Here is a 71,590-nt window from a genome sequence, read left to right on the forward strand (position 1 = left end):
GAAAAATTATAAACTTTTTGTTAATGCCATTAGTTTTCAAATTTGAAAACACTTTTTTTGTTTTTTTGTTTTCTTTGTTGCTTTATTAATTTTATTTCGTTTCTACTTACAACAAAATACTTATTGTTGCTATTTTTTCCAGTTTTTTTGTTTTGTTTTCTGCATTATTTATTTTCTTTTGTTTTTTGCTTTATTTTTTTATTCTTTTTTCTTTTAGTTTTAGAAAAATTATAAACTTTCTGTTAGTGCCATTAGTTTTCAAATTTGAAAACACTTTTTTAGTTTTTTAGTTTTCTTTGTTGCTTTATTTATTTTATTTTGTTTCTATTTACAAAAAAATACTTATTGTTGCTATTTTTTTTGTTTTCCAGATTTTTTGTTTTGTTTTCTACATTATTTATTTTCTTTTGTTTTTTGCTTTATTTTTTATCTCTTTTTGCTTTTAGGTCAGCAAAATTATAAACTTTCTGTTAGTGCCATTAGTTTTAGAAAAATTATAAACTTTTTGTTAGTGCCATTAGTTTTCAAATTTGAATAGTTAAAATTTGAATTCTTCGAAATTTGTGTGAATCACAGGTAGAGAAAATTCGACCTAAATTCATAGTTTTCAAATGAACTCTGGAAAAGTTGGCATAGCATACTCGTGTGTTACAAAGTTGGCATGGTATTATCATAATAGCTGCGGGAGAAAGTCTTCACTTTTTCTTCGCTTGTGTCATTTGCTTATTGCGCCGTAACCATGGATAATCTTCATCGTTTATCAGGATGCTTGGGTCAGCCTTGACATTGAAGGGAGGAATTTCATGAAACTTTTCATACTCTTCAGACATGTCTGTCTTGCCGTCCACTCTCAGGATGTCCCTTTTTCCTGAAAGAACTATGTGGCGCTTTGGCTCATCGTATGATGTATTCTCTTCCTTATCTTTTCTTTTTCTCGGTTTGGTAGACATGTCCTTCACATAGATAACCTGTGCCACATCATTGGCTAGGACGAACGGCTCGTCAGTGTACCCAAGATTTTTCAAATCCACTGTTGTCATTCCGTACTGTGGGTCTACCTATACCCCGCCGCCTGACAGATTGACCCATTTGCACTTAAACAAAAGGACCTTAAAATCAGGTCCGTAGTCAAGTTCCCATATGTCCACTATGTAACCATAATATGTGTCCTTTCCGCTCTCGGTTGCTGCATCAAAGCGGACACCGCTATTTTGGTTGGTGCTCTTTTGATCTTGGGCGATCGTGTAAAATGTATTCCCATTTATCTCGTATCCTTTGTAAGTCAATACAGTCAAAGATGGTCCCCTGGACAACAAGTAAAACTCATCACAAACAGTGTTGTCACCTCTGAGACGTGTTTCCAACCAACTGCTGAAAGTCCTGATGTGTTCACATGTAATCCAGTCGTCGCACTGCTCCGGGTGTTTGGAGCGCAGACTGTTCTTGTGTTCATCGACATACGGGGTCACCAAGGTAGAGTTCTGTAGAACTATGTAGTGTGCTTGAGACCAAGAATATCCATCCCTGCATATTATTGAGTCACTTCCAAGAGTGCCTTTTCCAGTCAGTGTCTCCTCATACCGCGATTTAGGGAGACCTATCTTCTTAAGGCCATGAATGAAGTCAACACAAAACCCGATAACATCCTCTGTTTGATGGCCCATGGAGATGCTTCCTTCTGGCCTAGCACGGTTACGGACATATTTCTTTAGGACTCCCATGAACCTCTTAAAGGGGAACATATTGTGTAGAAATACGGGCCCCAGGATGACAATCTCGTCGACTAGATGAACTAGGATGTGCGTCATGATATTGAAGAAGGATGGTGGAAACACCAGCTCGAAACTGACAACACATTGCGCCACATCACTCCTTAGCCTTGGTATGATTTCTGGATCGATCACCTTTTGAGAGATTGCATTGAGGAATGCACATAGCTTCACAATGGCTAATCGGACGTTTTCCGGTAGAAGCCCCAATGCAAACGGAAGCAGTTGCGTCATGATCACGTGGCAGTCATGAGACTTTAGGTTCTGAAACTTTTTCTCTGGCATATTTATTATTCCCTTTATATTCGACGAGAAGCCAGTCATGACCTTCATACTGAGCAGGCATTCAAAGAAGATTTCTTTGTCTTCTTTCGTAAGAGCGTAGCTGGCAGGACCTTTATACTGCTTTGGAGGCATGTCGTCTTTTTCGTGCAAACGTTGCAGGTCCTCCCGTGCCTCAGGTGTATCTTTTGTCTTTGCATACACGCCCAAGAAGCCTAGCAGGTTCATGCAAAGGTTCTTCGTCACGTGCATCACGTCGATTGAAGAGCGGACCTCTAGGTCTTTCCAGTAGGGTAGGTCCCAAAATATAGATTTCTTCTTCCACATGGGTGCGTGTCCCTCAGCGTCATTCGGAACAGCTAGTCCGCCGGGACCCTTTCTAAAGATTACGTGTAAATCATTAACCATAGCAAGTACGTGATCACCGGTACGTATGGCGGGCTTCTTCCGGTGATCTGCATCGCCTTTGAAATGCTTGCCTTTCTTTCGACATTGATGGTTGGTCGGAAGAAATCGACGATGGCCCAGGTACACATTCTTCCTGCATTTGTCCAGGTATATACTTTCAGGGTCATCTAAACAGTGTGTGCATGCGTGGTGTCCTTTGTTTGTCTGTCCTGAAAGGTTACTGAGAGCGGGCCAATCGTTGATGGTCACGAACAGCAACGCCTTTAGGTTAAATTCCTCCTGTCTGTGCTCATCCCACGTACGTACACCGTTTCCATTCCATAGCTGTAAAAGTTCTTCAACTAATGGCCTTACGTACACATCAATGTCGTTGCTGGGTTTCTTAGGGCCTTGGATAAGAACTGGAATCATAATGAACTTCCGCTTCATGCACATCCAAGGAGGAAGGTTATACATACATAGAGTCACGGGCCAGGTGCTGTGATTGCTACTCTGCTCCCCGAAAGGATTAATGCCATCCGCGCTTAAAGCAAACCATACATTCCTTGGGTCCTTTGCAAACTCATCCCAGTACTTTCTCTCGATTTTCTCCACTGCGACCCGTCAGCGGGTGCTCTCAACTTCCCATCTTTCTTTCGGTTCTCACTATGCCATCGCATCAACTTGGCATGCTCTTCGTTTCTGAACAGACGTTTCAACCGTGGTATTATAGGAGCATACCACATCACCTTCGCAGGAACCCTCTTCCTAGGGGGCTCGCCGTCAACATCACCAGGGTCATCTCGTTTGATCTTATACCGCAATGCACCGCATACCGGGCATGCGTTCAGATCCTTGTATGCACCGCGGTAGAGGATGCAGTCATTAGGGCATGCATGTATCTTCTCCATCTCCAATCCTAGAGGGCATATGACCTTCTTTGCTGCGTATGTACTGTTGGGCAATTCGTTATCCTTTGGAAGCTTCTTCTTCAATATTTTTAGTAGCTTCTCAAATCCTTTGTTAGCCACAGCATTCTCTGCCTTCCACTGCAGCAATTCTAGTACGGTACCGAGCTTTGTGTTGCCATCTTCGCAATTGGGGTACAACCCTTTTTTGTGATCCTCTAACATGCGATCGAACTTCAGCTTCTCCTTTTGACTTTCGCATTGCATCCTTGCATTGACAATGACCCTGCGGAGATCATCATCATCGGGCACATCGTCTGGTTCCTCTTGATCTTCAGCAGCTTCACCCGTTGCAGCATCATTGGGCACATCGTCTGGTTCCTCTTGATCTTCACCAGCTCCCCCCGTTGCAGCGTCACCGTATTCAGGGGGCACATAGTTGTCATCATACTCTTCTTCTTCGCCGTCTTCCATCATAAGCCCTATTTCTCCGTGCCTCGTCCAAACATTATAGTGTGGCATGAAACCCTTGTAAAGCAGGTGGGAGTGAAAGATTTTCCGATTAGAGTAAGACCTCGTATTCCCACATTCAGTGCATGGACAACACATAAAACCATTCTGCTTGTTTGCCTCAGCCGCATCGAGAGACTCATGCACGCCCTTAATGTACTCGCAGGTGTGTCTGTCACCGTACATCCATTGCCGGTTCATCTGCGTGCATTATATATAATTAAGTGTCCAAATTAATAGATTTCATCATCACATTAAAACCAAAGTGCATACATAGTTCTCATCTAACAACATATAGCTCTCCAGAGCATCTAATTAATTAAACATACATTGAAACTATGTAAAACATTTCAATGCGAAAACAAATGCGATCATAATCTCAACCAAGGTAACAATTGATCCAACGGCATAATGATATCAAGCCTCGGTATGAATGGCATATTTTCTAATCTTTCTAATCTTCAAGCGCATTGCATCCATCTTGATCTTGTGATCATCGACGACATCCGCAACATGCAACTCCAATATCATCTTCTCCTCCTCAATTTTTTTTATTTTTTTCCTTCAACAATTTGTTTTCTTCTTCAACTAAATTTAACCTCTTGACAATAGGGTCGGTTGGCATTTCCGATTCACATACATCCTACATAAATAAAATCTATGTCATGTTGGTCGGCATAATTTTCATAAACAATAAATGAACCAATAGTTATAAAGATAATATATATACCACATCCGAATCATAGACAGGACGAGGGCCGACGGGGGCAGATACCAAAACCATCGCACTATATAAGATGCAATAATAAAAGTAAGAAAATAATACAAGTATCTACGTAAACATACAAGTAAGAATATTTTTCCTTTCAGAAAGAAGATAAGAACAAGAGGCTCACCACGGTGGTGCCGGCGATGAGCTCGACGCGGGTGATCGATGGCGGTGAAGACGGGGTCGGGGCGTGACGGACCGCTAAACCTAGACAAATATTGTGGAAAATGGAGCTTGGAGGTCGAGCTTGGAGAGGAGAAAGCTTAAGTAGTGTGGCTCGGGCATTCCATCGAACACCTTGTGTGCATAGGAGGTGAGCTAGAGTACCACCAAGCCCTCTCCCCCTCGGCCACTAAAAAACAGAGCAGTGTGCTCTGCTCTTACGCGAGGGGGTATATATAGGCACCTCATTCGTCCCGGTTGGTGGCATGAACCGGGACTAAAGGGGAGCCTTTGGTCCCGGTTCAAGCCACCAACCGGGGCCAATGGTGGTGGGCCAGGAGCGAGGCCCATTGGTCCCGGTTCGTCCCACCAACCGGGACCAAAAGGTCCAGATGAACCGGGACCAATGGCCCACGTGGCCCGACCGGCCCCCTGGGCTCACGAACCGGGTCCAGTGCCCCCATTGGTCTAGGTTCTGGACTGAACCGGGACTAATGGGCTGACCCGGCCTGGACCAAAGCCCTGTTTTATATGCTTCTGTTTTTGTTGTGCATGTATCAGCTGTCCGCCTTCTTCTTTTCTTAAATAGGGAGTTGTATTAATTAAAAAATAAAAAAATGCTCTTACAATCTTGCAAGGCCACGTTCAGCACGCAGGCATTGTCCTTACATAACACCACCACGCAAGTCTCTACGCCCAAGCACTACTAGGGAAAACCCTAGTAGTTGCGCGGGTTTTGAGGCTATCAGCAGCGTGGGAAAACCCTAGTAGTTGCGCGTGGTCTATACACGTGCTACTACTATTGATTATAACAACAGCGCTTTTCTAGAACGTGCTACTATTAGTTAGCTGTAGCGCTTTCCTAGCCCCGTGCTACTGCTATATCTTTCATCACCCCCCCACGCTTCCTACCCCGTTTTAGTTTTAATAAACTATAATTTCCAAATACTAGGTACTACTAGATATCAATTTCATAAAGCATTATAGGTATTGGGTAGTACTCCCTCCGTTCCAAATTACTAGCCATGGTTTTAGTTCAAATTTGAACTAAAACCACGACTAGTAATTTGGAACGGAGGGAGTACTAGATAATAATTTCATATATAGTCAACATGCATCCTCAAGTAGTACTAGGTGATATCGACGACGATCATCATATGTAGTTCTAGATGATATCAATGACGATCATCATATGTAGTTCTAGATGATATCAACGATGATCATCATATGTAGTTCTAGATGATATAGCCACACACACATATGTAGTTCTAGATGCTATCGACGACGATCATCATCCGCAAGCCTGGGCGGTGGGTGTTCCTGATAGTAATTAGGATGGCCTGTCCAACACGAAGATACTGTTGGAAATATGCCCTAGAGGCAATAATAAAGTGGTTATTATTATATTTCCTTGTTCACGATAATTGTCTATTGTTCATGCTATAATTGTGTTATCCGGAAGTCATAATACATGTGTGAATACATAGACCTCAACATGTCCCTAGTGAGCCTCTAGTTGACTAGCTCATTGATCAATGGATGGTTACGGTTTCCTGACCATGGACATTGGATGTCATTGATAACGTGATCACATCATTAGGAGAATGATGTGATGGACAAGACCCAATCTTTAGCATAACACAAGATCGTGTAGTTCGTTTGCTAAAGCTTTTCTAATGTCAAGTATCATTTCCTTAGACCATGAGATTGTGCAACTCCCGGATACCATAGGAATGCTTTGGGTGTACCAAACGTCACAACGTAACTGGGTGGCTATAAAGGTGCACTACAGGTATCTCTGAAAGTGTCTGTTGGGTTGGTACGAATCGAGACTGGGATTTGTCACTCCGTGTGACGGAGAGGTATCTCTGGGCCCACTCGGTAATGCATCATCATAATGAGCTCAATGTGACTAAGGAGTTAGCCACGGGATCATGCATTACGGAACGAGTAAAGAGACTTGCCGGTAACGAGATTGAACGAGGTATGGGAAATACCGACGATCGAATCTCGGGCAAGTAACATAGCGATGGACAAAGGGAATAGTATACGGGATTGATTGAATCCTCGACATCGTGGTTCATCTGATGAGTGTTGGGGAACATAGTAATTTCAAAAAAATTCCTACGCACACGCAAGATCATGATGATGCATATCAACGAGAGGGGAGAGTGTGATCTACGTACCCTTGTAGACCGACGGCGGAAGCGTTAGCACAACGCGGTTGATGTAGTCGTACGTCTTCACGGCCCGACCGATCAAGCACCGAAACTACGACACCTCTGAGTTTTAGCACACGTTCAGCTCGATGACGATCCCCGGACTCCGATCCAGCAAAGTGTCGGGGAAGAGTTCCGTCAGCACGACGGTGTGGTGACGATCTTGATGTTCTACCGTCGCAGGGCTTCGCCTAAGCACCGCTACAATATTATCGAGGATTATGGTGGAAGGGGGCACCGCACACGGCTAAGAATATGATCACGTGGATCAACTTGTGTCTATGGGGTGCCCCCTGCCTCCGTATATAAAGGATAAAGGGGGGTGGTGCGGCCGGCCAGGAGGAGGGCGCGCCAGGAGGAGTCCTACTCCCGCTGGGAGTAGGATTCCCCCCTTTCCTAGTTGGAATAGGATTCGGGAAGGGGGAAAGAGGAGAGAGAGAAGGAACGGGGGGCGCCGCCCCCCTCTCCTTGTCCTATTCGAACTAGGGGGGGAGGGGTGCGCGGCCCAGCCCTGGCCACCTCTCCTCTCTTCCACTAAAGCCCACTAAAGCCCATATACCTCCCGGGGGGTTCCGGTAACCTCCCGGTACTCCGGTAAAATCCCGATTTCACCCGGAACACTTCCGATATCCAAATATAGGCTTCCAATATATCAATCTTTATGTCTCGACCATTTCGAGACTCCTCGTCATGTCCGTGATCACATCCGGGACTCCGAACAAACTTCGGTACATCAAAATGCATAAACTCATAATATAACTGTCATCAAAACCTTAAGCGTGCGGACCCTACGGGTTCGAGAACAATGTAGACATGACCGAGACACGTCTCCGGTCAATAACCAATAGCGGAACCTGGATGCTCATATTGGCTCCCACATATTCTACGAAGATCTTTATCGGTCAGACCGCATAACAACATACGTTGTTCCCTTTGTCATCGGTATGTTACTTTCCTGAGATTCGATCGTCGGTATCTCAATACCTAGTTCAATCTCGTTACCGGCAAGTCTCTTTACTCGTTCGTAATACATCATCTAGCAACTAACTCATTAGTTGTAATGCTTGCAAGGCTTATGTGATGTGCATTACCGAGAGGGCCCAGAGATACCTCTCCGATATTCGGAGTGACAAATCCTAATCTCGAAATACGCCAACCCAACATGTACCTTTGGAGACACCTGTAGAGCACCTTTATAATCACCCAATTACTTTGTGACGTTCGGTAGCACACAAAGTGTTCCTCCGGAAAATGGGAGTTGCATAATCTCATAGTCATAGGAACATGTATAAGTCATGAAGAAAGCAATAGCAACATACTAAACGATCGGGTGCTAAGCTAATGGAATGGGTCATGTCAATCAGATCATTCACCTAATGATGTGATCCCGTTAATCAAATAACAACTCTTTGTCCATGGTTAGGAAACATAACCATCTTTGATTAACGAGCTAGTCAAGTAGAGGCATACTAGTGACACTCTGTTTGTCTATGTATTCACACATGTATTATGTTTCCGGTTAATACAATTCTAGCATGAATAATAAACATTTATCATGATATAAGGAAATAAATAATAACTTTATTATTGCCTCTAGGGCATATTTCCTTCAGTCTCCCACTTGCACTAGAGTCAATAATCTAGATTACACAGTAATGATTCTAACACCCATGGAGCCTTGGTGCTGATCATGTTTTGCTCGTGGAAGAGGCTTAGTCAACGGGTCTGCTACATTCAGATCCGTATGTATCTTGCAAATCTCTATGTCTCCCACCTGGACTAGATCCCAGATGGAATTGAAGCGTCTCTTGATGTGCTTGGTTCTCTTGTGAAATCTGGATTCCTTTGCCAAGGCAATTGCACCAGTATTGTCACAAAAGATTTTCATTGGACCCGATGCACTAGGTATGACACCTAGATCGGATATGAACTCCTTCATCCAGACTCCTTCATTTGCTGCTTCCAAAGCAGCTATGTATTCCGCTTCACACGTAGATCCCGCCACGACGCTTTGTTTAGAACTGCACCAACTGACAGCTCAACCATTTAATGTAAACACGTATCCGGTTTGCGATTTAGAATCGTCCGGATCAGTGTCAAAGCTTGCATCAACGTAACCATTTACGATGAGCTCTTTATCACCTCCATAAACGAGAAACATATCCTTAGTCCTTTTCAGGTATTTCAGGATGTTCTTGACCGCTGTCTAGTGATCCACTCCTGGATCACTTTGGTACCTCCCTGCTAGACTTATAGCAAGGCACACATCAGGTCTGGTACACAGCATTGCATACATGATAGAGCCTATGGCTGAAGCATAGGGAACATCTTTCATTTCCTCTCTATCTTCTGCTGTGGTCGGGCATTGAGTCTTACTCAACTTCACACCTTGTAACACAGGCAAGAACCCTTTCTTTGCTTGATCCATTTTGAACTTCTTCAAAACTTTGTCAAGGTATGTGTTTTGTGAAAGTCCAATTAAGCGCCTTGATCTATCTCTATAGATCTTAATGCCTAATATGTAAGCAGCTTCACCGAGGTCTTTCATTGAAAAACTCTTATTCAAGTATCCCTTTATGCTATCCAGAAATTCTATATCATTTCCAATAAGTAATATGTCATCCACATATAATATCAGAAATGCTACAGAGCTCCCACTCACTTTCTTGTAAATACAGGCTTCTCCAAAAGTCTGTATAAAACCAAATGCTTTGATCACACTATCAAAGCGTTTATTCCAACTCCGAGAGGCTTGCACCAGTCCATAAATGGATCGCTGGAGCTTGCACACTTTGTTAGCTCCCTTTGGATCGATAAAACCTTCTGGTTGCATCATATACAACTCTTCTTCCAGAAATCCATTCAGGAATGCAGTTTTGACATCCATCTGCCAAATTTCATAATCATAAAATGCGGCAATTGCTAACATGACTCGGACAGACTTAAGCATCGCTACGGGTGAGAATGTCTCATCGTAGTCAATCCCTTGAACTTGTCGAAAACCTTTTGCGACAAGTCGAGCTTTGTAGACAGTAATATTACCGTCAGCGTCAGTCTTCTTCTTGAAGATCCATTTATTATCAATTGCTTGCCGATCATTGGGCAAGTCAACCAAAGTCCATACTTTGTTCTCATACATGGTTCCCATCTCAGATTTCATGGCTTCAAGCCATTTTGCGGAATCTGGGCTCACCATCGCTTCTTCATAGTTCGTAGGTTCATCATGATCTAGTATCATGACTTCCAGAACAGGATTACCGTACCACTCTGGCGCGGATCTCACTCTGGTTGATCTACGAGGTTCAGTAGTATCTTGTTCTGAAGTTTCATGATCATCATCATTAGCTTCCTCTCTAACTGGTGTAGGTGTCACAGAAACAGGTTTCTGTGATGTACTACTTTCCAATAAGGGAGTAGGTACACTTACCTCGTCAAGTTCTACTTTCCTCCCACTCACTTCTTTTGAGAGAAACTCCTTCTCCAGAAAGTTTCCGAATTTAGCAACAAAAGTCTTGCCTTCGGATCTGTGATACAAGGTGTATCCAATAGTTTCCTTTGGATATCCTATGAAGACACATTTCTCCGATTTGGGTTCGAGCTTATCAGGTTGAAGCTTTTTCACATAAGCATCGCAGCCCCAAACTTTCAGAAACGACAACTTTGGTTTCTTGCCAAACCACAGTTCATAAGGCGTCGTCTCAACGGATTTTGATGGTGCCCTATTTAACGTGAATGCGGACGTCTCTAGAGCGTATCCCCAAAACGATAGCGGTAAATCAGTAAGAGACATCATAGATCGCACCATATCTAGTAAAGTACGATTACGATGTTCGGACACACCATTACGCTGTGGTGTTTCGGGTGGCGTGAGTTGCGAAACTATTCCACAATTTTTCAAATGTACACCAAACTCGTAACTCAAATATTCTCCTCCACGATCAGATTGTAGGAATTTTATTTTCTTGTTACGATGATTTTCAACTTCACTCTGAAATTCTTTGAACTTTTCAAATGTTTCAGACTTGTGTTTCATTAAGTAGATATACCCATATCTGCTTAAGTCATCTGTGAAGGTGAGAAAATAACGATATCCGCCACGAGCCTCAACATTCATCGGACCACATACATCTGTATGTATGATTTCCAACAAATCTGTTGCTCTCTCCATAGTACCGGAGAACGGTGTTTTTGTCATCTTACCCATAAGGCACGGTTCGCAAGTACCAAGTGATTCGTAATCAAGTGGTTCCAAAAGTCCATCAGTATGGAGTTTCTTCATGCGCTTTATACCGATATGACCCAAACGGCGGTGCCACAAATAAGTTGCACTATCATTATCAACTCTGCATCTTTTGGTTTCAACACTATGAATATGTGTGTCACTACTATCGAGATTTAATAAGAATAGACCACTCTTTAAGGGTGCATGACCATAAAAGATATTACTCATGTAAATAGAACAACCATTATTCTCTGATTTAAATGAATAACCGTCTCGCATCAAACAAGATCTAGATATAATGTTCATGCTTAACGCTGGCACCAAAAAACAATTATTTAGGTCTAATATTAATCCCGAAGGTAGATGTAGAGGTAGCGTGCCGACTGCGATCACATCGACTTTGGAACCGTTTCCCACGCGCATCGTCACCTCGTCCTTAGCCAATCTTCGCTTAATCCGTAGTCCCTGTTTCGAGTTGCAAATATTAGCAACAGAACCAGTATCAAATACCCAGGTGCTACTGCGAGCATTAGTAAGGTACACATCAATAACATGTATATCACATATACCTTTGTTCAACTTGCCATCCTTCTTATCCGCCAAATACTTGGGGCAGTTCCGCTTCCAGTGACCAGTCTGCTTGCAGTAGAAGCACTCAGTTTCAGGCTTAGGTCCAGGTTTGGGTTTCTTCTCTTGAGCAGCAACTTGCTTGCTATTCTTTTTGAAGTTCCCCTTCTTCTTCACTTTGCCCTTTTTCTTGAAACTAGTGGTCTTGTTGACCATCAACACTTGATGCTCCTTCTTGATTTCTACCTCCGCAGATATCAGCATTGCGAAGAGCTCGGGAATAGTCTTATTCATCCCTTGCATATTATAGTTCATCACGAAGCTCTTGTAGCTTGGTGGCAGTGATTGGAGAATTCTGTCAATGACGCAATCATCTGGAAGATTAACTCCTAATTGAATCAAGTGATTATTATACCCAGACATTTTGAGTATATGCTCACTGACAGAACTATTCTCCATCTTGCAGCTATAGAACTTATTGGAGACTTCATATCTCTCAATCCGGGCATTTGCTTGAAATATTAACTTCAACTCCTGGAACATCTCATATGCTCCATGATGTTCAAAATGTCGTTGAAGTCCCGATTCTAAGCCGTAAAGCATAGCACACTGAACTATCGAGTAGTCATCAGCTTTGCTCTGCCAGACGTTCATAACATCTGGTGTTGCTCCAGCAGTAGGCCTGGCACCCAGCGGTGCTTCCAGGACATAATATTTCTGTGCAGCAATGAGGATAATCCTCAAGTTACGGACCCAGTCCGTGTAATTGCTACCATCATCTTTCAACTTTGCTTTCTCAAGGAACGCATTAAAATTCAACGGAACAACAGCACGGGCCATCTATCTACAATCAAGCATAAACAAGTAAGATACTATCAGGTACTAAGTTTCATGATAAATTTAGGTTCAATTAATCATATTACTTAAAGAACTCCCACTTAGATAGACATCCCTCTAATCCTCTAAGTGATTACGTGATCCAAATCAACTAAACCATGTCCGATCATCACGTGAGATGGATTAGTTTCATTGGTGAACATCACTATGTTGATCATATCTACTATATGATTCACGCTCGACCTTTCGGTCTCTGTGTTCCGAGGCCATATCTGTATATGCTTGGCTCGTCAAGTATAACCTGAGTATTCCGCGTGTGCAACTGTTTTGCACCCATTGTATTTGAACGTAGAGCCTATCACACCCGATCATCACGTGGTGTCTCAGCACGAAGAACTTTCGCAACGGTGCATACTCAGGGAGAACACTTCTTGATAATTAGTGAGAGATCATCTTATAATGCTACCATCAATCAAAGCAAGATAAGATGCATAAAAGATAAACATCATATGCAATCAATATAAGTGATATGATATGGCCATCATCATCTTGTGCTTGTGATCTCCATCTTCGAAGCACCGTCGTGATCACCATCGTCACCGGCGCGACACCTTGATCTCCATCATAGCATCATTGTCGTCTCGCCAATCTTATGCTTCCACGACTATCACTACCGCTTAGTGATAAAGTAAAGCATTACAGCGCGATTGCATTGCATACAATAAAGCGACAACCATATGGCTCCTGCCAGTTGCCGATAACTCGGTTACAAAACATGATCATCTCATACAATAAAATTTAGCATCATGTCTTGACCATATCTCATCACAACATGCCCTGCAAAAACAAGTTAGACGTCCTCTACTTTGTTTTTGCAAGTTTTACGTGGCTGCTACGGGCTTAAGCAAGAACCAATCTTACCTACGCATCAAAACCACAACGATAGTTTGTCAAGTTGGTGCTGTTTTAACCTACGCAAGGACCGGGCGTAGCCACACTCGGTTCAACTAAAGTTGGAGAAACTGTCACCCGCTAGCCACCTCTGTGCAAAGCACGTCGGGAGAACCGGTCTCGCGTAAGCGTACGCGTAATGTCGGTCTGGGCCGCTTCGTCCAACAATACCGCCGAACCAAAGTATGACATGCTGGTAAGCAGTATGACTTATATCGCCCACAACTCACTTGTGTTCTACTCGTGCATATAACATCAACATATAAAACCTAGGAATGTAGTAATTTCAAAAAATTTGCTACGCACACGCAAGATCATGATGATGCATAGCAACGAGAGGGGAGAGTGTGATCTACGTACCCTTGTACACCGACAGCGGAAGCGTTAGCACAACGCGGTTGATGTAGTCGTACGTCTTCACGGCCCGACCGATCAAGCACCGAAACTACGACACCTCTGAGTTTTAGCACACGTTCAGCTCGATGACGATCCCCGGACTCCGATCCAGCAAAGTGTGGGGGAAGAGTTCCATCAGCACGACGGCGTGGTGACGATCTTAATGTTCTACCGTCGCAGGGCTTCGCCTAAGAACCGCTACAATATTATCGAGGATTATGGTGGAAGGGGGCACCGCACACGGCTAAGAATATGATCACGTGGATCAACTTGTGTCTATGGGGTGCCCCCTGCCTCCGTATATAAAGGATCAAGGGGGGGGGGGGTGCGGCCGGCCAGGAGGAGGGCGCGCCAGGAGGAGTCCTACTCCCACCGGGAGTAGGATTCCCCCCTTTCCTACTTGGAATAGGATTCGGGAAGGGGGAAAGAGGAGAGAGAGAAGGAAGGGGGGCGCCGCCCCCCTCTCCTTGTCCTATTCGGACTAGGGGGGAGGGGCGCGCGGCCCAGCCCTGGCCACCTCTCCTCTCTTCCACTAAAGCCCACTAAGGCCCATATACCTCCCGGGGGGTTCCGGTAACCTCCCGGTACTCCGGTAAAATCCCGGTTTCACCCGGAACACTTCCGATATCCAAATATAGGCTTCCAATATCTCAAATATTTATGTCTCGACCATTTCGAGACTCCTCGTCATGTCCGTGATCACATCCGGGACTCCGAACAAACTTAGGTACATCAAAATGCATAAACTCATAATATAACTGTCATCAAAACCTTATGCGTGCGGACCCTATGGGTTCGAGAACAATGTAGACATGACCGAGACACGTCTCCGGTCAATAACCAATAGCGGAACCTGGATGCTCATATTGGCTCCCACATATTCTACGAAGATCTTTATCGGTCAGACCGCATAACAACATACGTTGTTCCCTTTGTCATCGGTATGTTACTTGCCTGAGATTCGATCGTCGGTATCTCAATACCTAGTTCAATCTCGTTACCGGCAAGTCTCTTTACTCGTTCGTAATACATCATCTAGCAACTAACTCATTAGTTGTAATGCTTGCAAGGCTTATGTGATGTGCATTACCGAGAGGGCCCAGAGATACCTCTCCGATATTCGGAGTGACAAATCCTAATCTCGAAATACGCCAACCAAACATGTACCTTTGGAGACACCTGTAGAGCACCTTTATAATCACCTAGTTACGTTGTGACGTTTGGTAGCACACAAAGTGTTCCTCCGGAAAACGGGAGTTGCATAATCTCATAGTCATAGGAACATGTATAAGTCATGAAGAAAGCAATAGCAACATACTAAACGATCGGGTGCTAAGCTAATGGAATGGGTCATGTCAATCAGATCATTCACCTAATGATGTGATCCCGTTAATCAAATAACAACTCTTTGTCCATGGTTAGGAAACATAACCATCTTTGATTAATGAGCTAGTCAACTAGAGGCATACTAGTGACACTCTGTTTGTCTATGTATTCACACATGTATTATGTTTCCGGTTAATACAATTCTAGCATGAATAATAAACATTTATCATGATATAAGGAAATAAATAATAACTTTATTATTGCCTCTAGGGCATATGTCCTTCAATGAGATCATCGTGGAACATGTGGGAGCCAACATGGGTATCCAGATCCCGCTATTGGTTATTGGCCGGAGAGATGTCTCGGTCATGTCTACATGGTTCCCGAACCCGTAGGGTCTACACACTTAAGGTTCAGTGACGCCAGAGTTGTTATGATAAATAGTATGTGGTTACCGAAGGTTGTTCGGAGTCCCAGATGAGATCTCGGACGTCACGAGGAGTTCCGGAATGGTCCGAAGGTGAAGATTTATATATGGGAAGCCCTCATACGGTCACCGGAAGTGTTCGGGGGTTTGCCGGTATTGTACCGGGACCACCGAAAGGGTTCCGGGGGTCCATCGGGAGGGTCCACCTGCCCCGGAGGGCCCTATGGGCTGTATGTGGAGGGGAACCAGCCCCTAAGTGGGCTGGGCGCCATTCCCCCCTAGGGCCCATGCGCCTAGGGTTGAGGGGAAACCCTAAAGGGGGCGCCCCCCTTGGCTTCACTACTAGGGAAAAGCCTATACACAGAATCTTACCGGCACCGCACTATAAAATCAGGCGCTGCTACTAAGTAGCAGTAGCGCGGTCTGTGGAAACTCGCTGCTGAAACAAGTTTATCAGTAGCGCGTGCACTCCAAGCGGCGCTACTGCTAAAATTCCCACGACGCCGCCGCGAGGCCAGTTATAGCAGCAGCGCATTAAAATAGACAGCGCTACTGCTACGTAACGTAGCAGCAGCGCATTCAGGCAATAATCGCTACTGCTAAATTAACTACAGATCTCACTATAGCCTCATCCACAGATCACACTAACACACACTCTCCCGTCGCCCCTCCCCCGATCTGCGCCGCTGTCGCCTCATCCTCCTCGCTGGACTCGGTACCGCCCTCCTCCTCCGTCCTCCCTCCACTCGCCGCTGGCCTCCCCCTCCTCGCTCTGCCTTCCTCCTCGATCCGTCCTCCCTCCACTCGCCGCCGGCCGGCCCCTCCTCGCTCCGCCTTCCTCCTCCGTCCTACTATCTTCTCCCTCCTCGAGTCGCCCCTCCTTGTCCCTCCTCCCTGATACATTTTGATTTAGTAGGCTTTCATATGTAACATTTTGATTTAGTTGATTTAGTATGCTAGTGGATTTAGTATGCTAGTTGATTTAGTCGATTTAGTTGATATGATTCAGTTGATCTAGTAGGTAGTTGATTTAGTTGATTTAGAACATTTTGATTTAGTTTATTTAGTAGGCTAGTTGATTTAGTTGATTTAGTAGGCTAGTTGATTTAGAACATTTTGATTTAGTTGATTTAGTAAAATGGCGCCACCACCAGCACCACTATGTCGACTGTGCAAGTCAAGGTGCGCCAGCAGCCTTGCAACAGGCAAGCTGTTCGGCATCTACTTCCATCCGAGTTTTCATCATGCGGCGGTAAGAAATTAGATGAAATGTAACAACTATTTTATTTTTAGTGTTGGCATTACTGCATTGTGTCATTTTGCTTTTCTTACACAGATCGTCCCATGCAATGTGAGGTTGAAATTCAACAAGCTGACAGGAGACACTGTGACATTTGAGGCTCCTGGAGGACCGTACACTATGGAGGTCAAGAAAGGACGCAATATGTCGCAGATTGGAGGAGATGGATGGGCCCGTTTCCTCGCTTGCATGCGTCTTACTGGTGGTGAGTTGATCAGATTCTCCTTCAGAGCAGAAAGACCCAAGCTGGTTGTCATTCGTGATTTAGAAAGACCCAAGTCGGGGTGCCATTCGTGACCCGCCTGACAAGTACCATGGTCGATCGGCATGAAATGGTATGTTATACGTATTGCATGTAGTAATTTGATGATATATATATGCTTTATTGTTATACTTACAAATGCAAATTATCCGATGATATGCTTAGTGAATCCGATGATATGCTTAGTGTAGAGTCCAATGATATGCTTTGTGGAATCTAGTCGATGATATACTTTAATGTAGAGTCTGATCACATGCTTAGGCTATTTATTAATTGATATGTTTTTCTTATTCAGAGATTGCCAAAGAACCTATCTGTGAGTTGTGGTATCGAGCCTGATGAAGAAGGCTCAGTTGGACTACGCCTTACCGCAAGGGGCTCCGTCACCACATGTACTTACCGCATGGGCACAGATGGTCGCACACACTTGAACTCGGTTGGGTGGAAGAGATTCCTCGTTGGCAAGAATCTTCGTGCTGGACAGGCCATCCTAATTACTATCAGGAACACCCACCGCCCAGGCTTGAGGATGATGATCGTCGTCGATATCATCTAGAACTACATATGTGTATGTGGCTATATCATCTAGAACTACATATGATGATCGTCGTCGATATCATGTAGAACTACATATGATGATCATCGTCGATATCATATAGAACTAAATATGATGATTGTCATCGATGTCACCTTGTACTACTTGAGGATTCATGTTGAGTATATATGAAATTGTTATCTAGTACTCCCTTGGTTCCAAATTACTCATCGTGGTTTGAGTTCAAATTTGAACTAAAACCACGACGAGTAATTTCAAACCGAGGGAGTACTACCTAGTACCTATAATGCTTTATGAAATTGATATCTAGTAGTACCTAGTATCTGGAAATTGCAGTTTATCGAAGCCGGAATGGGGAAATGGTGAAAGATATAACAGTAGCGCTGGACTGGGAAATCGCTTCAGCTAAGTAATAGCAGCGCGTTCCTGAAAAGCGCTGCTGCTATAGTCAATAGTGGTAGCGCGGGTACAGGCAGCGCTACTACTAAGAGTTAGCTGTAGCGCCTTATTGGTAGCGCGGGTACCCGCGCTGCTGATAGGCCTAAAACCCGCGCTGCTGCTAGCCTTTTCCCTAGTAGTGCTTGGGGGGGCAAGTTTCCCCTCCCTGGCCGCCGCGCCTCCCCTAGATGGGATCTGAGGGGGCCGGCCCCCTCTCCCTTGCCCCTATATATAGTGAGGGGGCGGGAGGGCAGCCACACCCTTCCCCTGGTGCAGCCCTTCCCTCTCCCCAACACCTCCTCCTCCGTAGTGCTTGGCGAAGCCCTGCCGGAGAACTGCAAGCTCCACCACCACGCCGTCGTGCTGCCGGAGCTCTCCCTCAACTTCTCCTCTCCCCTTGCTGGATCAATAAGGAGGAGACGTCCCTGGGCTGTACGTGTGTTGAACGTGGAGGTGTCGTTGTTTGGCGCTTAGATCGGAATCGACCGCGATCTGAATCGCTACGTGTACGACTCCACCAACCGCATTCTTGCAACGCTTCCGCATCGCGATCTTCAAGTGTATGAAGATGCACTCCCCTCTCTCTCGTTGCTAGTCTCTCCATAGATTGATCTTGGTGATGCGTAGAAATTTTTTAATTTCTGCAACGATCCCCAACAGATTCTTGCCAACAAGGAATCTCTTTCATCCAACCGAGTTTAAGTGTGTGCGACTGTCCGTGTTCATGCGGTAATTACAGGTGGTGACGGAGCCCCTTGCGGTAAGGCGTAGTCCAGCTGAGCATTCTTCATCAGGCTCGATACCACAACTCACAGATAGGCTCTTTGGCAATTTCTGAATAAGAAAAACATATCAATTAATAAATAGCCTCGCACATACTTTTGCAAAATATTTCTATTAAGTATAGATTTATACACTATCAAAAGACACAGTACTACACATTTGTACTAAGCATGAATTCTACTAATAAGTATATATGGATTATCTACACTATTAATAGTTCCTTGGATTCTACACTAATAAGCATGTGATCGGACTCTACACTAAAGCATATCATCGACTAGATCCACACAACATATCATTGGACTCTATACTAAGCATATCATCGGTAATTTGCATTTGTAAGTATAACATACCATATCATGCCGATCGACCATGGTACTTGTCAGGCAGGTCACGAATGGCACCCCGACAAAGTCATCACGTGGAGGAATTATGTCCCATAGGTTGCACACCTCCTCCTTGCTCAACCTCATTCTTTGAGCTACGATGGCTTCATGAGTGGGTCCTCATTATCTTCATCATCTTCATCGAGTGGGTCCTCATTATCTTCATCATCTTCGTCATCTTCATCATCTTCCACCAGGTTGATATAAATGATAGCCAGCTTGGGTCTTTTTGCTCTGAAGGAGAAGCTGATCAACTCACCACCAGTAAGACGCATGCGGGCGAGGAAACGGGCCCATCCATCTCCTCCAATCTGCGACATATTGCATCCTTTCTCGACCTCCATAGTGTACGCCCCCCCAGGTGCCTCAAATGTCACAGTGTCTCTTGTCAGCTTGTTGAATTTCAACCTGACATTGTATGGGACGATCTGTGTAAAAAAAGCAAAATGACACAATGCAGTAATGCCAACACTAAAAATAAAATAGTTGTTACATTTCATATAATTTCTTACCGCCACATGACGAAAACTCAGCTGGAAGTAGATGCCGAATAGCTTGCCAGTTGCAAGGCTACTGGCGCACCTTGACTTGCACAGTTGACATGGTGGTGGTGGTGGTGGCGCCATTTTCCTAAAGAAATATGAGCAAAGGATTAACGATCCACTTCACAGGAAACAAAAACAGTAGCATGTGATATTTTTGGTTCTTCTTCAGTTATATTTTCATAGTGGAACCCGATCCCAAAAAGTAAATAACAAGCTCTCAATTAACTTACTAACACCTTCTATAATAGAACCAACAGCTAGCAGGCAAATGCCAAATCAGCCAACAAGACTCACATCCAACAAGTTCTCAATTAGCTTACTAACACCTTCTAGAATAGAACCAACTTTTCACAAATTTCTACCAAATCAAGGTACCACCTACAAAGACACATTTCATCTAATTTGGCCCCTATTGCCTAAGATAACTGATTAAAAAAATAAGTGGCAAATTTAATTGGGATTAACTTAGCACTTGCAAACTAAATACTTGTATCAAAACCAACATCTAGCAGATCATGATACCACCTACTAAAGCATTTCAACTAAATTGGCACCTACATTTTGCAACAAATAACTTATTACAGAAAAACAAAAGCATCTAGTTATCCATATGAAATTCGCAAGCCCTCGCTGCATCTAGCTAGGGCAGCCCTCGGGGGGTGCTGACGAGGAGGGGGTGGCATGGTGACCTCGGTCGGGGGTGCTGACGAGGGGAAGGCCGGTGACTTTCGTACGAGAGGGGGGCGAGGACAGCGGCCGGCGAGGGGATCGAGGGCGGTCGGCCAAAGGCGCCCGACCAGAGCTCGCGGGCGGTGACAGAGTGGGCGGCGAGAGGGTGGAGGAGCAGCAGAGGGGCGGTGAGAGGGGGGAGGAGCATTACATGCGGCAGCGGTGGCGGTGGCGCGCAGTGGCGGAGGAGAAACCCTAACCACAGCTGCCGGCGTCGGGCGGAGGGGGACGATTGAGAGATGAGCGTGCGGGGGGCAGGGCCGCGTGTTTTTTTTTGCTGTACCAGTAGCGCGGGTACAGGGAGCGCGCTACTGCTAAGCCCAATATCAGTAGCACTTTGTCCTGAAAAAATGCTACTGCTAAGGCTAAGCATGTAAAAACATAAAAATATACATTGGTCATCATTGATCTTTTTGTGTAGAATCTAAACAGTCAATATGAATCCTCACCGTACCTGTATAGGCACAGGTGAAGATTCATATTGCAGCCACAAATCCTACACATACAGTTCAATGAAAACCAAGTGCTCGAGATAGTTTGAGAAGTAACATATTTAAGGTGGTAAACACCTTGTTCTCTTAGCAGTATGAGACTAAACTTAATTAGTTGCAAGAAGGGATGATACTTAGCAGCAGCGAGTGTTGAAGAAAAACGCTGCTACTAAGTACTTTAGCAGTAGCGCATCCAGGAAAAGGGCGCTACTACTATATCTAGCTTGGAGGCAACGTCGTGGCAATTGTAGTAGTAGCGCTCTTTCGACCTAGAGCGCTATTGCTACTGGGCTATTAGTAGCGCGGTCTTCTGAAGCTCGCTACTGCTAATTAGCAGTAGCGTCTGATTTTAAACCTCGCTGCTGCTAAAATTCTGTGTATAAGGTTTTTCTTAGTAGTGAAGCTGGGCAAGACTATGAACTAATTAAACTATTGACCTTTCTATCTACTTGACAAACTTTAACTTCTCCGTTTCCATGCTTGATGACATGAAATTCCTTCGCAATCATTCCAATTTCCGATCTATCCACACATGCGAGGTCGAGCGCCTTCGCCAACGAGTTGTTTGTCTGTCTCGACAACTAAATGGAGGTCAGTACACGACATCACTTTTCATAGTCCTTCAAGACAAGCAGCACCTTCTGTGAAATGTGCTCCTTTGCATCGCAGGATATAGTCCCAGGTAGGTAAAATAATTCTTCCATGATGATCTCGAACCACAGCTCCCCACGCAACACTGCTACTCTTCTCCAAGAAACTTCCATCAACATTGACCTTGGCCCACCCTAGACCAGGCTTTTGCCAATCCTTTTCCTTAGTATGGTCCTGTTGTTCCACTCTTGGCAGTTTAATGACAGGGCTTTTCCCTTTACCATCGTTCTCTGCATTTCCACTTTCAATCATGCGTAGGTTTACTGGGTAGTTTTGCAAAAATCTAGCAGAATGGGAATTTTTCACTTTACCTTTTGCGAAGATCGCGTCATTCCTATGGTGCCAAACATGCCATAAAAATGCATAAATTTAGAGATTTTTTACGATACATCATACTACTTAATATGATGAGTAGTATTAGGCTGATCGAATGGTTGATATAGATCAGTACAGAATTTGGCTTGAGGACAGAGTGGTAATTTTGGTCAAGGATTTGTCATTTCGTTTAATCCATAGACCATAGGCCCCTCCATCCTCCACGCCGTGTGCTGCCCCAGGTCCTTCGCCATCCCGGCGCCGCCTTCCCACCTCTGCACTAGCCGCCAGATCGCCCGTGCAAGCCCAAGGACGGCTGCACCAATGCCCCTGCTAAGTCCCACAACTAATAGCGCCCTCGTCTACACGGCTGTGTAGATCAGCAGCTCTGCAGGTTTTCCATTTTTGCCGACTGCCGGCACATTGCTGAAACCGATTGTCAAACCAGTAAGCTGTGTCTCCTAAGGCTTCATTCATATGTCTTTGACTCAAGAAGAACCTTGCCAATGATGGAGAACTCACAAGACTGTGGTTATGCTCAAGAAATAAGGATACAACATGCCATTTTGCACCTTCTAGCTTCACAGTTACATTCATTTGGCAATTCGTCCCTTCAACGATATTTCTTTTCCTCTTCCTAGTTCCAGAAAATGAATCTTCCCTTACCTACATTTGTTACACTGGAAACTGATCTTCCTATGTTTGTAATTTCTTCCTTTTATCATTGCAAAACCATTCTTCTGTGCATACATGTCGACATATCTGGTAGCATCTTCTAGTGTTTCGAACTCCATACCAATTGCAGGCACTGTATCTTTTTTCCATTTCTTCTGGACTTGGGAATACATATTCTTCATTTTCTGCCACTGCTCTTCTATCTTCCTCTGTATCTTCATTCTCATATGTTGCAATAGCTACAACCTTCAAACAACCAAACATGCGAAGAACATATGTCAAATATGAGAGAATGAATAAATAAACTTGTCTTCTTTGATTTTTTTTAGTGAACCAACCTGCTCGTAGAATTGGACCACATTCTCTCTCGACGAAATACCAGATGTATTTTCAATGAAGCCATTGTCACCAACACTATCCTGCAACATTTTTTTTTCAGAATACAAGTGTGACTTTCAGTTCAACTGTTTCCATCTAGACATGCCTATTATGTCACATGAAACAATCCAACAGTTATCAACTGTTTGTGCAATATACAGAAAGTACCTTCTCAGCTGTTTCAATGTACATATTTTTCACAGCATCATTTGTAATCTCAGCTTCACCTCTGATATCCACATTACTGGCTATGTTATCTGGAATTTCTCCAATACTTTCTTCCGCAAGTGTAGCATTTGTCCTATTTTCTTTTCCAGCACAACCGCTTGGTATGTTTTGGACAGGGGATCACTCTTGATTAACAAACAACTCCTGTGTCCAAATACTTTCTTCCGCAAGTGTAGCATTTGTCCTATTTTCTTTTCCAGCACAACCGCTTGGTATGTTTTGGACAGGGGATCGCTCTTGATTAACAAACAACTCCTGTGTCCAAATACAAAATTAATTATGCAATGCCCATGTGCACAATTGAGGTTTCATTTAAAAAGATGGACATACTACTACTTATTCTCTAACCTGTGTTTCTTTTATCATTTGTTGATGTAGTACAAACTGGTCAAATTCTTCCATGATAACATCCTGCATTTGCATGATAACAAACAAGGTGTTATCAGATTTCTTTTCATGAACAACATGCAACCGAACAACATATCAATTACTAGTTTTCACATATCCATTACCTGAACACTGCACTCATGTTGTTCCTTCGAATGGTTGTATCCTGTCTCTTCACCTCTTTTTGCATTACTAGGTTCACCCTGAAATAACATTTTCCCAAGTAATGTCTTAAATCATTTAAATAAGGCTGCAAAGGACATAAACCCAAAAAGAAATGCAGGTCCGAACCTGTTTCGTCTTCTTCCTTTTTCTTGAGTGCTTCTTCATTTCCATTCCGTCTGTTCCATTTATATACATCTGCTCCATTAATTTTTTTCAAAGACAGTCATGATCACAACAAGCACGTTTGTTAATGCAAAACCAAACGAAAACAAAATTATACAAGAACAAGCAACCAAGTGCCAGTTTCTTACATGCGCACACACAAATGCACGTACATTCTGAAAAAAATCACCAACTCTTCCTTCACTTTCCTCATTCTCATCTCGTTCTCAAACAATACACGCCGGCGGACAGGACGGCCTAATCCGTCCTAACAGTTAATTCACCTTTTGATTTTCTTTTCATGTTCATGCTTGCTCACTAGCTTTTGATCCATCACAATCGTAGAATTCTTTCTGCTCCCTCCCTACACAGATTTATCTTCTTCTACTTCTTTCTCTTCTTATTACATACAACTAGCTCTGGTGTTGGACAATTTTGTATCTACATTTAGCACTAATTACGCACAACTCATATGATGTATCTCATATACGTACAACTCATATGATGTATCGCACGAATCACTTCTTCTACAGAACTAATTTGTTGTCCAACACAAACTCAGATTCAAATAGAAAGCAGGGACAAAAGATTACCTCTAGGTCTCCTTCTTCGACGGCGGTGCGAGGAAGATTAATCCTCGCCAGCGGCTGGAGGAAAACTTAGTCTCCGCCGCCAGGTCTCCTTCGACGGCGGCCCGAGGAAGGTGCTTCCACCACCGATCTAGGGTAGGAAACTTCTACCTAATCGCAGCATGTCTCCTTGCCCCTTTTCTTTCTTTTTCTCTACCCGACAAGTGGGTCCCAATAAGTGAACCGGTATGCTTTCTCTTACATGTGGGATCCAAACAAGCATAGATACTATTTTCCCCATCCTGCATCCCAGAAATTCGACGGAGGAGAGCCGGAAGTGGGGAGCTCCTCTTTTCCCCCAAATCTCATACTGTGATTTTCTTCGCTCCATCTTGAAGAACCAACAGGTTTGAAACTAAACACATAATTTTGATCTAACCCCTCGATAGATTTGAAGATTCGGCGGCTTTTGCGTGATTCCGACGCTTTTCATTCTGTTGAGATCTTGATTTCTGAACATTTCAAATCAAAAATCAGTCTCTGTTTCCGTCAATGTTTCCGAAATATTTTGATACTGCCTGTTTTACCTCACCCTAACCATGAGACTGATAATTTCCAGCTGTTTTCTCGAATTGATATGAACCCTAACCAGTGTACTAGTCCAGATTCCCAATTCAATACTCCCTTCTCACGTCAGTATTTTCTTTTCTTTTCATTCAATCCCTAGCTGCAGCCAACCTTTTGCAACCACACATAACTAGCCAGTGTCTTCTGACATTTGTTTGATAGTATGACCAATAAAACAAATGTCCTTCAAATATAGGCTCCTACTAGAACATCTTTACCACCGTACTGGAGTGTAGTAGCACACAATTACATAACCTGTTAAAAAAAGTAAAGGGTCGGACACTATGTGTATTGTACTGATTATTCCTAATGCCTTCATTTTTCAGTCTTTGCATCAGTTCACAAAATGGAAGAAGAGGCTAGGAAGAAAAGGGGATTCAAGCAAATCATCTCCATATCAAAGAGAACCAAAGTAGTGTTCTTCATTTGTCCTCAATTCCTTTGCTAGTTTTGCAGGTAATTACGTTTTTTGGGCTAAACTAACACATGAATTTTTGTTCACTTCAATTTTGACAGTCTAATGAATGGGAGTACATGGATATGTTCCAGAAGATGGCAAAGCTTGGTTTCGAAAGTTTTCTTCATTTCTCAGGACTATGCAACATTAATGAAGTTTTCAATCAAAGAAGAGTTTGGGTGGCAAAGCTTGGTTTCGAAAGTTTTCTTCATTTCTCAGGACTATGCAACATTGATGAAGTTTTCATCTGGCTAGTGAATCATTTCAACACTTCAACAACATCAACTGAACTAGAAAATGGATTCACCTTCCCAATCACACCTTTGACTATACATACAATCTTAGGCATTCCTCTTGGTGGTTTTCCAATACAAACGGAACCTACCACAGAAACTACTGACTTCATAAGAAAAGAAATTAACATGGAAACCCCCTATGTAGAGTATCTTTTCTCACTTCTTTCTGAGAATCTAGAAGAAGACAGATTCTGTACGGTATTCATGCTTATTGTGCTGTCCGTTTTTATTGCTCCAAATTCACAAGGAGTTGCTAGCAGGAAATCCTATAGTGCATTAGTGAACATTGAAGCTGTTGCCAAACATGACTGGTGCTTGTTCACCATCAGTTATCTTGTGTACTCAATCAACAAAGCTCGAATTGGAAATACTAATGCCAAAGATATATTCCCCAAAGGATGCAAGCTAGCTTTGGTGGTGAGTCATTGTGAATGAATTTAATTTTTGTTGCATACATTCAAATTATCTGTTTTTTAAATGACTTTCTTAAACTTCATCTTGTATTTATTCAACTCCTAATGCTTCTTTTCTATCAATGGTTTTTCAGATATCTTACTTCGAGTTCCTTATAGCTCCTGGTTTTTCAATTCCAAATAGTCTCCCTAGACTACCAATTTGGGCATCTAACTTGTTGAATTCATACATGGCACTTGATGCACTACATGGGAGTAGTAATCATTTTGGAAGACTACCGGTATGTTATGTGTCTCCGCTTTTTAAAATGTAGTTCTATTTCTTAATAGGAAAAAGACATGAAGCCTACTGTGTTCAACTACAAGTTTTGAATCCTTCTTTTCTAACATGACAAAACAGCTAAAACACATTACTTGCACACCATTCAATGATGGAACAAGTGTGTACTCTTGCAAACTTCCATAAGAAGTTCAACTACATATTGAGTCATGTTTCCCAACAACAGGTCAAACTCAAGTTAGTGCACTATGATACTTTCTTTTTAAATTATTTACCTGAGCATTATCTATTCTCAGCATACAATACAAAATCTAACAATTTTTTGGTGAATTCAGGACAAGATGATAATTGAGTACAAAGCAAAAACTTTCTTCCAGAAATGTGTTCAAAACACTTTGCTACCTTTGCCACTATCTCTCTGTTGTTTGTGTATTCCTACAACCCGATCAGCTTCAAATACCTACTCTGACAGACAATTCGTGGTAAATTCGATTATTAATGTCCCTATTGTTGCATTAATTAATTATTTATAGAGATTTCTTTATCATAGCTGTTATATTCTTCCTTGCCCATAAATTAATATTTTGTTTAATGATATCAAGTATTCTTATCTGGCAGATCAGGCTGGTGATGATGGCCATCTGGATGAGCAGGGGCATGATCTTTACAACGAAGCACAAAGTTTATGAGTCATTTTTAATGAAGAGTCATATCTAACTATCTAAGGTGTGCCTGATCATACTAAATGTTGTTCCCTTGCTTCCTTGACATATAGATGGTTTTCTTTAACATCTCATCTCTTAGTCGTGTGATAGCTACCATTGATGAAGTTACATGATGTGAAAATATGCAGAATGATATTTCAGTGGCTGAAGTGCTAGAAGAACCAGGAAGTTACTAGCATCAAAAGGAAAAGAGAGCAAGGCGATCTCAAATGTGTAAAATCATATTACCAAGTTAGAGATTCCTAGGAGTTGTTTGTGCTTTTTTTTTATTACATTGTTGAGTGGTTTTTTTCTTTCTTTCTGGGAGTATGTCTCAACATGCAGCCTATTGTTGTACCAAATTTTTTTGTAATCTTTCTATTTCTGTATATTTATGAGACCATTTATTTCATTCTACAGTTATGCATGCTCCTGTCTGTGCTCCAGCAACATACTACTTTCAATAGTATTCGCGTCGGGGGGGGGGGGGGGGGGGGGGGGAATGTTAGGAGTAAGCCACAACGCTTGATGATGGCTGAGTCGTCTGCGTGGAGCTGGCAACGAGCAGCAGCTTCGGCCGATCAGTTAGGCAGCCGTGGTGTGCGGTCGTGCATGCATGCGGTAGACGGATAAGATAGCGTGTGTGCCGGTCAAGTAAGAGGCGTGCATGCGTGTGGTTAGTTAGCAAGATTACTGCGTGCGTGGAGTTAGTGGCCGGGTCTTGCGTGCGTGCGTGTGCTAGTATGTGTGTGCAGTCGGGTATAAAATGCCCCGCGATGTACTGCTCGTGTGTGGGTGTTGGTTCGAGTTCGTGCTTGAGGAGGAAGCCGTTCGTGCGGCAGGCGTATGTGCGCCGGAAAAACACCACCGTGTCCTGTGTCTCCTCTTTCTTCTACCTTCGTTCGTGCGAGAGAGAGAGAGAGAGAGAGAGAGAGAGAGAGGGAGCTGGGCACCGGCACAAAGAGCAAGGTAGGGCTCGACGCCAACAATAGTTATCCATTGACACGTGTTAACCAGATTAAAAAAGGTACTGAAAAGGTCGCCAACTTACCAGACACAGCTCAGATTCCACTCAAGAGGCGCGGTAGGGCCGCGCCCCAACCGCTAGTGAAAGTGCAAGGGTGGCATTTTTCTGAAGCCACCTATTAAAAGTGGCAAATAACCAATTTATCCACATATTAAAAGTGGCAAATAACCAATTTTCTTCGAAAATACAAGATAGTTCTAACTTTCCTTTTTGTCGGGTTGGCTGACGCCTAAACTGGGCCACAAGGCAATCAACTCTTTGCTAGTGGCTAATACCAATCCGTTCACCGAGCATTCTCGCATTCATCCACAGAGGTAAGTCAACTCCTTTATCTCCTTGCATATCGCTTAGCTGATTCAGCATTTCTTTTGCTCCGCCTAGCCTCGATTTGTTTATCATAAGTAGTGACTCACATGCTGATTATTTCTTCCTCCTGCCTCAACTTATATTAGTTTTGATTTATTAAAACATATTGTGTCAGTCAATAATGTATAGATCTGTTGACTTATGTCTTTCAATACTATTTATCTTTGGATCCTCTATGGCACCAAATTCATTGTAGCAGTGAGAAAAAAAACCCTTCAATTTGAACACTTTGTTTGAAAAGAAATAAAGATGCATGCGTCTAAGTTTACAACCTTATTAAATAAACGAGTACATGTTATGTCAACTTAATCTTGAGCGAAAAAGGATTCTCAAAGAAGTTTGTCTTTAATTTCAAGATATTTTGCAATCCGTCGAGAGCTAGGACGTGCGTCCAGCAGCAACTTAAACATTGTGTACATGGAACAAACCACCAAGAACAAGAGCATAAGAACTAGCCTCATCTCTTTACCACAACATCACATAGAAAAACCAAGCTTGACGATCAACATCTCATATCTAAAAAGGGAACAAGAGCTTTGCAATTCTGTGTCCAGTAGCCACTATATCATTATCAACTGTAGATCATTTATGCATGTACCAACTAGATATATCCTTTTTTTTGTATGAACTATTTTGCAATGAATCAAGTGTTGGGACGAGTTACCAAATATTAGAAAAAAGCAAATAGTTTATCAATCCATGTGGCGCGGCGGCGCCGCGCACTACTCGCTAGTACAAAGCTACAACTATAAAGTACAACTACAAATTATTTTAATGTGTACATTTAAAACTATACAACTAAAAACTACTACTGTCACACTAAAACTAGCTAGAAACTACAAATACCTACAAACTAAAAACCAAAAGTACAACCATGAAACCCTAACTTTATACCTGCCGGAGTGGAGGGCGACGGGGCGGTGGATCAAGGGTGACGGCGGTGGCTGATCGAAGGCGAGGGCGACGCGGTGGAGGGCGAGGAAGATGGCGAGGGCGAGGGAAGCGACGACGGTAACGGACGACGGACGAGGACGAGGACGAGGGCAGCGGACGGCGATGGCTAGGGCGAGGACGGCGACAGCGGCGACGGGGAAAGGGAGAGAGTGAGAGTGAGGGGGTAGGAGGGGGAGGGGGCACGCACGTGCAGATATTGCTCGTTACCTGCGACTGGCGCGCCACCCGACCCTCCACTGCTACTTTGGCATAGCGGGCGCCAGTACCAAAGGTTGAATTTGAACAGTCTGCCGCTAATCTACATGTGGTGGGCACAACCAGATGCACTAAAAAGAATACAAATAGCCGATTGGAGGCTTTTAGCTGTGGCGGGGACTGCCGCCACTGCTGCCTGTAACAACAGTGGCGGGTAAGCCTAGCCACTCGCCACAAAAAAACATTCATAACATAGCATAACATAACATAGCCACGCTCAGCTATGCTTGCTTGTGGCGGGTGACGTATTCTGCCCGCCACTGCAGTGCCCCCAATTCTCGCGGTCACTTTATGTTACCCGCCACTGCTGCTTCTCCTAACTAGCTCCCGCCATTCTATTGAGTTCACCTATAAGACCTTTCCCAATAGTGACAGGTCGGACCCCACCCGTTGAAATCAGGGGAGGAGATTATGTAAAGGCGAGCTGGGGCCTAGTAGTTGAATTCACGGTAGGTGGATGCACACATATGCATGCATGCATGGCCCCGCGTCCGACACACAGCCTTTTCCATGTATGGGCTTCGCGTGTAGAGATCGCGCGCTGCAATGCGCGGTCGTGAAAGAGTCGTTTCGGAATATATCATCAGCTCAGCTCGTCCTAGACCATCGCGGCGTCAAGCGTCCAAAGTCCTAAGTCCACGTGAATTTTCACATGAGCACGCGCTTTAGGTGCAATGTGCTTCCTTTACGTGTGCTTCTAGCATTTCTATGGCCGTGCAAGCCTCCCCTTATATGTTGGTCACACACTGCCACTAGGTAATAGGGGGTCGAACTGTCCATAAACCGGAAAGGAAAAACCAAAAACCAACCACTTTGGTTGGTTTGCGCGCGCGGGAGAGCTCCGCGTGCACCATTTGTCGCGCGCGGAGAGCACATGAAGCATTCACTCGTTCCTTTTCTAAGGAGCACTCCTTGACTATTGCCTCCTGGCTGCTTTCCAGTTGTACTCCAATCTGATATATTGTACTATAATCCAGACATGCATTTTGGCTGCTTTTCATGTCACCCATCGGCATTGGAGCTATAAACTTGTCAAACAAGACGACTCCTTGTCCTCGCTGAATGCCTTCTGAAGCGAGTCATGCACGTCATGGAACCTCCTCTTCTCCATGGATGCTTCTTTTCCGAGAGAAGCCAGCTTAGATTCATCATCCATGATCTTGTCGAGCACATTCGAACAACGCGGAAAGAAGCACCTAACAAGTTCAACTGGTAACAAAACATTGAGCTTGCAGTTAGTCCAGATCCATGTTATTAAATTTCAACTTCAGCTACGCAGGCTTTCTTATTAAGGATGTTAAGCAGATAAGCTAAAGAAGTGTAGTATTACCCTGAAAATATAAAGAATATAGAGGCGCCGTGGTTATACAAAGGCAATAATCTGTGTCTCACCTGTTTTGGAGAGGGCCCTCATCCGAGCCAAGTGTTCGTCATTCATTATCAAAGAAGTTTCATTTAGATCAACAGTTGCCTGTTGTATCTCTGGAGGTGGATCTGCACTAGAACCAAGGATAAATTCCGAAGTACCATCCAGTTGAGCAATGTCCATTGCTACTCTTGCCTCGACTGGAAAATGTATCCTTGCCAAAGCAACTGCATATCAGGAAAAATAAGTGAGTGAAAACACAACTTCCAAGAGAAAAATGCATGTGTAAACCAATACCAGACAGACCATTTTGAACACCACACAGTTTGTAGATGAATATTACCTCGGTTTTCAAGGTACAACAACTTTCCAGGTTCACAGTCACCAACCCTTGCAAGAGAAACCGATGCTTCTCCAACTTGTGGATCCCATCTTTCAGCTTGCTCCAGTACCTCAATGCATAACCTATCTTTAGGAGACGGTTTTCCTTCTTCAGTAATCCCAAAGTAATCCCTATGTTTTGTGAGTCTCTTTGCTATTTGAATTGCTTTTCTTCCATCAAATGTAAGATCAGAAGGCCGAGCACCTTTGGTTAAAAGAGAGACAAGAATTTTAGGATCTCTTCGCCTGGCAGCAATGTGAAGAACAGTATAACCTCTTGGATTTCTGTGATTGACATTTGCATGTGCAATGTCCAGAAGTTCAGTTGTGATCTTTGAGTTACAATGTTCTACAGCATAGTGCAATGCAAATGCATCATCAAGGTTAGTCTGCCCTTCCTTGAGCAGCATCCTCACCAGCTCCACATCACTAGAGTCAAGAGCTCTGAGTATCCTTCTTGCATGTTTGTTAGGAAATCCCTTGTCTTCAGGTGAAACTAACCCAAGACTTAGCCGTGCATCAGTAATTTGCTTCATAACATCTGGAGGCAATGCTTTCTCAAGAGTAATCATCTCAAGATTTGACCGGACTACCATCTCAAGGCATCTATCGAGCAGTTTCATGCAAGATTTATTGCACAAGTTTGCAACAGATAATATCAATGGAAGGTTATCCACTTCAACATCAATAAGGACATCAAGGAGATGCCGCTGTGTGGAAAAGAAGGGCATAACGTGGCTTAGTATTGGCTCCTTAAATATGCGAAACAATACAACAATCACTGTTATAGGTAGCATCTCAACAAGAATTATCATCGATTTTTAGACACACAAGTCATCTGTAGCAAAGTCAAAGCTATAAAAAAAGGCCAAATAAGAAACTGAAAAAGGGAAATAATAATTAAGGTCCTGTCTCAAGATCTCTAGATTGTGCAGTGCATGGGTTGATAACTATTTACCCCCCCCCCCCCCCCCCCCCCATTGAAACACTCCCCCTTAACAAAGTATTTGTTGATCCTAAGGAATCATAGGTGCTATTATAATTATTGTCCGCTGTGATATTTCATTTATATGCTTTGGTTTTTGTTGTGCATGTATCAGCTGTCCACATTCATGGAGCCTAGATTTGTATAAAATGACCCAAGCATGTTTTTCATGAACTGCCTTTTGTTGATGCAACAAAAAAGAGTAGGCACATGTACAACACTTTGAACAGTTTTTGTCTTCAAACACGCCTGGGTGCATGTAATTTTCATGCTTTGAACAGTTACCCTTCCCTTTCTCTAAACAAAATCAAAACAAGAATCCCTGAAATATCAACAAAATGACACAGCACCTTAGAACTACCAATTGCATCATTTGCATATTGAACACACTATACCACATGCACAGACAACTCAATTTATTTCCACTCCTACATCAAACCGAGTAAGAAAGGAGTCTTGATTGTTGAACCTAATAAGTGGAAATTGCACCCTGGTAGGGATCTCCAAACAACTCAGCATGTCCTAGCACCCGTTTGAACTTCACCAATTTGTTTTAAAAAAAACTTCACCAATTTAACAAATACAATTAAATTCAGCACGGACGTAATGCTTTATCACTACTTTGTAAAAGCATTGAAATTAAAGAATTTCAGGTTAAAAGATATGATGGGGATCCATATATAGCATTAAAACGTCTTAGCAATACGCATCCCAGCAAGCATAATAGTCATCTGATATGAACCTGGAAGTAGTTGGTGAGCTCGGTGATCTGGAAGGTGAATGTAACAAAGAGGACCTGCGCCATGAAGGAGATGACGGGGTGGCAGCTGACGTGCGCGCAACCATCCATGTCGACGCAGACACATGCCGGCCTGGGAAGGACATGGAAGCGGGTGCTGTACAGGTACTCGAGCACTAGCTGCAGTGCCTCATACCCGACCTCCACCTTCTCGCCCAGAAGTTCCCAGAGTTCCAACCTGTTGCCCTCCACAGAGGCGCGGTGTGCGAAGAATGCGCGGAGGAAGGGACTCCGCACAGAGAGCATGTAGCGGTGCACGTGCAGGTCAGGCGCGCCGGGCACGGCAATGCACATATCGGCAAGGAAGGCGAAGTCATCCGGTGAGTGGAAGGCTGTGGCGAGGTTGTCAGAGAGGCGACGGAGTGGCTCCACATCAGCAACCGCATCGGCCGCACATGACTCGGGAGCCCAGTTTATTGGAAGGCTCTGTTCTGTGCTTTCATCACCATAGGAACTAGAATTCACCAATTGCATGTTGATTGTAGGATTTCTTGGATGATTACTAACGACAGACCTCACGGCATACTCTATATGAGCAGCTGCACCCCCAAATTTTACGGAGATCTCTTTAAGGTCTGGCATATGCTCGATGCGGATTAGTTGATGTTGGTCCATTTGGGGAATGGCATTGAAACCTAGCGTGAGCTTCCAGAGATTAGGCATTGCATCCGCCTCAAATTTTAGCCACGGGATACCACTTGTGCACCTCAATTTGAAGTACTTGAGAACTGAGAACCCGGCCGCCTTGTCAAAGATGATCCTTTCACCTGGTGCCCACTGCACATACAGCGACAGATCAATGAGGGCAGGCAATCCTCTGAGAATATCAACAGAACTCATCTGCAGTTCCATTACTGCCATCTTCAGAATGCACAGGTTACCAAGTTATTTAAGCCATTAAGGAATTTGGGAAAATATGACGCAGCTGTGCGGCGAGCATTCAAATCTCTGGAGAAGAGGGGGAGGCTCCAAGTCATCCCAGGAAATGATTACTTTTGAGGCACCGGGAACCACAACATCTTTAACCGATGGGCCATGAGACACGACTATATTTTTCAGGCTGCCATGTCCTTCTAGTAAAGAGCCTAGAGATTCCATGTTTTTCTCCGGATGGCCAGAACAAGGTGTAGAAGAAATGGTAAGATAAAGATCTTGCAGGTAGTTCAGCTTGCAAAGGCTCCACAGACTGACGACGGAATCAGTCATGGTGCCTAGCAGATTTGTGTCAACCGGAAGAGCCAGGTGGAACAAGTGTGGGAGATGTATAATATCCCATGGAATAGCAGTGACTCTTGTTGCATCCATAACATCCAGCGTTTCCAAACATTGCAGCCCTCGTATATGGTTTGGTAGTTTTATGCAAACATCACTTGCAATCTTCAAATATCTTAGATGAAACAGCTCTGAAATCCCAGTGAGGTCTATGGGGTCATGGAGGCCACAATGACCAGATAGTTGAAGATTTAGGACACGAAGAACCTTGAAATCTCTAATACAAGGCATACAGTCGAATAATCCAAAAAATCTGAGTGATCGAACCTGTGACTTTGTGATGTTTTCTGGTGTCTTGGCATATTTTACATCACCAAAGATGAGAGATAGTCGGCGAACCTTATGGGAAAGTGCTATATTCTTTCGATTGTAGTCTACTACCACAATGAAATTCTCTTCTGCAGACTTGTGTGCAATAAGTTCACGTACTACATCATGGACCGTACAGGACAATACCTCATTGTTGTAGTTGACATATGAAGGTTGGATGAATCTTCTATCAATGAGTTCATCAAAACAGATTCCTGCGGCTTCTTCTTCTTCTTGATGAAACGGTCAGGCGGCACAAATAATAAGCTGTCAATGTAATCTACCATATCGTAAGACAAATCGCGTGCCTCATTCATCCAGCATATGGCCACCGGGGGAGGGTCCTCCAACTCTGACAGTTCATCAAGGTAGGAGCTTATCACTTCAACATCATCCTTGAGAAGGTGCACCCCCTCCTTGATCCTCTTGGGCAACCTCTTGTAGTGTTCCTGAGCAGGAGCTAGCAGTATGCCAAGCTTCTCAACAAGGGGTCTCATGGCGCCCAATGAAGAACTCACCGAACCATCTAATTAATCAAAGAGCACACAAGAAAGATAAGACAAGGTGCGGATCAATAATTAATGGATGGATTAGTTCCTATGCACATGCATGGGTTCGATGCTGTACTGCCATATATACAGACAGAAATCAAGAGAAATCAAGGCAAAGCTAACTAGGGAGATAGATCAAGCAACACTCACCAAACAGCCTCGAGATATCCTCAAGGACTGGCAGTTGAGCACCAGATTGCTCGACTTCATTTTCGGCACTTGATTCAATAACAGGATCAGAAACTGAAACAGGAAAAGCATGCAGGATTAGTTAGTAATTAAGAGTACTGAGCGGAAGAATTAAGGAGAGGTTTTCGCTTGCGCTAACCTGTGGCTGTGGTTGGATTGTCGATTAAGACATTCTTGTAATCCTCCTCAAGAATCCTGTCATCATTGTTCCTCCTCTTCTTCCCCGCAATCCTGACAGGATCCAGCACCTTCCTTGTCTCCCTCCTTTTCCTCGACGGCTCCTCCTTATCCTTCTCCGTGAGGTCCATCAATCAGAGCTTAGTTTCTGGCGCCCCAACAAGACGTGATGGCATGTTGAGCTCCTAAAGGAGCCCGAACTTTCTGAGCTCCCCCATGCAGGCACACCATCTATCTATCTAGATCGTCCATTTCACAGCAGTTGCCTCGGGATCAGTGTTGCCTCTCGAATGATTGCACTGACTTGTGCTGAAAATATGTTCTGCCTTTAGTCTAACTAATGTGCTGCTCTTTCTGCAATTATTGTATTTTGAGATAGTGCATCCACACCAAAACTGGAGAAATTTTGATGGTCCCATTCAGGCTAAAGTGCATTCACAAAGTGATGTTGATGCTAAAGAACCCACCAAGTTAAGGCTGGAAGAATTAAGCAGACGGACAGGTTTTTCACACGCGCTCACCTGTGGCTGTGGTTGGATCGTCGAGCAAGAAACTGTTGTAATCCTCCTCAAGAATCCTGTCATCATCCTTCTTCCCCGTAATCCTGATTGGATCCAGCAATTGCCTCGTCGGCTCCTCCTTATCCTTCTCCGTGAGGTCCATCAATCAGAACTTAGTTTCTGGCGACCCAACAAGACGTGAGGGCATGTCGAGCTCCTAAAGGAGACTGAATTTCCTGAGCACACCCCTACAGGTACACGTATCTCTCGGATCGTCCATTTTGCAGTGATCACATCAGGATCAGTGCTGCCTTTAGAATGATTGCACTGACTTGTGCTAAAACCATGTTCTGCCTTTAGTCTAACTAATGTGCTGCTCTTTCTTCTACAATTGTATTTTGAGATAGTGCATCCACACCAAAACTAGAGAATTTTGATGGGTCCCATTTAGGCTAAGTGCATTCACAAAGTGGTGCTGATGCACGAATTCACTACGTTTGGAACCTGCTTTCCTGCCTTTATATGATATATATTCGCATTGTTCTGCAATAAGAGAGCTCTTTTAGTGATCGTGAGATCCACACATGTGCCTTCACAAAAAAAGCGAGACAGAACCATGTGGGACCTGCCACCACGCACTGTCAGATTCTTCTGTGCTTTTTTTCAGTGCTCAGAGGGTTCACATGGGCTTTTTGGCAAAAAAAAGAGAAAGATAGAACCAAGTGGGGCCCACCACCATGCGTTGTCCGAATCGCCTATGCACAGGTACAATAGAATTTGCATTTTGGTACCTTAGCATCATATGTAATGCAAGTAAATAGCTCCAGCAGATTGGAGGAGTGGACGGGATGACTGACCATGGATGTTAAGGTATTCTCTATGCAGGTACTTGTAGCTACCTACCTTGATCCTGCCATGGCTGCTCCTGTGTCCTCCTGGCCTCTTTTCTCTATCCACTAAACTCCATGATTTGATCTTCCAACCAGAGATGGAGGCTGCGACGGCCACCGCTTTTGTGGGTAGGATCGCGCCGAAGCTCTTGGAGTTCTTAGCTGCAAATCACAAGCTTCGACAGAACCTGGAGCACGACATCACCTACATCCAAAGAGAGTTTGCGTTAATTTCTGCCGCCATCCAGCAAGATGATGAGTGTCGCTGGAGGAGCGGCACCCTCGGCGACCATGTGCAGAGGGCCTGGATCCAAATCATACGTGACTTGGCGCATGCCATCGAGGACTGCATCGACCGCTTCATGCACCGGGTGACCATCTCTGGGACGTCGACGTGGATCCGTCAGGCTGTCCACCGGGTGCAGACGGTGACAGTACGGAAGGAGTTTGCCAAGGCGATCCGTGAGCTCAAGAAAATATCACAAGAGTCATCCAAGCTGAGAGAAACTTATTACAACGCCAGTGTCGGTGCAGGCACCTTCCCGTCAGCATCGTCGTCGGCAGTGGCATCGGCACCTGAGACAACAACAGAGATGGCCATAGACGACACCGTTTCAGCTCGCAGCCCCGTGGGTATGGACGCTCCCCGGGATGAACTTCTGGAGCTGATACAGCAGCAGCAGCAACAGCTTAAGGTGATCTCTGTTGTTGGCTTTGATGGCATAGGCAAGACCCTCCTTGTCAGGCATGTGTACCAGAGTATGATGAGCCAGTATGAAGTAAGGGCTTGGGTTTGTGCAGCCAATCAAAGGGGTGCAAGCGATGTTGTCGAAGAGATACTTCGGCAACTTGGCATCCCCACCACATCCACCAATGGTGGAGGTAGCCTCAGCAAGTTCTGCGGAATCCTCAGATTGTGCCTTCAAACCAAGAGGTAACTAATGCCAACCATTGGTAATTTTCTCAACTCGGTCTCTGTTTGATGTTTTGGTCTCGATTTACAGCAGCCTGCATCTTTTATATTTTTGTACTGTCCAACAGTTCTCCTAGTTTGACTTCACTCACTATTGGCATCTTTGTAGCTATAAAATGAAATCACTCCAAATTTAATCTCCACTCCATATCTCTGCATGCTAATTCTGATCATGTACTCCTGGTACCTCGTAGGTTCTTCATCGTACTCGATGACATGAGGACAGAATTTTGGCATGATATTAAAGATGCCTTTGTGGGGTTGAACGGCAGAGTTCTGGTGACAACGGCTATTCAGTCAGTAGCAAATGGCTGCAGCAGCTCAGCAGCCCATGATCATGTGTATGCAATGAAAAGCCTTCCTGATGGACACTCGAGGCAGTTGTTTTTCAAGGAAGCTTTCCAAGACGATGATCCGCCAATCGGTAAAGAGGATCAGCTTGGCTCGGAAGCACTGAAGAAGTGTGATGCTTTACCCCTTGCTCTTGTTACTACAGCCCGGTACTTGCAAAGCACAGGTAATCCGACGCGTGAAAACTGGGCAACATTGTGCCACAACCTGGGAGCACACCTGGAAACGAAGGAGATGTTAGCAAGAATGAAGCGTGTACTTGTCCAAAGCTACACCAGCCTTGTTAAACACGATGTCAAGACATGCTTGCTATATCTAGGTATCTACCCTAGTGGCCGTACAGTCAGGAGAGGAAGCTTGATAAGGAAATGGTGCGCTGAAGGGTTTATCCCAGGAGATTATATGTGTAATGCTCTGGATGCTGCTATCGGCAATTTCAAAGAGCTGCTCAACCGGAGCATCATCCAGCGTACAGATGCCAGTAGCAAAAACATCACAGATCAGGTGAAGACATACCATACTCACGGCATGATGCTCGAGTTCATCCTGCACATGTCCAAGTGTGACAACTTCATTACCTTGTTATATGATCAGCTGGCTCCCCCACCCCCACCCAGTAAAATCCGTTGGCTCTCCCTCCATGAAGCAAGTGCCAGAGTGGCTAATGATCTATCTCTTGTCCGATCTCTGACAATCTTCGGCAGGGCACATGAATCTGTCTTGGATTTCTCCAAATATGAACTGCTGCGGGTTTTGGATCTAGAAGAATGCGGTAACCACTTGGAGGACAAGCATCTTAGGGAGATATGCAGCAACCTGTTGTTGCTCAGGTACCTAAGCCTTGGGGCCGCTATTAAGGTTACGATGCTCCCCAAAGAGATTAAGAAGCTTCAACTTTTGGAGACGCTGGATGTAAGAAGAACCAAGATAGAGATTCTGCCGACACAAGTTATGGAGCTGCCATGCCTGATACATCTGTTCGGAAATTTCAAGCTCCAACAAGGTGTAGGAGGCCGGAGAATGCACAAGCTACAGACTTGGCTCTCAGAGAATAGCAAATTGGAAACGGTAGCAGGATTTGTTGTGGACAACAACAAGAGCCAAGGATTTGCACAGCTCATAGAGCATATGAAACACTTGACAAAAGTGAAAATATGGTGTCAGCAGTCCAGTAATAATAGTAAGGATCCCCTTGCCAGTGGCGGCGGCAGCAGCAGCAACAACAACTGCACTCATCTCTCAAAGGCCATCAAGGGGTTCATCAAGAGAAGCACCGACGTGAAAAAAGGTCATTCACTCTCACTGAATTTCAGTGATGAATGGTTCCAAGACTTGCTTGTGAGCTTGTCCCTAGAAAAAGAAGAAGCTTCCTCCTGCTATCTTAGCTCGCTCAAGCTACAAGGGGGCAACATATGCAGCCTGCCTCCGTTTGTTACCATGCTGGGTGGTCTCACTAAGCTGTTCCTTTCATCCCCTGGTCAGCTGAGTGGGGATATTCTTGCTGCCCTGAGCAGGGTGCGTTGCTTGGCGTACCTGAAGCTAATTGCATCTCAACTGGACAAACTCACCATCGTACAAGGTGCACTTGGAAGCCTGCAATGCCTATGCATCATGGTGGAAGTCATGACTGAGCTGGAAGTCCAGGAGGGAGCTCTGCCACTCCTCGAGTCACTCCGGCTGCTATGTACAGATCTAAATGGCTTTTGCAGCATGACAATCCAGTCCCTACGACGTATTAAGGAGGTCACCCTCCATGATGGAGTAAGCGATGAAACAAAGAACGAGTGGAAAGAAGCAGCAAAGAAACACCCCAGACGTCCCAAGCTCTTGTTTGTTAAGACAGTTGAAGATGTTGATATGGGATGTGAACCTACATACAATTCTGAGATAACAACACCCCACAATGCCATTTTTACTGGACAGTCTGGTAACCAAGTGTTGTGCATCTTATTTTGCTTAATTGTTGGTATATTAGTTAATTATTGATGTTAGGTTATATATACTCCCTCTTCACGCATCTATGTGACATTTTTATTGTGCAGTACAAGTTGATGCATGGTGATGATCTGCAACAGGATGATGATGAGAAAGAAGATACAGATAAAATTAATATCCTAGAGGATTTTGCTAGCAAGACTTGTCTGGACCCTCCGATGAACAAGGAAAGTTTTGAACAGGGGATGGAAGGAATGGTAGGTTTAGAGGATGAGCGGATGGAAGATGTCACTCGGTCTACTGATCAAAATGCTGTACTTTTGGTGGTGGGTGAGAACAGAAGAAAGAGGGCAAGGTTGGACATTGGTGAAGACAACTCAATGGACAAGGTTGTTGATAGGGTGAAGCGCAAGAACCCAGAGGATGTCCAAGGTAATTTACAAGTTCCAAGTTTCCATCTTTCTCAAATTCTTCCAGCATTTCTCTTAGTGACATAACTAGTAGAGCTGGGGTGATGTTTGGAAATAATATTCTTCAGGTAAATAAATCTATTCAAGTGATTAGAGATTCATAAGCTGCTAAATGTAGTGCTTTTATAGCTAGCTAGGAGAAGTCGGACAATGTTCCTATGAGTTTTGATTCGTTCTATGCCCTGTTTCTAAATATCTGTGGAGTGTGGTTAGCGCAAACTGAATATACAGGCTATTCCTGTTTCTTTTAACTGTCTGTGCAGTTGGGTTCTGAAGTTTACCGGTTATGTTAGAAATCTGATGGCTGCTGGAGATGTTGTAGTTTGGACCATATGGGAAACTAGAAATGCTTCTGCCTTCAGAATATCTTTCCTACCAATCCTACTCCTATGTTTTTTAATCGCCACAATGGTTATTGCCGCTGGCCGGTTTGCAGAAACGAGGCCTACAAAACAAACAGCGCCTGGAATTGCGGTTGTTGTCTCTGATGGAAACTGAGGTTTTGTATGGAGTTTGCAAGCTTGGGTCAATCTTGCTCTTGAGTCGAGACACGACTTACATTTGCATTGAGTGTCAGGTTGGCATTTGGTTTTTAACTAAGTAGTCGTCGATTCTGATGCTTCAGGAGCTGGTCTGTCTTTTGATCCCCTGCCATATTTTCATGGTAATGTTGAATTCCCATGTGCTGCAGCTTGCTACAAGGCTGTACCAGACTGATACGGCTATGGCGAAGACGGTTAAGTGTGTCCATTAAGTTTCTACTTGTACGCAACATAAGTTTACTTTCATGCATGTCAATTTGGTGGCTTTCAGCTGTGACAGAGTTCACCATGTATGTTGTTGGATATATATTTGGTCCCAGTTAACTTTTGACATCTGTTCCACAGAACCTTATAACCATCCTTCATTCAGTTACAGACATCTGTTCCTGATTACGAAATAAATTTATGATTATGCTGGTATATGATTGTTTGCATGAAACTAATGCTAAAAAAGGAAGGAGGTTCAAGAGAAAACGGCTTGGTTCTTAGTTTGTGCTGACCTGTCAGAACCTATGTGCTGGTCACCGGAGAAGGACAGTGTTAAAATCAGCTGCAACCGTGGGACAGGAGTTACGCCGAGCAGCATCGGAGACATCAATGGGCTTGCTTGCATCAGAGTTCCTTCTCCCATCTTGCTGACACGCCGGTCCTGGCCCGTGCCATCCAGCATCTTCAGCTCGGAGCTGTTTGAAGTGCTCTGAAGAGCATCAATGTGAAATAAATACCATCACACAAGCAAGAAACTATGTCGAAATTTCTGCACAGCCAGCACGCTAATTAGTACGTACCTGCAATGAAATTGAACCTTGCTTGCAATACAATAATTGCCACACAATGTGCATACTTGACGTTGAGGCATTGAGCACCGATGCTCGCGATCCGAGCCTGGTATGGGGGCGGGCCGGGGGCCAGTACTCCAGTTTGGTCCCCTGTCTGAATCTTCTGGCCTATTGGAAATTGCAGTGCAGGGCTATTAGTTCCTGAACCAACTTAGTGGAATTAGTGCAGGTTCCTGAACCAACCTAAGTGCAGTGGAGGCCGGCGTGGTTCGGGTAGCCGGCGGGGATAGGCCAGAGGTGGACGGAGCTTGCAGAGGGGATGAGCTCCATCCCCAAGGGGGAGACACTACCGGAGAAGGCTGGCATCCGCCCGAGAGCGATGCCCCCGGCGGTACATCGAGCGCGGCCCTGCGGCGGCGGCCGTGCTTGTGGCTATCGCGTGCTGCGAACTGCGTCGATGGAGAGAGGCCGTGGTCAGCCGGGGCGCGCCGCCGTCAGCCAGCGGAGGAGGCCGATGCGGCTTCTGTCGCTGGTTCGGGCGAGGAGCGAGCACTGAGATGAGGGTCGCCGAGCAGCGCGGTGGGCTCCGGCGGCGACTTTGCTGCGGCGGTGGTTGGCCGCGGGCGGCGCCCCCGACGGTGTCCAATCTGACGAGTGCATCAAGAAGAGGGGTAGAAGATGGGGAAGGGGATGACAGGTGGGCCCATCTCCACCTGGGACGATAGTATGGTCAAAACTGGTCAAACTGAAGAGAGGGCTGCAAATATACGGAGGCGGATTAGGAGCACTCGGCAACCAGCCCCACCCAAATCACGTCCGCTCACTCTGGTCTCTAGGGATCTGTGCAACTTTGGAGAAATGGTTGTTGCCGGGTTAATACACGTCCCGACGTACAAGGCAACAGTATGTACTTGTGCTTCGACATTTAATATATCTGCAAACACTATTAGGAAAAAGCCTATACACAGAATTTTACCAGTAGCGCGCTATAAAATCAGGCGCTGCTGCTAAGTAGCAGTAGCGCGAGCTGTGGAAACTCGCTGCTGAAACAAGTTTATCAGTAGCGCGCGCACTCCAAGCGGCGCTACTGCTAAAATTCTCACGACGCCGCCGCAAAGCCAGTTATAGCAGCAGCGCATTAAAATAGACAGCGCTACTACTATGTAACGTAGCAGCAGCGCATTCAGGCAATAATCGCTACTGCTAAATTAACTACAGATTTCACTAGCGCGCCTCATCCACAGATCACACTCACACACACTCGATCACGGTCTCCTCCTCACCCCCCCCCCCCCCGCGCCGCCGGTCCTCCCCCGTCGCCCCTCCCCCGATCTGCGCCGTTGTAGCCTCATCCTCCTCGCTGGACTCGGTACCGGCCTCCTCCTCCGTCCTCCCTCCACTCGCCGCTGGCCGGCCCCTCCTCGCTCCGCCTTCCTCTTCCGTCCTACTATCTTCTCCCTCATCGAGTCGCCCCTCCTTGTCCCTCCTCCCTGATACATTTTGATTTAGTAGGCTTTCATATGTAACATTTTGATTTAGTTGATTTAGTATGCTAGTGGATTTAGTATGCTAGTTGATTTAGTATGCTAGTTGATTTAGTCGATTTAGTTGATATGATTCAGTTGATTTAGTAGGCTAGTTGATTTAGTTGATTTAGAATATTTTGATTTAGTTTATTTAGTAGGCTAGTTGATTTAGTAGGTTAGTTGATTTAGAACATTTTGGTTTAGTTGATTTAGTAAAATGGCGCCACCACCAGCACCACTATGTCGACTATGCAAGTCAAGGTGCGCCAGCAGCCTTGCAACTGGCAAGCTGTTCGGCATCTACTTCCATCCGAGTTTTCGTCATGCGGCGGTAAGAAATTAGATGAAATGTGACAACTATTTTATTTTTAGTGTTGGCATTACTGCATTGTGTCATTTTGCTTTTCTTACACAGATCGTCCCATGCAATGTGAGGTTGAAATTCAACAAGCTGACAGGAGACACTGTGACATTTGAGGCTCCTGGGGGGCCGTACACTATGGAGGTCGAGAAAGGACGCAATATGTCGTAGATTGGAGGAGATGGATGGGCCCGTTTCCTCGCTCGCATGCGTCTTACTGGTGGTGAGTTGATCAGATTCTCCTTCAGAGCAGAAAGACCCAAGCTGGTTGTCATTTATATCAACCTGGTGGAAGATGATGAAGATGACGAAGATGATGAAGATAATGAGGACCCACTCAATGAAGATGATGAGAACCCACTTCATGAAGCCATCATAGCTCAAGGAATGAGGCTGAGCGAGGAGGAGGTGTGCAACCTATGGGACATAATTCCGCCACGTGATGACTTTGTCGGGATGCCATTCGTGACCCGCCTGACAAGTACCATGGTCGATCGGCATGAAATGGTATGTTATACGTACTGCATGTAGTAATTTGATGATATATATATGCTTTATTGTTATACTTACCAATGCAAATTATCCGATTATATGCTTAGTGAATCCGATGATATGCTTAGTGTAGAGTCCAATGATATGCTTTGTGGAATCTAGTCGATGATATACTTTAGTGTAGAGTCTGATCACATGCTTAGGCTATTTATTAATTGATATGTTTTTCTTATTCAGAGATTGCCAAAGAACCTATCTGTGAGTTGTGGTATCGAGCCTGATGAAGAAGGCTCAGTTGGACTACGCCTTACCGCAAGGGGCTCCATCACCACATGTACTTACCGCATGGGCACAGATGGTCGCACACACTTGAACTCGGTTGGGTGGAAGAGATTCCTCGTTGGCAAGAATCTTCGTGCTGGACAGGCCATCCTAATTACTATCAGGAATACCCACCGCCCAGGCTTGAGGATGATGATCGTCGTCGATATCATCTAGAACTACATATGTGTATGTGGCTATATCATCTAGAACTACATATGATGATCGTCGTCGATATCATGTAGAACTACATATGATGATCGTCGTCGATATCATCTAGAACTAAATATGATGATTGTCGTCGATGTCACCTTGTACTGCTTGAGGATGCATGTTGAGTATATATGAAATTGTTATCTAGTACTCCCTCGGTTCCAAATTACTCGTCGTGGTTTGAGTTCAAATTTGAACTAAAACCACAACGAGTAATTTCAAACCAAGGAAGTACTACCTAGTATCTATAATGCTTTATGAAATTGATATCTAGTAGTACCTAGTATCTGGAAATTGTAGTTTATCGAAGCCGGAATGGGGAAATGGTGAAAGATATAACAGTAGCGCTGGACCGGGAAATCGCTACAGCTAAGTAATAGCAGCGCGTTCCTGAAAAGCGCTGCTGCTATAGTCAATAGTGGTAGCGCGGGTACAGGCAGCGCTACTACTAAGAATTAGCTGTAGCGCCTTATTGGTAGCGCGGGTACCCGCGCTGCTGATAGGCCTAAAACCCGCGCTGCTGCTAGCCTTTTCCCTAGTAGTGAAAGGAAACATTAGGCCGTCAAGCGGGGACAGGCTCGGAGACTAGGATGACGTCGGCCATGCACAGCCAAGCTCCAGAACGTCGGGCACGCACAAGCCCAGGTCAAGGATGCCGGCCACGTGCAAGCTCAAGTCCAGGACGCCGGCCACGACAAGCATGAAGCCATCAAGCGGGGACAAGCTCGGAGACTCGGAGGATGCCGGCCGCGCACAAGCCAAGGTCCAGGACGTTGGGGATGGACAATCCCAGGTCCAGGATGCCGGCCACGACGATGCCCACGACCTCCACCAGGGCAAGCATGGTGTACATGACATTGTTGCCTAGGTAGAGCATGGCCATACCGAGCTTGACGACGACGGGGATAACCAGGACACGGACAATGTATGCTAGGAGGTGGTGCCGGTGGCGATGTCGTAGATGGACGTGGGAACGCATAACATGGAGTCGACGCCAAGGCAGATGCGGTGCCGAGAATGCGACAAGCACAACAACAACAATGTCTACCATGCAATCGTCTTCGGCCTCGCTTTCTTCACACACGTTGTCACTGGCCTCCAGAACGCATGCTTGGTGTCGGCGTCCATGGCGGACGTGCTGTCATTGGCCATGGCCGCATAGGACACAACAAGCTCGATGGAGAAGAATCGGATGTCCTGGAGAAGAAGGGCGTTGATGGGAGGATGTGGAGCCAGGGTGCATTGAAAGCTAGGTTGGTGGGTCTTGGTGGTTGTTGCAGATAGCGCGTGGAGTCATTTGATACAAAAAATGCTAGAGAGCTATACATGATGCAAATTCATCTAATACATATGATCTTAATATAGTGGTTAGAATCCCAAGATGAGTCAATGAGAGCGATTACAGTGGGTGTAGTCGCCGGGTGCTTCAAGGCACTTTCGGCAAATATACCTACTACTACTAATAACAAATTTTTTTGATGGGAAGGCTTACATTATTAATCAAATGATAGACGCTAGCAATTTCATAATGAAATCAGGCGGGACTTCAATCCAAAGAGATGGATTGTTAACAAGTCCCATCTAGCCAGGTCATGAGCTACAAAGTTTGACTCTCTAATACAATGCTCAATAGTAACCTTCTCAAAATGTACTACACACTAGTAGAAAAAGGGTCTTCTGTCCCGGTTGGTAAGGGCCTTTTGTCCCGGTTTTTGAACCGGGACTAAACGGTCGTTACTAATGCCCTGGCCCTTTAGTCCCGGTTCAAACAGGAACCGGGACAGATGGGCCTCCACGTGGCTGGTGCGCCGAGCCCAGCAGGAGGGCCTTTGGTCCCGGTTGGTGGCACCAACCGGGACCAATAGTCATCCACGCGTCAGCATTTCAGGGGCTGAGGTTTTTGTTTTTTTGCCTTTAGTCTCGGTTGATGGCACCAACCGGAACCAATGGGCATCCACGCGTCAGTATTTCAGGGGCTGAGATTTTTTTTTTAAAGGGGGAGGGGGTTGGGGGTTTTGGGAGGTTAATTTAGGTGTTTCATATATTGTGTTAGTTAGCTAATTAATAGAGAGCAGTGTCCTCTCTTATGTTCGTGCTTGGTCGACGCTACGTACTATATACGTATAGAAAGGACTAGACACGCTAGCTAGCTAGTAAGCAAACGAAGGAAACATAAGATCGTCATGAACATATATGCATACAGAGAGAAGTGATATCGACCACCTCTCCTTCTCCGAGAGATTGGTCGAACAACAAGTTCTCGTATATCTATCCGACACTACCGGCTACATATACACAATAATTATCTCTTACAATATAATCTCCTAATTATATACGAACACAGGATCCACATAGTATTCTCCGTCTTCAGCGATCACGTGGTCAAGGAAGAATGCCGCCAATTCCTCTTGAATTGCTCGCATACGAGCTGGTGCTAGGAGTTCACCCCGCATCCGAAAGATCTAATTTGAAAAAGGGGGTCAATACATATATATATATATATATATATATATATATATATATATATATATATATATATATATATGAATAAGTAAAACTCAACACAAATGATGGTAATAAAATAAAATTGTGAACATTATTGCTTACGCACTTCATATTGTTCGTCAGAGTACCCTCGTTCACAGGTCGTGTGGCGGATGGACTCGCAAACGTAGTATCAACAGTAATCATTCCCTTGTTCCTGCCACAACCACTTTACAAGAAATAGAGGTCAATGAAACTGATAAGCAAGCATGCCAAATGGTATTGATGAAACTAGCGCTTGAATCACTAGGAGATGCGCGGAACATGTTACTATAGTACTTACTTTCGGGTGTCTAAATTGCAGCTTCTTCGGCAGCCCGGAGCTTTTTTGGTGAATTTTCTCCAAACCCTGCCAGACAAAGAAAACAATTACTTGATATCAGGAAATGAACAAAGTTGCTGATATGGTGGATAATGATCGATTTAACTTACTTCTCGAGCATTTGAGTCATGTCCGCATAGTCCTGGGGATCTTTTCATCTCGAGTCTAAGACGGTTACTAGTCCCTGCTCAAGCTTAATCTCTAGGAGAATATAGTGGAGCCTGTGCACGCATGCATAACTCATCAATTACATTACTATAACCTGGACTAATAAGGGAATCCGAATATGCACAAGACAGTAACACTCACTTGAAGTTGTAAGGAAAGAGTATTATATCTTTGTTTTCATTTATTACCAACGATCGTAGCAAGTTGGCCTCGGTATCGTCGGCATGATATTTAACCTCAGTTGCATCTATGAGATTTGTGTTAATGAACCCAATATCACCGATTTGTCTTCTCTTCAATTCGGCGATCTTCAATCTGCATAATATAGTGAGGATAATTATAAATACATGCAATGAAAGAGCTGACCTATATAGAGAGACTTAATGACAGAAGTAGTACTACTTACAGACAGTAGCAAGTGACCGTTGCTTTATCGAGGGCCTTTTGATTGAAAAACTGGAAGAACTCCTCAAATGGAACATTCAACAGTTCAATTCCAACGAGGTCATGCTCCTCTCTAACTCTCTGCGTCAAAGTATTCCTCCCCCAGACTCTCTGCAGGTTTTCATGTACCAATCATGGAATCTTCGCATCATCATTGTTAGAGATCTTTCATCTTTGACGAGAGGCTTCCCGTACTCGTATTTGTGTTCCTCCACCTCCAAGAACTCATAATGTACATCGTCGGGCAGGTAATCTCCAAGATTGCTATAACCGGGCACCATCCTCGGATCATTAGTAGGCACCTTGAGCGGGGGGCACGATTGGTTCGCTTGTTCGCCGAGCTGGGGAATTTTTTTCCCAGCTCGTCGTTCTTTTAACCTTTGCTCACTGACAGTACTTCCCGACCGCTCCGCTTAGACACATGACTTTTCAATAATGCGCTCATAGTTGCCTTTCGACGAAGACTTTGCTGGTTTTTACAGGGCAGCCAGAGTGCGCTTCGCTTTCACCGGATCTACCTTCTCCTCCGGAGGTGGATGTTTCTTTGCTTTCACCCCTTCAAAGAAGTTCCTCACTTCTTCTCGCGCGATCTCAGCGTTCTCCTCCAGGGTCCTCTCGTATGGTAACTTCTCTGGAGTCTTCAGAGAAGGACTGAATCAGTATTGCCTCTCGCCTCTGGTTGTACTGCTAGACGCCGGCAAAGCAAACGGAGTGGCTGCGGCTGTCTCCTTTCCTTGCTTACGAGGAGGAGGAGAAGGACTACGACGCGCCGGAGCAGCCGGAGCGGCGGTGGGTCTCTTCCGCCCTTGCGGATGAGACGGAGAAGGAGGAGTCTGGCTGCTCGGGCGCGCCGGCGCAGGCGGAGAAGGAGGCGGAGTGCCGCCACGTGCCAGAGAAGGAGGCTGAGTGTCCTGATCGTCACTCGCCGGAGGAGGAGGCGGTGGAGGAGGCGGAGTGCCCTGACTCGCCGGAGGAGGAGGAGGAGGCGGAGGCGTCCAGTTCGGAAGGTTGATGAGCTCCTTCCACCATAGGCATGGAGTCTTCAGAGCAGAACCCAGCCGAGTCTCCCCTTCACCGGTAGGGTGGTCAAGCTGGAGGTCCTCAAATCCCTCCGTTATTTCATCCACCATCACCCTAGCATATCCTTCTGGAATCGGCCGGCAGTGAAAAGTTGCGCCGGGTTCAGTAGGAAAAACAGAGCCAACAGCCGCCTTGACCTTCAAATTCATCCATTGCGTCATAAGGTGGCAATTTTGAGACTCCGTGATAGCATCCACGGGATAGCTGGCAGGAGCCATCGAGACATGCTCCGGCTAAAGCATCTCGGTGGAAGCCATGCTGCTTCTCCGCTGAGATGGCGGGGTAGCTTCGGGGGAAGCTTCGGCAGTTCGTTTGCTGCGATTTGCTTCTCGTTCCACTATCCTTGTACCCTTGCGTGCAGCGCCTGCATTTGGGTCTGCTGGACTTTTTTCCTCCTCTCCTGGCATTTGTAACCGTCTGCGTCCGGAAAACCAGCCCTCCACGGAATGGAGCCTGGCGTGCCTCGTGTCCGTCCAGGGTGCTCAGGATTCCCGAGGGCCATTGTGAGCTCGTCGTTCTCTCTGTCTGGAACGAACGTCCCTTGCTACACTGCATCGATATAGTGCTTTAGCTTCTTGACTGGTATGTTCATTTGCTCGTCCGTCCAAACGCATTTCCCTAATACAGGGTCCACGGTTCCGCCAGCCCCGAAGAACCAAGTCTGGCAGCGGTCTGGCCAGTTCATTGTCTCTGGTTCGATCCCTTTATCAAGCAGATCATTCTCAGCGTTGGCCCACTTAGGCCGGGCTTTTAGGTAGCCACCTGACCCCATGCGATGGTGAAGCTTCTTCTTTGCAGCATTTTTCTTGTTTGTCGTCGACATCTTCTTACTCTTTTCCGATGTCTTATAGGCCACAAATGCGGGCTAGTGATCTCTGATCTTCTCATATCTGCCGATGAATTCTGGTGTCTCTTCGTTGTCGACAAACGTTTTCAGCTCATTCTTCCACCTCCTGAGTAGCTCTGCCATCTTCTTAAGAGCATGAGACTTGATTAATTGCTCTTTAACTGGCTTCTCCGGATCCTCCTCTAGCGGTAGGGTGAAATTTGCCTTCAGCTCAGTCCAAAGGTCATCTTTATGCATATCATTGACATAAGACACCTCAGGGTCTTCGTTCTTAGGCTTATACAATTGTTGGATGCTGATCGGGATCTTGTCCCTAACAAGAACCCCGCACTGAGCAGAAAATGCTTCCTTTGTCCGGATGGGTTCAATCGGCATGCCATCGCGCGCGATTTCTATGATCTCAAACCTTTCATCCGAGCGCAACTTTTTCTTCGGGCCTCGTCTCTTTACCGAAGTTGTGCTCGATCCGGAGGGCTAGAAAAAAGAAGAATTAGACGAGAGTTAATTAATATGTGTACATACCAAAACAATGAATGCATCAATTAGCTAGTCATCACAGGCTTAACTAATATATTTACCTGGCCGGACTCTGTTCGGTCACCGGAGCCGTCACCACGTGCTCCTTCTTGCACCAGCATTGGGTCACCAGAGCCATCATAATCATGTGTTTCCTCCTCCATTCTTCGATCATCGTAGCTTGCTTCTTCTTCACCTTGTTCTGCTTCTAGACCATCATTGTCGTTAAGATATGACATGACATCACCTCCGGCTAAGATTATGTTCCCCAACACCTGTTCTTGTTCCTCGTCTCGTCCGAACTCCATTGTTCTGCAAATATTACAACATGGCAATTATTACACAAACATGACAGCATGTGGATATATTAGTGGCAAACGTAGACCTAGCTTATTCTGGGTTTGGGGTGGCCTCGGCAACGCTTCAAGGGTAGGGGCGTGGCGGGAGAGGGTAGGAGACCGACATCGTTTTTTTTCTAGGGTTTGGGTGTCCTCGAGAGTTTTGGTCGAGCGAGAGGGCCGGGGGGGGGGGGTGCTCCCGTGGTATAAGTTATCGGGGAGGGGGTAGGTCGAACCCCCCTCGTGTTGAAGTTATCGGGACACGGAGTATATCGACAACGACATATCCGATAAAAAATAAGAAGACGAAGAAGAAATAAAAAGAGGAGAAGAAGATATTAATAGAGGAGAAGATTGAAGAAAAAAAAGAAAAAAAGAAGAGGAGATTGAAGAAGACATATCTTCTATTCTATTTTTCTTCTTCTCCTCTATTCCTTTCTTCTTCTCCTCTTCTTTTTCTTCTTTTTTCTTCTTCTTATTTATTTCTCCTCTTCTTCCTCTCCTCTTCTTCTCCTTTCTTCCTCTTCTTATTTTCCTTTTTCCTTTCATTCCTTTTCTTCTTCTTCCTTTCCTAGCTAGATATATAAAACTTTTCTAAAAATGTAACTTGTGCATACATACATGGGAAAATAATATTATCGGGGAGGGGGTAGGTCGAACCCACCCCCCTCGTGTTGAAGTTATCGGGACACGGGGTATATTGACAACGACATATCCAATAAAAAATAAGAAGACGAAGAAGAAATAAAAAGAGAAGAAGAAGATATTAATAGAGGAGAAGATCGAAGAAAAAAAGAAGAAAAAAAAGAGGAGAAGAAGAAAGGAATAGAGGAGAAGAAGAGAAAGTAGAATATTCTATTTTCTCTTCTTCTCCTCTATTCCTTCTATTTTCTCTTCTTTTCCTCTATTCCTTTCTTCTTCTCCTCTTCTTTTTCTTCTTTTTCTTCTTCTTATTTATTTCTCCTCTTTTTCCTCTCCTCTTCTTCTCCTCTTCTTCCTCTTCTTATTTTCCTTTTTCCTCTCATTCCTTTTCTTCTTCTTCCTTTCCTAGCTAGATATATAAAACTTTTTCTAAAAATGTAACTTTTGCATACATACATGGGAAAATAATATTATCGGGGAGGGGGTAGGTCGAACCCACCCTCCTCGTGTTGAAATTATCGGGACACGGGGTATATCGACAATGACATATCCGATAAAAAATAAGAAGACGAACACAACTAGGAAAAGGGCTATAGATAGGATTGATACTAATGGCGCACCAGGTAAGCAGTGCGCTACTACTATATACTAATGGCGCACCAGAAACAGGGTGCGCCACTAGTATTACATTTTTTTTCATTTTTCCATACATACTAATGGCGCATCAGGTAGACAATGCGCCATTACTAGTTCTAACTAGTAATGGCGCACCTGGCAGTGAGTGCGCCATTACTGTAATTTTTTTCTTATTCTTTTTTTTGCAAAACTACTAATGGCGCACCGTCTAACAGTGCGCCATTACTAGTTTAAACTAGTAATGGCGCACTGTTAGACGGTGCGCCATTAGTATATATATTTATATTTTTTACTTTTTTTGCAAAACTTCTAATGGCGCACCGCCTGCAGGTGCGCCATTAGTAACCAGGGTTACTAATGGCGCATTCCCCAACAAGATATTTTGGACAGCCCCACACCTACCCACTCACTTTCCCCACTTCATTCCCTCCACCCCCTTCTCCAAGCTTTCGGCTGCCTCCTCCTCCTCACCTCATTTGCACCATAGATTCATCAAAATTAAGTGGTGAAATTACCTTTTTTTGATAGGTAAGTAAGGGGAAAGCTATCTTCATGATGTAGATCTACTTTTTTTCTCCCTAGCTCGCTCCAACAATGTGCACATGCACTTTTTGTGGCCTAGCTAGATCTATGTATGTTTGTGGTGTTGCATGTACTTGTGGTGTTGCATATATGTTTGTGTTTGAAGGTACCGGTATTTGAAATGCGATAGTTGCCAATATTTTGCCGGAATGTTTTGATTCATTTCCGTTTCGGCGAGAATTTTGGCACTATGCATTCTTTTTGGTCCAATTTTTAGGGAAGGTCATGCCAAACTTTTTCTTGGTTCTAAAATATCGTTTTGCTCTACCCCGCAGGCGACCATGGTCCGCACGATGACTGAAGGCATCGTGAATAGGTTTTTGAGCTCCGCGAAGGCCAAGATGCTTCAAAAGAACGAGACGGAGATGACCTGCTCTTGTGCGGTTTCATGGATGGCTATCGGTGGCAAGGTGATGAAGATGACTATGAAGTCGTCCATGGCCGGGGCCGGGCAAGAAATGAGGAAGGGCAACAAGACAAGTACCACCGCAGCGAGGGTGGGCAAGAAGACGAAGAATCTCCAGGACATGATCACGACGGTGATGCTGTACACAGTCATCATGTAGAAGATGTCGTACATGATGATGAGGAAGATCAAGACGAAGGGCATGATCATGAAGATGAAGATGCCGGAGCAGACGACGATGGAGGCTGGGTGCAGGACCCTCATATTCAAGAGCTGCTTCTCAAGCAGACGGATAACGCAAGAGCTGCCGCCCGAGAGAAAGCCAAGCTGGATCAACTGGAGATAGACGCGGTTACTCCATTGTATGAAGGATGCAGGCCCGAGGATACCCGCCTGAAAGTAACGCTCATGGCTCTGGAGATGAAGGTAAAACACAAAATGACCGACGCATGCTTCGACGAGAACATGTCATTCTGGCACGAACGTCTTCCCAAGGGGAACAAGTGCCTGACCAGTTTCGAGGAGGCGAAGAAAATCGTGTGTCCTCTGGATTTACCGCACGTGAAATACCATGTGTGCATGAACAATTGTATCATTTATCGGGACGAGCACGCGGAGTCTACCATATGTCCGGTGTGCGGCGTCACTCGATACAAGAAGGGGAAGAAAGCTCCTCGAAAATCGGTGTGGTACTTTCCGATCACTCCTCATCTGTAGCGGTATTTCACGGACCCTAAGGTAGCAAAGCTCCTGCGTTGGCACGCGGATAGGGAGGAGAAGAAGTGGGAAGATGACGGAAATGATCCGGAGATAAATAAAAAAGACAAGATGCTGAGTCACCCTAAGGATGCGAGCCAGTGGCAAGCGTTGAACTTCGAATATCCAGAATTTGGGAAGGGTCCAAGGAACATCGTGCTGGGCGCGAGCACCGATCGAGTCAATCCGTTTGGCAGCCAGAGAAGCACACATAGCACCTGGCCTGTGTTTGTGTGGATGTACAACCTTCCCCCTGGTTGTGCATGAAGACGAAGTACATTCACATGAGCATGCTAATTGAAGGGCCGAAACAACCAGGGAATGACATAAATCTGTATCTGGGGCTGCTGAAGGAGGAGCTAGACACGCTGTGGAAAACGCCAGCCAATACGTGGGACGCCGCAGAGAAAGAATATTTCCCTATGAGAGCCGCACTACTCATGACGGTGCCACACTGCTCACGACGGTGCACGACTGTCCAGAGGGAAGTATAGCCAGGGGCTTTCTGACCGAAGAGTGCATCTCCTACTGCACGAAATATCTAGGCATCGAGAACCCCGTTGGTCTGCCCGTCAACAGGCACCTCGGCAGGCTCGCTGGATGGGGTCACCGTGAGGGTCGCCGCGAAATGCATGTCGACTTCGAGGGTCGACTCGCCGACTTTGAAAGAGCAAACCTAGTCGCGCTACAACACATAGACGTGGTCGATCCTTGGGTGGTAGAGCACAAAACCTTTATTGAGAAGACGTACAATGACCGAGGCCAACAGAGGACGGACGGAGATATACTCAAAGAGCACAACTCATGTTTCACGCATTGGTTCAAGAAGAAGCTTCTGTCGTACCCTTTACATGAGGATTCTTCCGCGGAAGAACAACTCATATTCGCCTTGTCACAGGGCGCCGAGCACAACCTGATGACCTATGAGGCGTACGATATCAATGGCTACACATTCTACACCGAGGAAAAGGACATGAAGAGCGATGGTTATCAGAACTCCGGGGTAACGATGGAATCCTACACCGGTAACGACAGGGACAGATACTACGGAAGGATCAAGGAGATCTGGGAGCTGAGCTACGCTGGAGAGAAGGTCCCGATGTTCCGTGTCAGATGGGCCAAGAGCGTCCTAAAAGAAGACCGGTATTTCACCACCATGGTTATACCCGAAGCCAAATCCAAGACCGCGGGCGCAAACGTCACCGCGAAAAATGAGCCATGGGTACTGGCTTCACAAGTGGACCAATGCTTCTTCATTACCGATCCGTCAAAGCCCAGTCGTGTTGTCGTGAGGAGAGGCAAAAGGAAGATCATCGGAATGGATGGAGTAGCCAATGAGCAAGACTTCGACAAGTACGGCGACCCGAAGATCGAACCTGACGACGACGATGAAGTAGCAGCATACACCACAAGAAGAAGCAGGACCACCCTACCCAAAGGACGTCTGTTGCACAGAAAAACTCCATTAGCGAAAAAGAAGGGCAAGAAGATTGTGAACAAATAGCTAGCTAAGATCGATTGTATTTAAAATGTAGCCTTCATTTCTCGGGCACTTTTTGATATCATGAATATTTTTGTATTATGAAAGAATATTTCTCGGGCCTACAGAAGATCGATTGTATTCAATATGAAAAAATATTGAATATTCATGAGGACACTCGATCTCGATCCCCCTCCCTCTCGATAGCTATCCCCCTCGCCAGATCCCCCTCGCCGCCGAGCACCCCCCGCACCCCCGCTCCACCGCCACCGAGCACCCCCCGCACCCCCCGCTCCACCGCCGCCGACCCAACAAATTTGATGATATTTTGAAATAAGAAATTTGATGATATCTTCAAATAAAAAATTTGATGATATTTTCAATTAAAAATAAAAAACAAATTTGATGATATTTTCAAAAAAAATTTTGATGATATCTTCTGTTCTAGTCCTCATGAATATAAAAAATTTGATAAAAAACAAATTATTAGATGCAACAAGAAATAATGAAAAAAATGTTACTAATGGCGCACCAGAGGAGGGTGCGCCATTGCTGTCAGAAAAAAAAGTTACTAATGGCGCACCAGAGGAGGATGCGCCATTGCTATCAGAAAAAAACTTACTTATGGCGCACGGCTAGGTGGTGCGCCATTGCTATACCTCCCCCGACTAAAATCTCGGCCCCAATCCCCGGCCGATCCCATCTCACATCTCACATCGCCAATCCCCGGCCGCTGCCCCGATGACCCACGACGCCGCCGCCCCCGCGCCCCCACCACTTCAGCTCCTCCGCCGCCCACCCTCCTCCGCCCGTAAGCCCCCTCCTCCGCCGCCCACCCTCCTCCGCCCGCAGGACGACGACCGCCACCGCCCGTAAGCCCCCTCCTCCTCCACCCATAAGCTCCCTCCCCCTAGACTCCCCTCTCTGCTCCTCCCTCCTTGCCCTCTCCCTCTCTGCTCGATCCCCTCTCTTCTCTGTCTCCACCTTCTGTTCTTGACTGTGAGGTGTTTGATTGAATGCCAATTCAAATGATTGATGCAGCCGCGTCCACTGGAGCACCACGACCGTGTCTGTGACCTTGTATCTGCTCCGCCGCCGTCTACGACCTCGTCTGCGACCGCGTCCATCGAGGTGAGTTCTAGTCTGAAACTCTCAATGCTCAAGTCTGGAAGCATCATGGATTCAAGTGTTAGCTAGCTAGATGATAAGAGGGATGCATGAGAAGCTAGCTACACTGAAATGAACTTTGTTTTTCCTTTTGACAAACACTCTTGTTAACATCAGGAATTAAAAATGCAACATAGAACAAGATATATACATAGCTGAAACAAATAGGTGTGCTTTGAAAGAAAAAAATGTGCACCTGCAAGTGTCCATGATGCATAGGCTATATTTGCCATGGGAGATGGCAATTTTGTTAGATCATGATCCAGAGATTAAAAAAATGCATAGACTATAATTTCCTGGCATGATCAATAGAATAAAAATGTAGAATAAAAATGCCATGATCCATACACTATAATTTTCATGATGCATAGACTATATTTGCCATGGCCCGGTGCAAAAGAAATCTGCCATGTTGCAAAAAGAAAAGAAATTTTCCATGGTGCATATAGTAAAAACAATGCCATGATCTGCAAAATACATTTGTCATTCTTTCCGTGTTTGTACAGACTTGCTAAACTATTGATGATTTTTTGTTGGGAGACATATTATATCTGGAATGGAAGCTCACATAAGTTGAGCTGATTTTTGTCCATATGAAAGCAGAGGACCATATGGTCTGTGGCTGGGTTTTGTCTCCAACCATTGTGTCATGATGAATTTGCAGGTACCCCGAGAGGCCCTTGAGTTTGCCGGAATGTCGATTAACTTCCGTTCCGGCAAATTCGGGTACTCCATATGTCCTATTTTCAGCAAAGGTCATGCTGAAATTTTCCGTAAATTTCAGCATGACCTTTGCTGAAAATAGGACATATGGGGTACTTGCGACTAATGCATGGGCCGGGGTATCTTAGTACTTAGTTAAGTAGGATCAACTGCCCCGCCATTCTTGTTGCATTAAACCATAGGTGGCAATAGAGCCAAGTGATTAGTGCCAAGTGATTAGGCCCAACCTAGGGTGCCTCGGCATCGATAAGCCCTAAATGATGAAAACTTAACTTGGCTGCCCCGGATGCCTCGGTGTCGATGAGAACCTAAATGATGTACACTTAGGCTTTTAGGGTGCCTCGGCGTCGACAAACCCTAAATGATGAAAGCTTAGGCTTTTAGGTGCCTCGGTGTCGACAAACCCTAAATGATGAGACCATGATCTTGTTCCTTGACAATAACCAACTTTTTGACCAAACTTTTTTCCTATTTAGAGCGAAACATGGCCCACAACGATGAGGCCGGTGGTTCGGGCAGCAAGCAATTCTGGGAGCTGTCCCAGGATATGTCGTCATCATCATCGGACGACGAAAGTCTCCCGGCGGAGTGCGACTGGTGCCACGACAATCGAGGTCTGTGCGACATGCCTCACCTGGACGATGATCAGCGCTTCAGCATTAAGCTCGAGGAGACCTTCGAAGTCAAAACGGTACACAACGACGACAAGTGTTATTTTCATAATTAAGCATTACTTCAACTATTTCAACATGTAATTTTCATCTTTTACAATTCGAGTATAGCTTATCCCATGCCATGCAAGACGCTATGTCTTGGACAGGATGGATTTTGAAGACCATGAAATTTCTGAAACAAAGAAAATTCACCTAAGGACTCATCACGATGTGGACTTTGAAGTAAATCTATATAATTCTGAGAGCGTAACCCATTTTGGTTGCAAAAATTGGGAAGCATTTTGCAAGATGTATGGTTTTGATGAGGGTATGCTTATCACCATGGATCTTGGTAATCCTGACATCAACCAAGACAATATGGACATTTGGGTCCTTGTTGATACGCCTCCAGTTCTACCGCTATGTGAGTTTCTCAAACATAGTTATTAGCTAATTTATATTGTTTATTTCAAAATAGTTGACAGCTTATTTCCATTGACAGCTTATTTTTATTGTTCAAAGAATGTGCGGGAGATGGTAGACAAAACCCACTACACCGATGGCTCCGAATTAACAACTTACAAGGAGAAAAATCATCTGGTCGGATTTTGTACTGACATTGAAAATTACATTATCCACAAACAAATTCCTCAACATTATGGTAAATACGTGCCACTAGTGCATGTGTTCAACTACGGTAACTACCATGGAGATACCCTGGTAAGATTTTTACTATTACGACATCCGTGCATCTTTTGCATACTTCTAAAACTAGTACATCATTGCTAACTATGAAGTTATTACTATGTTTTCAACAGATAATCCCAGAGAATTGTGTGCCTCATATGATGTATCTGAAAGGTAGTGTTAATGTTTTGAACATACAGCCAGGTCATCCTACGAATCTCAACTGTCCATACGAGATTTCTAAAAGAAGTGGAGACATGAAAATCAAAGGATGGAAAAAATGTATGGACAGTCGTAAGGAGCTTCTTGGAAGCAAAAGGAAGCGAAGCGCAAGAATTGGAGACAGGATGTTCTCCATTCTCCATAATGGAGAGTCAGGGTCTATATTGTTTTATGCTATTTTAGCTTAAATATGGTATTTAGGTCCTGCCTAATACTGATGATCATGTGCTGATGAACAATTAAGTAGGGTTGGTTCGAAGACTATCAAGATGATGATCGTATGACTTGTTATGAATAACGAGTAGAAGTTGTATGATGATGATTAGTAGGACTTGTTAGGATTAGTATTACTTCCGACAAATATGAGACTTGTAATGTTTTATCTTTGTTTGGTCTTCTGAATTCGGAGACTAATATGATGAATTGTATTCGGAGACTAATCTTCTATTGTATTCGATGAATCTGATGTTGCTGTCTATATTCTGTCTAATAATATATTTTATATTCTGTCTAATAAATTATTTTATAACCTGCGCAAAAATCAGAAAAGGAAAAAAAACCAAATATTCATACTAATGGCGCATCACCACCAGGTGCGCCATTAGTATGCCAAAGGATACTAATGGCGCATCAACAAAGAATGCGCCATTAGTATGACAAAGCCATGCTTACGTATGGCCCCCCGGGAGGCACACTAATGGCGCATGCTGTTACATACTAATGGTGCACTAGCTGGTGCGCCATTAGTATACCAGATACTAATGGCGCACCAGTGGTGCGCCATTAGTAAAAATTACTAGTGCGTGCTACTAATGGCGCACCGGTGATGCGCCATTAGTAGGCAAAACCGGTGCGCCATTAGTAGCCCTTTTCCTAGTAGTGGAAGAAGAAATAAAAAGAGGAGAAGAAGATATTAATAGAGGAGAAGATCGAAGAAAAAAAAGAAGAAGAAAAAGAGGAGAAGAAGAAAGAAATAGATTTCTCTTCTTCTCCTCTATTCCTTTCTTCTTCTCCTGTTCTTTTTCTTCTTTTTTCTTCTTGTTATTTATTTCTCCTCTTCTTCCTCTCCTCTTCTTCTCCTTTCTTCCTCTTCTTATTTTCCTTTTTCCTCTCATTCTTTTTCTTCTTCTTCCTTTCCTAGCTATATATAAAACTTCTCTAAAAATGTAACTTTTGCATGGAAAAAAATGTTTCTTCTCCAACAGAAAACACATCTCATCTCATCTCATTTCATCCACATCCATGCATACATCATATATATGATCATCTATGAACAAAAAATCATATTCTATATAAAAACCATCATATATATGAACAAAAACAATTATGATAACAAGCATATACATCATATATAAGAAAAAAACAAGCATATATACATGAAAAAAATAAGCATATATATATATCATCATATATATGAAAAAAACAAGCATATATACATGAAAAAAACAAGCATATATAGGACAGGCAGGGCGCCGGCCGGACCAAGGTGATCGGGGCAGGGGCGTCGGGTCGGCGGCGAGGATGGCGACGACAATGACGTCGATGGGGCAGGGGCGCGCGCTCGGGGCAGGGGGCGACGGCGACGAAGGGGGCGGGGCAGGGCGACAACGACGATGGGGCGGGCAGGGGCTGCGCGCGTCGGGGCAGGGCCGGGGCGGCGCGCGTCAGGGCAGGGGCGGCGAGCGGCGACGGCGTCGGGCGAAGGCGCGGGCCACGGCGAGGCGTGAGCGACGGCGACGGTGGGCGACGGCGACGGCGGGGGCGGCGGGCGGCGTCGGACGTGGCACGGGGCGACAGGGACGAGGAGGGTGAGCTCGGGGAGGCACGTGGCGATGGGGACGACGAGGACGGCGGGCTCGGCGATGCCGGCGACGGGGACGGCGCGGGCTCGGGGAGGCGACGGCGTTGGCGGCGGCGGCGTAGACGGCGAGGTGGAGCAGCCTAGCGGCGTCGATGTACTCGGTGTCATCGGGGGCAACTGGTGTGATGAACTCTGCAAAATTTCTAAGTGCCACTTATATACCAAGAGCATTGGTCCCGGTTCGTGGCACAAACCGGGACCAATGCCCCCCTTTAGTCCTGGTTGGTGCCACCAACCAGGACCAAAGGTCTCTTTTCGGCAGCCCAAAGGGCGGGAAGCGGAGGCCTTTGGCCCCGGTTGGTGCCACCAACCGGGACTAAAGGGAGGCATTAGTCCCGGTTGGTGCCACGAACCGGGACCAATGCACCCCTTTAGTCCCGGTTGGTGGCACCAACCGGGACCAAAGGCCTTGTGCTGCCCCGCGTCAAAAGTTTAGTACCACCTCGCTAGCTGAGAGAGCTCGAGAGTGGTTTATAAGCCCCACTGCGGCTGCCCTCTCGAGCTCCTCTCAAATGCAGGCTTACGGGCCTAATCTTACACTATGCTATCTGTGGGCCTATTGGGCCTGAATCCTGACCCAGGTTGGGTTTCTAATCGTATTCAGGCCGTGGTGGCCCAATAGGTGGCAGTTTTTTTATTTTTTTTCCAGTTTTTTGTTTTGTTTTTTGCATTATTTATTTTCTTTTGTTTCTTGCTTTAATTTTTTATTCTTTTTGCTTTTAGTTTTAGAAAAATTATAAACTTTCTGTTAGTGTCATTAGTTTTCAAATTTGAATAGTTAAAATTTGAATTCTTTGAAATTTATGTGAATCACAAGTTTGTGATTAACTTTACTAGAAAAATAGTTTTTTTCCAGTTTTTTTGTTTTGTTTTCTGCATTATTTATTTTCTTTTGTTTTTTGCTTTATTTTTAATTCTTTTTGCTTTTAGGTCAGCAAAATTATAAACTTTCTATTAGTGCCATTTGTTTTCAAATTTGAATAGCTAAAATTTGAATTCTTTGAAATTTATGTGAATCACAAGTTTGTGATTAACTTTACTAGAAAAATAGTTTTTTTCCAGTTTTTTTGTTTTGTTTTCTGCATTATTTATTTTCTTTTGTTTTTTGCTTTATTTTTTAATTCCTTTTGCTTTTAGGTCAGCAAAATTATAAACTTTCTGTTAGTGCCATTAGTTTTCAAATTTGAATAGTTAAAATTTGAATTCTTTGAAATTTATGTGAATCACAAGTTTGTGATTAGCTTTACTAGAAAAATAGTTTTTTTCCAGTTTTTTTTGTTTTCTGCATTATTTATTTTCTTTTGTTTTTTGCTTTATTTTTTAATTATTTTTGCTTTTAGGTCAGCAAAATTATAAACTTTCTGTTAGTGCCATTAGTTTTCAAATTTGAATAGATAAAATTTGAATTGTTTGAAATTTGTGTGAATCACAAGTTTGTGATTAACTTTACTATAAAAATAGTTTTTTTCCTGTTTTTTTATTTTGTTTTTTGCATTATTTATTTTCTTTTGTTTTTTGCTTTAATTTTTTTAATTGTTTTTGCTTTTAGGTTAGCAAAATTATAAAATTTCAGTTAGTGCCATTAGTCTTAGAAAAATTATAAACTTTCTATTAGTGCCATTAGTTTTCAAATTTGAATAATTAAAATTTGAATTCTTTGAAATTTGTATGAATCACAAGTTTGTGATTAACTTACTCAAAAAATGAGATAGATGCGCTTATAGAGAAAATTCAACCTAAATTCATAGTAAATTTCTATGAATTTCAGAGAAATTCACTTTGAATTTAGGTTAAACTTTTCTCTATAAGGGCATCTATTTTCATTTTGAGAGGAGCTCAACAAGGCAGAGAGGGAAGGGCTTATAAACCGGTGTGAGCCCCCTTCGGTTGGCGAGGTGGGACTAAATTCTGCCTGCAACGAGGACGAACCCTTTAGTCTCGGTTTGTGGCACAAACCGGGAGTAATGGTCATGGGCCAAGGGCGAGGAGCATTGGTCCTGGTTGGTGCCACGAACCGGGACCAATGCCCCCTTTAGTCCCGGTTGGTGGTACCAACCGGGACCAAAGGCCTTGCACTGCCCGCGGCCAAAAGTTTAGTCCCACCTCGCTAGTTGAGAGGGGCTCGGAGTGGTTTATAAGCCCCACTGCGGCTGCCCTCTCGAGCTCCTCTCAAATGCAGGCTTACGGGCCTAATCTCACACTATGCTGTTGTGGGCCTATTGGGCCTTCTGCGGGCCTGAATCCTGACCCAGGTTGTGTTTCTAGTCGTATTCAGGCCGTGGTGGCCCAATAGGTGGCAGTTTTTTTATTTTTTTTCCAGTTTTTTTGTTTTGTTTTTTGCATTATTTTTTTGTTTCTTGCTTTATTTTTAATTCTTTTTGCTTTTAGGTCAGAAAAATTGTAAACTTTCTGTTAGTGACATTAGTTTTCAAATTTGAATAGTTAAAATTTGAATTCTTTGAAATTTGTGTGAATCACAAGTTTGTGATTAACTTTACTATAAAAATAGTTTTTTTTCCATTTTTTGTTTTGTTTTTTGCATTATTTATTTTCTTTTGTTTTTTGCTTTTTTAATTCTTTTTTGCTTTTAGGTCAGCAAAATTATAAACTTTCTGTTAGTGCCATTAGTTTTAGAAAAATTATAAACTTTCTGTTAGTGCCATTAGTTTTCAAATTTGAATAGTTAAATTTGAATTCTTTGAAATTTGTGTGAATCACAAGTTTGTGATTAACTTTACTATACAAATAGTTTTTTCCCAGTTTTTTGTTTTGTTTTTTGCATTATTTAATTTCTTTTGTTTTTTGCTTTATTATTTAATTCTTTTTTGCTTTTAGGTCAGAAAAATTATAAACTTTCTGTTGGTGCCATTAGTTTTAGAAAAAATTAAAAACTTTGTGTTAGTGTCATTAGTTTTCAAATTTGAATAGTTAAAATTTGAATAATTGTATTACGAGGGCCGAACCATAAGACATTAAAGCATTTCGAATGAAGTCTAAAAAAGTTGAAATTTGGCATGGTATCATAATTTCACCCACATAGCATGTGCATGTACAAAACGGACAATGGTATCATACTCGTCTGTTACAAAGTGGGCATGGTATCATCATAATAGTTGCGGGAGAAAGTCTTCACTTTTTCTTCGCTTGTGTCATTTGCTATTGCACCGTAACCATGGACAATCTTCATCGTTTATCAAGATGCTTGGGTCAGCCTTGACTTTGAAGGGAGGAATTTCATGAAACTTTTCATAATCTTCAGACATGTCTGTCTTGCCCTCCACTCCCACGATGTCCCTTTTTCCCGAAAGAACTATGTGGCACTTTGGCTCATCGTATGATGTATTCGCTTCCTTATCTTTTCTTTTTCTCGGTTTGGTAGACATGTCCTTCACATAGATAACCTGTGCCACATCATTGGCTAGGACGAACGGTTCGTCTGCATACGCAAGATTGTTGAGATCCACTGTTGTCATTCCGTACTATGGGTCTACCTGTACCCCGCCTCCTGACAGATTGACCCATTTGCACTTAAACAAAGGGACCTTAAAATCATGTCCCTAGTCAAGTTCCCATATGTCCACTATGTAACCATAATATGTGTACTTTCCCATCTCGGTTGCTGCATCAAAGCGGACACCGTTGTTTTGGTTGGTGCTCTTTTGATCTTGGGCGATCGTGTAAAATGTATTCCCATTTATCTCATATCCTTTCTAAGTCAATACAGTCAAAGATGGTCCCCTGGACAACAAGTACAGCTCATCACAAACAGTGCTTTCACCTCTGAGATGTGTTTCCAACCAATTGTTGAAAGTCCTGATGTGTTCACATGTAATCCAGTCGTCGCACTGCTCCGGGTGTTTGGAGCGTAGACTGTTCTTGTGTTCATCGACATATGGGGTCACCAAGGTAGAGTTCTGTAGAACTGTGTAGTGTGCTTGAGACCAAGAATATCCATCCCTGCATATTATTGAGGCCCCTCCCAGCGTGCCTTTTCCAGTCAACCTCTCCTCATACCGCGATTTAGGGAGACCTATCTTCTTTAGGCCAGGAATGAAGTCAACACAAAACCCAATGACATCCTCTGTTTGATGGCCCATGGAGATGCTTCCTTCTGGCCTAGCACGGTTATAGACATATTTATTTAGGACTCCCATGAACCTCTCAAAGGGGAACATATTGTGTAAAAATACAGGCCCCAGAATGACAATCTCGTCGACTAGATGAACTAGGACGAGCGTCATGATATTGAAGAAGGATGGTGGGAACACCAGCTCGAAACTGACAAGACATTGCGCCACATCACTCCTTAGCCTTGGTACGATTTCTGGATCGATCACCTTCTGAGATATTGCATTGAGGAATGCACATAGCTTCACAATGGCTAATCGGACGTTTTCTGGTAGAAGCCCCCTCAATGCAACCGGAAGCAATTGCGTCATAATCACATGGCAGTCATGAGACTTTAGGTTCTGGAACTTTTTCTCTGGCATATTTATTATTCCCTTTATATTCGACGAGAAACCAGTCGTGACCTTCATACTGAGCAGGCATTCAAAGAAGATTTCTTTCTCTTCTTTCGTAACAGCATAGCTGGCAGGACCTTTATACTGCTTCGGAGGCATGCCGTCTTTTTCGTGCAAATGTTGCAGGTCCTCCAGTGCCTCAGGTGTATCTTTTGTCTTCCCATACACGCCCAAGAAGCCTAGCAGGTTCACGCAAAGGTTCTTCGTCACGTGCATCACGTCGATTGAAGAGCGGACCTCTAGGTCTTTCCAGTAGGGTAGGTCCCAAAATATAGATTTCTTCTTCCACATGGGTGCGTGTCCCTCAGCGTCATTCGGAATAGCTAGTCTGCCAGGACCCTTTCCAAAGATTACATGTAAATCATTGACCATAACAAGTACGTGATCACCAGTACGCATGGCGGGCTTCTTCCGGTGATCTGCCTCGCCTTTGAAATGCTTGCCTTTCTTTCGACATTGATGGTTGGTCGGAAGAAATCGACGATGGCCCAGGTACACATTCTTCCTGCATTTGTCCAGGTATATACTTTCAGTTTCTTCTAAACAGTGCGTGCATGCGTGGTATCCCTTGTAGGTCTGTCCTGAAAGGTTACTGAGAGCGGGCCAATCATTGATGGTTACAAACAGCAACGCGTGCAGGTTAAATTCCTCCTGTTTGTGCTCATCCCACGTACGTACACCGTTTCCATTCCACAATTGTAAAAGTTCTTCAACTAATGGGCTTAGGAACACATCAATGTCGTTGCCTGGTTGCTTAGGGCCTTGGATGAGAATTGGCATCATAATGAACTTCCGCTTCATGCACATCCAAGGTGGAAGGTTATACATACATAGAGTCACGGGCCAGGTGCTGTGATTGCTGCTCTGCTCCCCGAAAGGATTAATGCCATCTGCGCTTAAACCAAACCATACGTTCCTTGGGTCACTTGCAAACTCATGCCAGTACTTTCTCTCGATTTTTCTCCACTGCGACCCGTCAGCGGGTGCTCTCAACTTTCCGTCTTTCTTACGGTCCTCACTGTGCCATCGCATCAACTTGGCATGCTGTTCGTTTCTGAACTGACGTTTCAACTGTGGTATTATAGGAGCATACCACATCACCTTCGCAGGAACCCTCTTCCTGGGGGCTCGCTGTCAACATCACTAGGGTCATCTCTTCTGATCTTATACCGCAATGCACCGCATACCGGGCATGCGTTCAGATCCTTGTACGCACCGCGGTAGAGGATGCAGTCATTAGGGCATGCACGTATCTTCTGCACCTCCAATCCTAGAGGGCATACGACCTTCTTTGCTGCGTATGTGCTGTCGGGCAATTCGTTATCCTTTGGAAGCTTCTTTTTCATTATTTTCAGTAGCTTCTCAAATCCTTTGTCAGGCACAGCATTCTCTGCCTTCCACTGCAGCAATTCCAGTACGGTACCGAGCTTTGTGTTGCCATCTTCGCAATTGGGGTACAACCCTTTTTTGTGATCCTCTAACATGCGATCGAACTTCAGCTTCTCCCTTTGACTTTCGCATTGCGTCCTTGCATCGACAATGACCCGGCGGAGATCATCATCATCGAGCACATCGTCTGGTTCCTCATGATCTTCAGCAGCTTCCCCCGTTGCAGCATCATTGGGCACATTGTCTGGTTCCTCTTGATCTTCAGTAGCTTCCCCCGTTGCAGCATCACCGTATTCAGGGGGCACATAGTTGTCATCGTCCTCTTCTTCTTCACCATCTTCCATCATAACCCCTATTTCTCCGTGCCTCGTCCAAACATTATAGTGTGGCATGAAACGATTGTAAAGCAGGTGGGTGTGAAGGATTTTCCGGTCAGAGTAAGACTTCGTATTCCCACATTTAGGGCATGGACAACACATAAAACCATTCTGCTTGTTTGCCTCAGCCACTTCGAGAAAATCATGCACGCTCTTAATGTACTCGAAGGTGTGTCTGCCACCGTACATCCATTGCCGGTTCATCTACGTGCATTATATATAAATAAGTGTGTCAAAACCATTACAGAACATCATGAATAGATAATTAAGTGACCAAATTAATAGAAGTTCATCATCACATTAAAACCAAAGTATATACATAGTTCTCATCTAACAACATATAGCTCTCCTGAGCATCTAATTAATTAAACCATACATTGAAACTATGTAAAACATTTCAATGCGAAAACAAATGCGATCATAATCGCAACCAAGGTAACAATTGATCCAACGGCATAATGATATCAAGCCTCAGTATGAATGGCATATTTTCTAATCTTTCTCATCTTCAACCGCATTGCATCCATCTTGATCTTGTGATCATCCACGAGATCCGCAACATGCAACTCCAGTATCATCTTCTCCTCCTCAATTTTTTTTATTTTTTCCTTCAAGTAATTGTTTTCTTCTTCAACTAAATTTAACCTCTCGACAATAGGGTCGGTTGGAATTTCCGGTTCAACTACCTCCTAGATAAATAAAATTTATGCCACGTTGGTCGGCATAATTGTCATAAACAATAAATGAACCAAATAGTTATAAAACGATAATATATACCACATCCGAATCATAGCTAGGACGAGGGCCGACGGGGACGGATACCAAAACCATCGCACTATATAATAACAAGCAATAATAAAAGTAAGAAAATTAGACAAGTATCTATCTAGCTAAAGTAAGAATTTTTCCTTTCAGAAAGAAGATAAGAACAAGAGGCTCACCAAGGTGGTGCCGGCGACGAGATCGGTGCGGGCGATCCACGGCGGTGAAGACGGGAGTGGGACGTGACGGGCCGCTAAACCTAGACAAATCTCGAGGAAAATGGAGCTTTGAGGTCGAGCTTCGAAAGGAGAAAGCTTAACTAGTGTGGCTCGGGCATTTCGTCGAACACCTCATGTGCATAGAAGGTGAGCTAGAGCACCACAAAGCTCTCCCTCGCCGGCCAAAAAAAACAGAGCAGTGTGGAGTGCTCTGCTCGCCGGCGAGTGGGTATATATAGGCACCTCATTGGTCCCGGTTCGTGGCATGAACCGGTACCAAAGGGAAGCCTGTGGTCCCGGTTCAAGGAACCAACCGGGACCAATGATGGTGGGCCAGGAGCGAGGCCCATTGGTCCCGGTTCGTCCCACCAACCGGGACCAAAGGGGCATGACGAACCGGGACCAATGCCTCCACGAGGCCCGGCAGGCCCCTGGCCTCATGAACCGGGACAGATGGCCCCATGGGTCCCGGTTCTGGACTGAACCGGGACTAATGGGCCACCTCGGCCTGGACCGAAGCCCTGTTTTCTACTAGTGAGATTACTTCGACATTCATCAATGAACGGCGCTGCCACCATAAAATAACCTCCATTGTGGATTAGTGCATCCACCACCATGGTATTGTCCGATCTCACCACCAAGTTATAGCATCACGTATCCCTTGCTAGCTTCAATCCTTCGAGCAAAGCTGCCGCTTCTGCCGTAAACATATCGGCTACGTGTTCTAATCTCGTTATGGATGCCGCTATAAAAGACCCACGGTGATCACGGATAACAGCTCCACATGATCCTGCATAGTCGTTCCGTATTTTTTTATCTCCAGTTACAAGGGACAGACATATTTGCTAGTTGCAATATAAATGGTGTGTTTGTTGAGCCTGCATTTTTCTCCAACGGTCGTTCACCTTCTTCAGAGAGAGAGAGAGACTCCGATCGAGGCCATGGGATTCCTTCTCCCCCGTTCCACTCGCGGCGCATCCCTCTGTAGCTCCAACCGCCGTGCAGCAAGCTTGCCGAGGAGAGGAGCTCCGTGCATGTGGGAGCCTTGCGGCTCCCCCATCTTTAGATCAAATTAACCAACGCGTTGGTCGCGTTGCCATCACCCTCCACGCATTGCTCTTCCTCCGCCACCACCCCGACCGCTACACAGTCAATGGCGACGGCTCCGTCGCCATGACCTTCCTCCTAAATATGGTTGTAGGGGCGCTCTGCAAGGAGTGTCACCCGCGCACGGGCCCTCAAACTCGTCGAGCGGTGCCGGCATGATGGGAACACGCCCGTTGAACAGATCTACAACATGCTCCTCGATGGTTGGTCCACCGCCCGCCGATTGAAGGTGGGAAAGCTCTCATCCGATAATCAGAGATGTGTGTCGGGACCGTGCGCCCTATCGTGCACGCCCTCAGGCTAGTCATAGTGGGAGTAACTTAGGTAGTAACATAACGCACTTCAAGAATTTTTTGCTTATGTGGCACATAGTTAATGAGGAGAGAGGTGTTTAGAGTAACATAATATGTTACTGTAACATAGCGCTTCCCAAGAAAGTATGAGTCTATAAGGTAATAAATGTAGTCATCTATGACACTACTATTATATTACTTTGCACTATGGAGATAGTAACTTAGACTAGTGTCATATGCATGACACTAGTATAAGTTACTGCCCACTATGACCAGCCTCACCCACACTGGCCGATTTCGGGGTGCATTTATTGCTTGAGAAATTTCCTCTCTTTGAGGTCACGCCTAATATCTGACCCCCAACTCGCTATGTTGGGTTACTGCTGGTATGGGGACATTGCGGGGGCCAGCAATGTGCTGAAGACACCTTGCCAACCGCAATAACTTACAAATTGTCTTTTTGCGTATATTTCATATTTGAAAATAAATACTTCCGCTTCGGTAGACCCCTCTTAAACACATCAACGACTGTGATTACCCCATCCCTTTTCATAATAGAGGGTATAATGGTCGTTTTTGAAAGCACGTCGTACGCGTTAAAATCTTTTTTATTTTTGAAACGTACGCATTATGATCTTGGATACGGATCCTTTGTACGAAGGAGCGCGCTGTTACGACCACGCACAACAAGCAAGGCGTAAAAATCCTGGAGAAAAGGGGCGAGTTCACTAGAGGAATAGAACTCGTTACAGCATCCTCCATACTACACAGTCTGCCACTCCACCAAGCTGCCCACTGGTGTTTAAAATAGCACAAACTGTATGGGCGTGTTTGGTTGCTCGCATGAGACTCAATCAGACTCAGGAAGGAAACGGGCTGTTTGATTGTCTGATTTTTTTGGTGGGCCTGCATAGCACGAAGCTTAAAGTATTTCTGGGCCTGGCTCACTGGAAAACCAAGGAATCAGCAGTTTCTCCCGAGCCAGGCCGAGGCGAGCGCAAGCCGGTGGGCCCTTGCACGAGTGGAGACGAGAGGGATGCGAGGTGATTAGATGAGTTCTTCTTCAACCTCCAGTAAGCTCCTGTCTAAACTCCTCCCTCTGATCTACACAACGGCGCTTCAATTCGAGGGAAGCTCTATACGAAAAAGATGCATCTCGATGCTACGGTTCCATTCAGGCGATCGGTTCGTAGTTTCGTCGGACGTAAGTTCTTAATCTCTGTTCCCTTTTGAAGCTATTCTGAACGAATTTTGTCAGATTCGTCGCGCACGATAGATTATTTGAAATTTCCTTTGACCAGCAGCCTAATCTTGCAGTCCCTCACAACATTCGT

The 71,590-nt window shown here is 44.7% G+C and overlaps 2 protein-coding genes and 3 long non-coding RNA genes across 9 annotated transcripts; 3 read left to right on the forward strand and 2 right to left on the reverse strand.

Moving 5' to 3' along the window:
• The first annotated feature begins 24,782 nt into the window (after positions 1 to 24,782).
• On the forward strand, positions 24,783 to 26,693 carry LOC147956941 (uncharacterized). Its single transcript, XR_015611789.1, has 3 exons — positions 24,783 to 25,159; positions 25,706 to 25,791; positions 25,896 to 26,693. It is a non-coding gene; the product is annotated as an uncharacterized LOC147956941 (long non-coding RNA).
• Positions 26,694 to 26,952: 259 nt separating this feature from the next.
• On the forward strand, positions 26,953 to 27,910 carry LOC147956942 (uncharacterized). The gene is made up of 4 exons (XR_015611790.1): positions 26,953 to 27,062; positions 27,161 to 27,307; positions 27,444 to 27,551; positions 27,679 to 27,910. It is a non-coding gene; the product is annotated as an uncharacterized LOC147956942 (long non-coding RNA).
• A 3,014-nt stretch (positions 27,911 to 30,924) lies between these two features.
• Positions 30,925 to 36,911, reverse strand: LOC125523904 (BTB/POZ domain and ankyrin repeat-containing protein NPR1-like). 3 transcript variants are annotated; one of them, XM_087535458.1, is made up of 7 exons: positions 36,682 to 36,911; positions 36,123 to 36,469; positions 35,945 to 36,037; positions 33,606 to 35,769; positions 31,841 to 32,588; positions 31,524 to 31,724; positions 30,925 to 31,340 (listed from the first exon to the last, which is right to left on the reverse strand). In XM_087535458.1, exons 4-7 carry the CDS (start codon positions 34,521 to 34,523, stop codon positions 31,153 to 31,155), a joined length of 2,055 nt encoding a protein of 684 aa, XP_087391584.1. In that variant the 5' UTR covers positions 34,524 to 35,769; positions 35,945 to 36,037; positions 36,123 to 36,469; positions 36,682 to 36,911; the 3' UTR covers positions 30,925 to 31,152. The 3 variants fall into 3 exon arrangements, with proteins under 3 accessions (XP_087391584.1, XP_087391583.1, XP_087391582.1); XM_087535457.1 differs by having other exon boundaries at positions 36,123 to 36,514; XM_087535456.1 differs by lacking the exons at positions 35,945 to 36,037; positions 36,123 to 36,469; positions 36,682 to 36,911 and having other exon boundaries at positions 33,660 to 35,477.
• Positions 36,912 to 37,416: 505 nt separating this feature from the next.
• Positions 37,417 to 42,241, forward strand: LOC125526542 (disease resistance protein RGA4-like). 3 transcript variants are annotated; one of them, XM_087535455.1, is made up of 5 exons: positions 37,425 to 37,545; positions 37,647 to 38,484; positions 38,718 to 40,809; positions 40,923 to 41,241; positions 41,716 to 42,241. In XM_087535455.1, exons 2-5 carry the CDS (start codon positions 37,649 to 37,651, stop codon positions 41,775 to 41,777), a joined length of 3,309 nt encoding a protein of 1,102 aa, XP_087391581.1. In that variant the 5' UTR covers positions 37,425 to 37,545; positions 37,647 to 37,648; the 3' UTR covers positions 41,778 to 42,241. The 3 variants fall into 3 exon arrangements, with proteins under 3 accessions (XP_087391579.1, XP_087391580.1, XP_087391581.1); XM_087535454.1 differs by lacking the exon at positions 41,716 to 42,241 and having other exon boundaries at positions 37,424 to 37,545; positions 38,718 to 40,801; positions 40,917 to 41,074; XM_087535453.1 differs by lacking the exon at positions 41,716 to 42,241 and having other exon boundaries at positions 37,417 to 37,530; positions 38,718 to 41,101.
• A 139-nt stretch (positions 42,242 to 42,380) lies between these two features.
• Positions 42,381 to 43,230, reverse strand: LOC147956943 (uncharacterized). The gene is made up of 3 exons (XR_015610788.1): positions 42,844 to 43,230; positions 42,610 to 42,768; positions 42,381 to 42,518 (listed from the first exon to the last, which is right to left on the reverse strand). It is a non-coding gene; the product is annotated as an uncharacterized LOC147956943 (long non-coding RNA).
• Positions 43,231 to 71,590: the final 28,360 nt, after the last annotated feature.

Source organism: Triticum urartu, chromosome 7A (assembly GCF_056163025.1).
Source record: "Triticum urartu cultivar PI428250 chromosome 7A, HENAU_Tu73, whole genome shotgun sequence".
Taxonomy (NCBI): domain Eukaryota; kingdom Viridiplantae; phylum Streptophyta; class Magnoliopsida; order Poales; family Poaceae; genus Triticum; species Triticum urartu.

Bases quoted from the DNA above. Each gene is read 5' to 3' on its own strand.
- LOC125523904 (XM_087535458.1), bottom strand. From the start codon at position 34,523: ATGGCAGTAATGGAACTGCAGATGAGTTCTGTTGATATTCTCAGAGGA. The intron at 32,589-33,605 runs GTTCATATCAGA...TTTTCCACACAG, and splicing joins AGCTCACCAACTACTTCCAG to CGGCATCTCCTTGATGTCCT. The intron at 31,725-31,840 runs GTAATATTCATC...CCTGATATGCAG, and splicing joins GTTGTACCTTGAAAACCGAG to TTGCTTTGGCAAGGATACAT.
- LOC125526542 (XM_087535455.1), top strand. From the start codon at position 37,649: ATGGAGGCTGCGACGGCCACCGCTTTTGTGGGTAGGATCGCGCCGAAG. The intron at 38,485-38,717 runs GTAACTAATGCC...GGTACCTCGTAG, and splicing joins TTGTGCCTTCAAACCAAGAG to GTTCTTCATCGTACTCGATG. The intron at 41,242-41,715 runs GTAATTTACAAG...GCCGGTTTGCAG, and splicing joins GAACCCAGAGGATGTCCAAG to AAACGAGGCCTACAAAACAA.